Below are 72,089 nucleotides of genomic sequence, written 5' to 3' on the forward strand. Positions count from 1 at the left end.
TCATCTTTAGAAGTTCCCATTCCTGCCGTATCAAAATCCTCCAAAATGTTTTGGGATTCCCCAGATGAGTATTGCAGGCATGTTTATGAAGCCGTTCTACAGGTGACCATGTTACAGGTGACCATGTTACAAATGACATTTCTTCCTGTTCTTTTTTGTCTCACTTAGGATTTGTCAACTGTGGGTGTGTGTGCAGAACTGGCCTCATTGGGCATGCCACAAGTGCAGTCACACAGGGCTCCAAATAGAGAGATGGCCCCATATTTGGGCTTTAATGTCCTATGATTACTGTCTTGGGATTCTTAATAGTTTTACCTTTGAATTTGTGTTTTGTAAGTTTTGTAATGGGACAATCGAGGATGTGCTGGGAGCTAGGAGCTTCAAATCACATGTGGTTCCACATGAGTCTCAGAAAGGCCCGCCACACAGTGTCAGGTGGGAGCCTCAGACACTTGTGAGAGTCTACACTCACCCACTGAGTAGTATCCTGTGCCTAAAGGAACACCACATCAAATTGCAAATTAAAAAGAGAGAGAGAGAAGTCCCAAAACAGCAAGAGACTGCTAGAGAAAGGAAAACACTTTTTTCTGTTTATGAAACAAGATTCCACATTTTTATTTGTTCTAGGTACTCTAACTTATGTAGCTGGACCTACGTGCGCCCTGCAGAACTAGAACTGTCCTCTCGATGTCCCTAAGTATTTATAGCTCCTGGTTATAGGTGTTCACCAGGAGCCGCCTGCTCATGCTCAGACAACAGGAGGTCTCACAACACTGTCAAATCATCCACAATTGCTAGAACTGCTGCATTGTCTTCAAGATGTAAGTAATTCATTTACTTTAGTATTTGCTGTTTTGTTGCTGTACCTTAAGCTAAAAGTCAGAGCTGAACTTATGGAAATAGAGCCAGAGCTCAATCTTCTTTACCCATTTTGTTGAGTCTTTTATTAATTTTGAATTAAAAAATGGCATCTGAATTATCTTCTCTGTTAATGTGAGTCTTTTACAGAAGGCTGCTTTTATGCAAATATAAATTTAGGATAGTGGTTCCCTTGTAACATTTTCTACGCCAAGACTCACATAATTTCTAGTGTGATTAGGATTTAGGGTTAAAGAACAACCTAGTTTAATCAACAAGGATTACTTAACAGAACACCTTAGGGCATCATGATCCAATTATGCATTACTTTTATCAACTGTAGAAAGGCTTCAAATCCTAAGAGAATTGAAGTCAACACATTAATTTTTAGATGAAAAAACTGGGGCCCAAAAGGGTTAATCAAACATTTACTTAGGGTCTAAATGTAAACTGTTTTCTTTAAATAATATGAATTATTTAAGAAAATGTACAACATTAAATGCTCATGTCCTATAAATATTATAGGAAGCAAGAACTAAATTGATGTTAACATTTAAAAAAAAATCCTAACTATGGAAAATGTCAAGAATCCAAAGAAAGAGGTCTGCTTTAATGTTGATAAAATTGTGTCTTACTGAAAGGGTTCTAAGATATTTTCCAAGAAGCTCTCACACAAATATCATCACACCAAGAAAAAATACTATGACCTACCAATATCTAAACCTGGATCAAATTTTGTCTATTTTCTCTTATTGCTTCCAGATTCAAAGCTATTACAACAATTTAGCTTTCACACTTGTAAATTTTGGAATTTCTCACTTATTGCTATAATCTTAGGACTCTCTTTACAAAATTTTTGCCTCACATATGGAAATTATTTGCCTATGTTGGATATCTCAGATTTATTGCTTTTCCTTCCTCCTACTGATGTTCAATTTTGTCTTTCCGACTTATCATTGTAATCTTGCATCAGCCCAAATCCAGAGCTGAGAAATGATCATATTATATATTTACTAAATGCTGATTCAGCATGAGGCCACTAACCAGTTTCTGTTCAATCCCAGTAGTCATAACACACTCTTTGCACAATTTCTATATTTAATACACAACCTGCTTATTTATATGTGAACCACTAGTATTAGGAACTAATGATTTATTTCAACAACTATTTCTTCTCCATCTCCTATGGGCTGGATAATATGCCAGGTGAAGAGGAATCACATCATGAGTAACAGATGGTTCTATGCATTGAGAATCTTCTGGTCTCCACAGTCCACATAAGGCATGCCTGCTTTGACAGCATTATACCCCTTTCTTATCTCCATACCACACAAATCAGAGCAAAGAGTAGGAAGGATATGAGGTGAAGAAGGGATGGGCACAAAAGAAAAATGGTAAAATTTGCCTTGTGACCTTCCTACTCCTCATGTCCTGGTATTGCCTGTCTCTGCCTGGATTGATTCTGTCTATCCGTATATGTGTTGCCCAATATTGTGTGCTGCATTAACTGAACTTGCCCTCCTCTTCTGCAAGCTGAGGTTTCAAAATTGTCTTCTTCTGTTCCTACCAACTTCCCTTCCCTTCCTCTGAGTGTTAGAGCTGTGTATTTACCTGGAAATAGTATAGATACTGGTATAAGAAAAGAAATGATAGCTTTGTATTATTAATATTAAGCACCATGTTTAGCATTCTAAAAAATGTTTCTTGTACAAAAAATGTAAAAGTATTAACAGGAGTAAGTTAAAGTAGTAAGATATCTCCCCCAACACACACATTTAAAAAAAATAAATGAAAAGAACATGAACTATGTAATTTGTCAGTATGTTTAAATCCAACTTTTGCCACTTATTATCTATGTAATATTAAGCAAATTATGCAACTTTACTTGAGTTTCAGTTTTCCTATCATCTCTAAAAAAAGAAGGATAATAAATTACTTCGTAAATTACAGATCCATTTCATAGACTTGAAATAAGCAAAGTTTCTAGTGGCATACCTGGCATTTCTAGTGCTATACCACATAGCAGACAATCCATAAATGCCATTTCCCTCCTTTTCAAGTTAAAATAACAATGTAACTTACATAAAAGATAAAAGTTTGAGTCTATTTTGATGTTATAAACCTTTACTTCTAAGTACTTATTATTATGGTATCTATCTATAAAACATGCATAAAATCTTGTATAATAATTGTAATTTGCAGATGATAAACTGTGTAAGTACCCAGTTTCCTCATGTGTTTTCAAATAAATCACATGAAGAAATCTGGAAAGTATTATAATCATAATGTTGAAGAAACTGAGATCAAGAAAGGTTAAGTGACTTGTTCAGGATCACAGTATAATTAATAACCAAGTCAATGTAGGTCTTTATAGACTCCCTTATGTGCTCTTTTACCACACTGTGCTGACAACATTAGGACTGGAAGCCTTGCCACTCAGCTTTCTATCTCCACATGCTCTCTATCTGGCTGACTCTAGATAAAGAGGCTCCATGCACTCGTTGCTTTTGAGGCATTCACAGTTTCAGTTATGATTGTCTTTCTATGTTTGAAATCTCCTGTAGTTGGGATTTTTTCTGGTTGTATATTTTATCGTAGATATTTGTCTTAGTCTGTTTGTGTTATTATAAAGGGGAACCTGAGGCTGGGCAATTTATAAGAAAAGGGTTTTATTTGCTTCATGGCACTGCAGGCTGTACAAGAAACATGGCACCAGCATCTGCTTCTGTTGCAGGACTCAGTCGGCTTCCATTCATGGTGGAAGGTGGAGAGGAACTGCTGTGTGCGGGTCACATGGAGAAAGTAATGATAGAGTAAGAGGTGCCAGGCTCTTTTCAACAACTAGTTCTCATGGGCGAGAACTTACCAAACCATTCATGACAAATCCACATCCATGATACAAACTCCTTTTACCAAGCCCCACCTCCAACACTGAGGATCAAATTTCAACACAAAACTTGGTAGGGCCAAACGAACCATATTGCAATCACGGCAAGATTCCTTTCTAGAGGGTCTTCTACAATTTGACTTGACTTTAAGCTCAAATTTCAATAAGATCCACAGACAGCAGACAGAATCAAGAACAGGCAATTGTGTCAATCCATCCTTTTGAGTATGATTGCTTAAAGAATGGTCATGTAATGTAATTATGACCAATGAGATGTTAGAGAAAATTGACTGGAAGGCTTTCTCCGAAATTGTCCACTCTCCTAATAAAGAACAAAAAGACAGGCTATTCTCTTTTTCTGCACCCAGATAGCACCATCTACATCTAACACCTGGATCTACAACAAGTCATTAGCCTTACACCATGAATGGTAGAAGAGTGAGAGGGATGGATTTAACAGCAACATTAATTGAATGAATAAACTGAATCTTGAAGAACCATACCCATGGAATTTGTAATGTAAAATAATGAATAGCTTTACTGGTTAGTCATTTTTAAATAGGTTTTGCCATTAGCTGCAGTCATCAGCACCCCAACTGATATGGTTGAGATAAGCCTAGGATACCCTGATTTCTTGTCTAGGGTATTTCAAAAATTACATCATATCACTTTGCACTTTGTAAATATATACAATTATAACTTGCCAACTTACAATAAAATTTAAAATATATATATTATATACATATATATATGTAGATAGATCACATCATGCCTGGGAAAATTCACCAACTCATACTAAGATAGAATTTTTAGATTTTATTACTCTAAGGAAACCTCTTTTGAACAATTTAGGGAAAAGAAGTACTTTTCATTCTAAAACATGTTTTTCCTTAATCAATCAATCCTCTACACTGCAGCCAGAATGATAAGACATAAACTAAATCTCTTCAACTTACTTAAAATTCTTATGAGACTCTTTAAACCTATTGCTTACAGCAGTGTCTCTCACCCATGGCTGAACATTTTAATAACTTGTGGAAAATTTTAGAAATAGTGATGTCTGAATGCCCCCACCGCCCGCCAGAGATTCCAACATACTAAGTATGGGTGTGTCCTTAGCATAACAATTTAAATAGGTAGCCAGGGTTGAAAATTCCTTCCCTGGAGATTAATTTAATTGGTTTGGAGTGGGACCTTGAAGGTATATGTTTTTGTTTTAATTTCATTGATGATTACAATGTTCCCAGGATTTAAAACTTTGGTTATGTACAAGGTACAAATTCCTTAACATAGGGTGCAATACATGTTATTATCTCTCTCCTAAACAAGGACTTCTCCTTCCCTATGTGTTTCAGTCACACTACATCAATTAGAATTTTGTTCCACTTCATATAACAGAAGAACCCCAAACCAGTGTCTTAAGCCAAAAAGAAATATATCTTTCTTTTTTTTTAAGCTTTAAGGTATACATTGATTACTCTAAAGTATTATCAGAGCCCTACACAACCCTTTATTTTACACTTCATTGACTAGAAATTAATCACATGGACAAAAGCAGCCAAAAGGGAGGCTGACCACATTGCCCTTACAAACAAAATCCATGCTGTAAAGTGAATAAGAAATAGAGAATAAATATTGGTTAGCAACTGTCTCCACATACCAGATGACATGAAATTTTCCCAAACACAACATGCTGCATCTTTTTCTATGTGCCTTTATAAAACTGCCAAGTAACTAAATCACCTTTCAAGTCTCAGCCCAACTATCAGATTACCTACAAGATGCATTGCTCCACCCATACCACTTCATGTAAAATTGATTACTCCCTCCTCTTCTTTAAACAGACAGTTATCCTACCACTTAAGAACTTGTATTGCACTTACTTGGTTATGTAAGGCTCTCTCCTTGTAGAATTATTAGCACCTTGAGGGAAAAGATAAGTTTATGAAATGAGTATTTTTTAGCACCTGAGGATATAGTACAGAATAGTAATAAGAGCAGAGACCTCCTACTTGAACTCAACCCCTGGCTCTACAACATATTTTCTGTGTGTAAAATGCAGAGAAGTCATATAATCTGTCATTACCTCAGTTTTGCTCTCTGTAACTTTACATTTGGGTAAAATAAAAATAGCACCTATTTGATAAAGTTTTTATAAGGGTAAAGTGAGCTAATAAACGCAAAACACTTAAAATAGACCCTGGAAAATTTTAAGTACTATAGAAGTAGTGGCTTGTCAATTCATTGCCTAACACAAAAGAATGACATATTTATTAAATGAATGAATGGTCTGTATAAGTTCATGTAGAGGTTTTAAATTATGAATAGATTTATGTGAGAGGGTCACAGAAGCATGAGACATTATCTTTACAATATAGAATCAGAAAATATAGTTGAAATAAGAATAATAACATCTGATGTGGTACTTTATATAATACCTCAAGTCCATGAAGCACATTATGAATGATACAATTCAGAGGAAGTAAAGTTCGTTGCTGGACAGAATAAAAATGGGGAGCTTCACGAAGGAGATAGAGTTTGAGGTGAACTCAAAGGATTCACTGGGTATATGCTTGAGAAAAGCCTGTAAAGATGTTACAGAAATGACAGTGTGGTCGGTTTTTGAGGCAATCAGAGTTACCTGACTGAAACAGAGATTTCAGTTTGAGACATAGAGTTTTAAAGAATAATAATAATAATTTTCTAGCATTTATTTCATCTTAACAATGTTTTAGGTACTGTGTTAAATGTTTTGTTGCTTGTTTAAAGGAAAACTGTAGATAGATACTGTTAAAAAAAAAGAATTCTAAAGAGAATCAGAATAATATAGATTTGGTGCAGGCAAGAAATTTTGTCATGAACCTAGTGTATAAAAAGACTATGATGTGCTAATATAGTAGAACAATCGATGAAAGGATAGTTTAAGACCAAGAAGGATAACAAAGGTAGAAGATACTTCATAAAATGCATGAAAACAGACAGCATACCAGTTTCATCTATGAAAGAGCATTATCTCCCCATGTAGACAAATTCTTAAAATACAGCTGAGCTAAAATATCTTTTCAAAGTACATTATCTGGGGAAAATAAGCTATCTACTTGAACAATATATTTGCATTTTTACTTTTAATTAACATGCTATGACATTATTTACTTGGAGATTATGAAGCCGGTAAACATTTTTTTTCTCATGTTGCTAAATCTCCAAAGATTTATCTGCATTGATCAGGAAGTTCAAAATGAAAAAAATTATGAGAAGAGTTTCCAGTCAAGCTATCTCAGTATCAAAATATTTTTTGTTTAACCTCGTGCTTCAACACTTTGTTGTATTTCTTGTCTTTATATAAAACTACAACCTATTCTGGAGATATTTATTTTTCCAATTTACTGAAGTCTCTGTACCAGATAGTACTATTTCAGCTATAAGGGATACTTCGAGTTACATCAGCGAGATGGTTAAAATAGGAAGCTCCAGGCCCTTTCTTTTCATGAAGACACACATTCAACAACAATCCATAGACCAGTTTCCTTTGTGAGATATCCAAAAACCAGATAAGAGGCTTCTGCATTCAAAACAAACATTAAACTAGTTGTATCAAAATGGAAGAAAAATTTGTGGCACCCCCTGGCCATGGTCACTTTCGCAGAAAAAAAAAGATGAACAATTCAGAGGAACTCAGGTCCTGGCTTTTCCCTGGGGAAGAATAGTGGAAGGTTAGAATATGCATCCAATGTTCTGAGCTTTTGAGGGGGCTGTACAAGGTACTGTCTTCTGTTCAACCTGTTGCAAAGCACTGACATAACCTGGCATTCTTTAGATGCCTGGAGAACACTGAGAGCAACAACAACAAATAAAGTTGTTCAGCATGTTACTGCTCCATAGAATCTTCAGTACAGCAGACAGAAGATTTTACAGTGTGGTGACTTCTCCTTCAGGGGGAAAAAGAAGGGTGTAGCAAATGTTCAAAAGGCCAGTATTTTGGGGGCTTCCTCAGAGATCAATTTCCATGTAGCTCAACCCAAGACACTTATGGGAACCTGGCATATACTAGATTCCAAGGGGCTATTGAGAAAAAATGTTTTAAGAGAGCTGATTGGCATACTGCTGCTTCCAAGTTTACATGGAAGAGCAGACTTACACCAGAGGGAGTAAGAAATTACAAGTTCCTAGAAAAAAATATTTTAATTAAAATGTATATGCACAAGACCAGAGAAGACATACCCACAGAAAAGTTTTAAGAAGACCTTGGGATTTGTAGCTAGGCTAATTAGTAAAAGGTCTTCTCCTGTACAAACCCAGTCCATAAAGACTGGGAGAAGAGATATTTTTTTCAAATGTGTGCATAACAACATTTTCAGAGATGGAGCTATGTTGCCCAGGCTGGACTCAAACCCTTAGGCTCAGGTGATCCTCTTGCCTCAGTCTCTTGAGAAGTTGGGACTACAGGCATACACCACCGCTCCCAGATTTCAAAACAAACTTATAAGGATCATTTAAAAAAATATATAAAATGGCCCAATCCAAGGGAAAAATAAATCCCTCAAAACCAATCCTTAAAAACAGAGGTATATAAATTGCCTGACAACAAATTCAAAATAATGATTGTAAAGACAATTGATGAGCTCAGGAAAACAATGCATGTAAAAATGATAACTTCAAAAACATGAAATCATAAAGATATTTTGAGCCTAGGAACTTGAAGATATAAAGTGGTTCAGCAGCAGCAGACTTGACCAAACGAAGAAATAATTCATGGACTCAAAAAGAAGCAATGAGAAAAAGAAAAGAAAGAGTGAAGAAACCAAAAAACTATGGACCACCATTAAGTCGGCTAGTATACACAACAAGAAAATCCAAGATGAACAAGAAAAAGAGAGCACCATCATCCTGATACCAAAACCTGGCAGAGACACAACAAAAAAAAGAAAATTTCAGGCCAATATCCCTTATGAACATCGGTGCAAAAATCCTCAATAAAATACTGGCAAACCAAATCCAGCAGCACATCAAAAAGCTTATCCACCACGATCAAGTGGGCTTCATACCTGGGATGCAAGGCAGGTTCAACATATGCAAATCAATAAATGTAATCCATCACATAAACAGAACCAATGACAGAAACCATATGATTATCTCAATAGATACATAAAAGGCCTTCTACGAAATTCAACACCCCTTCATACTAAAAACTCTCAATAAACTGGGTATCGATGGAACGTATCTCAAAATAATAAGAGCTACTTATGACAAACCCACATCCAATATCATACTGAATGGGTAAAAGCTAGAAGCATTCCCTTTGAAAACCAGCACAAGACAAGGAAACCTCTCTCACCACTCCTATTCAACATAGTATTGGAAGTTCTGGCCAGGGTAATCAGCCAAGAGAAAGAAATAAAGCGTATTCAGATGGGAAGAGAGGAAGTCAAATTGTCTCTCTTTGCAGATAACATGACTGTATATTTAGAAGACACCATCATGTCAGCCCAAAATCTCCTTAAGCTGATAAGCAACTTCAGCGAAGTCTCAGGATACAAAATCGATGTGCAAAAATCACAAGCATTCCTATACACCAATAACAGACAAACAGAGAGCCAAATCATGAGTAAACTCCCATTCACAATTGCTACTAAGAGAATAAAATACCTAGGAATACAACTTACAGGGAATGAGAAGAACCTCTTCAAGAAGAACGACAAACCACTGCTCAACGAAATAAGAGAGGACACAAACAAATGGAAAAACATTCCATGCTCAGGGATAAGAAGAATCAATATCGTGAAAATGGCCATACTGCCCAAAGTAATTACAGATTCAATGCTGTCCCCATTAAGCTACCATTGACTTTCTTCACAGAATTAGAAAAAACTACTTTAAACTTCAGATGGAACCAAAAAAGAGCCTGTATAGCCAAGACAATCCTGGTCAAGAAGAACAAAGCTGGAGGCATCACGCTACCTGACTTCAAACTATACTAAAAGCTACAGTAACCAAAACAGCATGGTGTTGGTACCAAAACAGACATATAGACCAATGGAACAAAACAGAGGCCTCAGAAGTAACACCACACATCTACAACCATCTGATCTTTGACAAACCTGACACAAACAAGCAATGGGGAAAACATTCTCTATTTAATAAATGTTGTTGGGAAAACTGGCTAGCCATATGCAGAAAACTGAATCTGGACCCCTTCTTTATACCTTATACAAAAATCAACTCAATATGGACCAAAGACTTAAATGTAAGACCTAGGACCATAAAAATCCTAGCAGAAAACCTGGGCAATACCATTCAGGACATCGGCATGGGAAAAGACTTCATGTCTAAAACACCAAAAGCAATGGCAACAAAAGCCAAAATTGACAAATGGGATCTAATTAAATGAAAGAGCTTCTACACAGCAAAAGAAACTACTATCAGAGTGAACAGACAACCTACAGAATGGGAGAAAATTTTTGCAATCTATCCATCTGACAAAGAGCTAATATCCAGAATCTACAAAGAACTTAAACAAATTTACAAGAAAAAAAAAAACATCAAAAAGTGGGCAAAGGATAAGAACAGACACTTCTCAAAAGAAGACATTTATGCAGCCAACAGACACAGGAAAAAATGCTCATCATCACTGGTCATTAGAGAAATGCAAATCAAAACCACAATGAGATACCATCTCATGCCAGTTAGGATGGTGATCATTAAAAGGTCAGGAAATAATAGGTGCTGGAGAGGATGTGGAGAAATAGGAATGCTTTTACACTGTTGGTGGGAGTGTAAACTAGTTCAACCATTGTGGAAGACAATGTGGCAATTTCTCAAGGATCTAGAAATAGAAATATCATTTGATCCAGCAATCCCATTACTGGGTATATACCCAAAGGATTATAAATTATTCTACTATAAAGACACATGCATACATATATTTATTGTGGCACTATTCACAATAGCAAAGACTTAGAACCAACCCAAATCTCCATCAATAATAGACTGGATTAAGAAAATCTGGCACATAGACACCATGGAATACTATGCAGCCATAAAAAAGGATGAGTTTATGTCCTTTGCAGGGACACAGATGAAGTTGGAGACCATCATTCTCAGCAAACTATCACAAGAACAGAAAACCTAACACCACATGTTCTCACTCATAAGTGGGAGTTGAACAATGGGAACACATGGACATAGGGAGGTGAACATCACACACTGGGTCCTGTCAGGGGGTGGGGGTCTAGGGGAGGGATAACATTAGGAGAAATACCTAATGTAGGTGACAGGTTGATGGGTGCAGCAAACCACCATGGCACGTGTATACCTGTGTAACAAAACTGCACATTCTGCACGTGTTCCCTATAACTTAACGTATAATAAATAAATAAATAAGAATAGCTTGTTTGAAAAAAAATAATAGATAAAAACTTTACAAATCTGAAGAAAAAAATAGATATTTAAATTCAGGAAGCCCAAAGCTGTTCAAATAGTATGAACCCCCAAAAATTCACACTGAAAGCATTATAGTAAAATGATCAAAAGTCAAAGGTAAAGACAATTTTGAAAGCAGCAAGGCAAAAGTTTCTTGTCATATACAAGGGAAGCTTCACAAGATTATCACAGGATTTCTCAGCAGAACTCTTGCATGCTAGAAGGCAGTAGGAAATAGGGTGATAAATTCAAAGTGAAAAAAAAAAAAAGAAAAGAAAACCTATCAACCACAAAGCAAAACCATCCTTTAAAAATTAAGTACAGATAAAGACATTATTATAAAGCAAAAAAGCCAAAGGACTTGGTTACCATTAGACGTGCCTCAAAAGAAAATGTGGGGTGGGGGGAGGGGGGAGGGATAGCATTGGGAGATATACCTAATGCTAGATGACGAGTTAGTGGGTGCAGCGCACCAGCATGGCACATGTATACATATGTAACTAATCTGCACATTGCACACATGTACCCTAAAACCTAAAGTATAATAATAATAAATTAAAAAAAAAACCAAAACCAAAACCAAAACAACCCATCAGATGTTATTTATTTAAAAAAAAAAAAAAAAAGAAAATGTAATGAATAGGAGTTCTTCAGGCTGAAACAAAAGGAGATTATACAGCAATACAAAAGCATATGAAAGTATACAAATTTCTGGTAAGTGTAAACCTAGACAAACATAGAATACTGTAATATTGTAATGGTGGCATTTAAATTACTTTTTGTCATGAGAATAAATGCTTTAATATTACAAAGTGCTTGTCACAAAATAAGTGTTACAAAACAGTTCGCTATCATTATCATCACCACCACTATTCAGTACTACATTTCCCACCTTTATAATTTTTTAAATCCAAACCAAGTTACATATGTACCATTATTTCTTTAATACTTTATTTAAAAAAGCTTTAAATAAACTCAATTTTAAAATCTAGCCTCATCCTAAACAACAGTGTACTTTAAATTATAGGTTTGATGGTTTTAGTTATGTTTTTAAAGGCTCATTTCAGTAAATATAATCCTATTAATATATTCACCCTGTAGCAATAAATTATGTTATAAATCACTTTTAATTCTAGAATAAAAGTTAAAAGACAAATGTACTAAATAACTATATAAAAATATATTAATGGATTAAAAATACAAAAAATCTAAATTGTGGCAACAATAACATAAAGTGGGGAGGGGGAAGAAAACTGTAAAGTTTTTATATGTGCCTTAAAGTAAGTTGTTATCAGATGAAAATAGACTGTTTTAAAAATAGGATGTTATATGTAAGCCCCATGATAACCAAGAAGAAAATACCTATAGAAGATACAGAAAAGAAAAAAGGAATCAAAACATATTAGTGGAAAAAATTCAATTAAATAAAAAGAAAGACATCAAGAAAGGTGAAAAGATTTTTTCAAAAAGCTGTAAGAAAGGTAGGAAACAACATAATGGTAATGGAAAGCCGTTTCAATCAATAATTATTTCAAATATAAATATAATATAAACTCCCCCATCAAAAGACAGAAAATAGCTAAATAGATTTTTTTAAAAAAAGAAACAGCAATATTTTTTATGAGACTTAAATTTGCACATAGGCTGAAAGTGAATTAATAGAAAAAACTTTCCAAGCAAATGATAATCAAAAGAGCACAGATGATTTATATTCCTTTGGGTATATACCCAGTAATGGGATGGCTGGGTCAAATGGTATTTCTAGTTCTAGATCCCTAAGGAATCGCCACACTGTCTTCCACAATGGTTGAACTAGTTTACAGTCCCACCAACAGTGTAAAAATGTTCCTATTTCTCCACATCCTCTCCAGCACCTGTTGTTTCCTGACTTATTAATGATCACCATTCTAACTGGTGTGAGATGATATCTCATTGTGGTTTTGATTTGCATTTCTCTGATGGCCAGTGATGATGAGCATTTATTCATGTGTCTGTTGGCTGCATAAATGTCTTTTTTTGAGAAGTGTCTGTTCATGTCCTTCGCCCACTTTTTGATGGGGTAGTTTGTTTTTTTCTTATAAATTTGTTTGAGTTCATTGTGGATTCTGGATATTAGCCCTTTGTCAGATGAATACATTGCAAAAATTTTCTCCCATCCTATAGGTTGCCTGTTCACTCTGACGGTAGTTTCTTTTGCTGTGCAGAAGCTCTTAAGTTTAATTAGATCCCATTTGGCAATTTTGGCTTTTGTTGCCATTGCTTTTGCTGTTTTAGACATGAAGTCCTTGCCCATGCCTATGTCCTGAATGGTATTGCCTAGGTTTTCTCCTAGGGTTTTTATGGTTTTAGGTCTAACATTTAAGTCTTTAATCCATCTTGAATTAATTTTTGTATAAGGTGTAAGGAAGGGATCCAATTTCAGCTTTCTGCATATGGCTAGCCAGTTTTCCCAGCACCATTTGTTAAATAGGGAATCCTTTCCCCATTTCTTGTTTTTGTCAGGTTTGTCAAAGATCAGATGGTTGTAGATGCATGGTATTATTTCCGAGGGCTCTGTTCTGTTCCATTGGTCTATATCTCTGTTTTGGTACCAGTATCATGTTGTTTTGATTACTGTAGCCTTGTAGTATAGTTTGAAGTCAAGTAGAGTGATGCCCGCAGCTTTGTTCTTTTGGCTTAGGATTGACTTGGCAATGCAGGCTCTTTTTTGGTTCCATATGAACTTTAAAGGAGTTTTTTCCAATTCTGTGAAGAAAGTCATTGGTAGCTTGATGGGGATGGCATTGAATCTATAAATTATCTTGGCAGTATGGCCATTTTCACGATATTGATTCTTCCTATCCATGACCATGGAATGTTCTTTCATTTGTTTGTGTCCTCTTTTATTTCGTTGAGCAGTGGTTTGCAGTTCTCCTTGAAGAGGTCCTTCACATACCTTGTAAGTTGGATTCCTAGGTATTTTATTCTCTTAGAAGCAATTGTGAATGGAAGTTCACTCATGATTTGGCTCTCTGTTTGTCTGTTATTGGTGTATAAGAATGCTTGTGATTTTTGCACATTGATTTTCTATCCTGAGACTTTGCTGAAGTTGCTTATCAGCTTAAGGAGATTTTGGGCTGAGACGATGGGGTTTTCTAGATATACAATCATGTCATCTGCAAACAGGGACAATTTGACTTCTTCTTTTCCTAATTGAATACCCTTTATTTCTTTCTCCTGCCTGATTGCCCTGGCCAGAACTTTTAATACTATGTTGAATAGGAGTGGTGAGAGAGGGCATCCCTGTCTTGTGCCAGTTTTCAAAGGGAATGCTTCCAGTTTTTGCCCATTCAATATGATATTGGCTGTGGGTTTGTCATGAATAGCTCTTATTATTTTGTGATATGTTCCATCAATACCTAATTTATTGAGAGTTTTTAGCATGAAGGGCTGTTTAATTTTGTCAAAGGCTTTTTCTGCATCTATTGAGATAATCGTGTGGTTTTTGTCTTTGGTTCTGTTTATATGCTGGATTATGTTTATTGATTTGTGTATGTTGAACCCAAAGGAATATAAATCATGCTGCTATAAAGACACATGCACACATTTGTTTATTGCAGCACTACTTACAATAGCAAAGACTTGGAACCAACCCAAATGTCCAACAATGATAGAATGGATTAAGAAAATGTGGCACATATACACCATGGAATACTATGCAGCCATAAAAAATGATGAGTTCATGTCCTTTATAGGGACATGGTTGAAGCTGGAAACCATCATTCTCAGCAAACTATGGCAAGGACAAAAAGCAAACACCACATGTTCTCACTCATAGGTGGGAATTGAACAATGAGAACACTTGGACACAGGAAGGGGAACATCACACACTGGGGCCTGTTTTGAGGTAGGGGGAGGGGGAGGGATAGCATTAGGAGATATGCCTAATGTAAATGATGAGTTAATGGGTACAGCACACCAACACGGCACATGTATACATAGGTAACAAACCTGCAAGTTGTGCACATGTACCGTAGAACTTAAAGTATAATAAATATATATATGCATATATATATATAAATAAAATAAAAATAAAAACAATATGTCAAGGAAAAAAAAAGCACAGATGTGGCTATACTTATACCAGGTAAAATAGACTTTAAGTCAAACACTATCACAAGAGATAAATAATTATACTACATAATGATAAAAGGGTCATTTTATCAGTCAAGATGTAAAAGCTATAAGTATATATGTACCCAACATCAGGGCAACAAAATATATACAGCAAATATTGACAGAACTAAAGAGAGAAAAGGATAACAATGAAATAATACTAGGAGACTTCAGTACTGCAGTTTCAATAATAGCTAGAACACCCAGACAGAAAATCAGTGAAGAAAGAGCAGACTTGAAAAACACTGTAGACCATGTGGACCTAACATAAATGCACAGAACATTCTGCCAACGACAGCAGAATGCACATTCCTCTCAAGAGCACACAGAACGTTTTCCAGGAGAAATCACACGACAGGTCACAAAACAAGTCTTAACAAATGTAAGATTTAATTATATCAAACATATTTTTCAGCCTCATGAGATGAAATTATAACTCAGTAGAAGATTTAAAAACTGATGAACTTATAAATATGTGAAAATTAAATAAAACACTCTTGAACAACCACTAGGTAAAAGGAGAAATAAAAAGAACATTAGAAAACACCTTGAGATAAAAATGCCAAAATTAGTGAGATACAGCAAAAGCAGTACAAAGTTCATAACAATAATGCCTACATTAAAAATAAATTTCAAACAACCTAACTTCATACCTGAAAGAGTTAGTTAAAACAAAGAAAAAAAAAACTGAGCCCAAAGTTGTCAGAAAGAAGAAAATCACACAAGTAAACAAAATAGAGAATAGAAAAACTGTTAACAGAATTTTTTCTCAAACTCTTCCATAAAATAGAAGAGGAGGGAGCACTTCCCAGCTCATTTTTAGGGCCAAGAAAGCCAGCATCACCTTGACATTAAAGCCAGACAAAAACGCTACAACAAAGAAAAAATACAGGCCAATATCTCTTTGTATAAGCAAAAATTATCAACAAAATACTAACAAACCAAAGTCAATTGTACATTAATATAATCATACACCATGACAAAGTGGGATTCATCCTTGAGATTCAAGGGTGATTCAACATGCAACAATCAGTCAATGTGATAGACCACATTAACAGAAAGAAAGATAAAAATCACATGATCATCTCAATAGATGCTGAAAAAGCTTTTGACAAAATTAAACACAAATTAATGATAAAATCACTCAACAGACTAGAAGAAAAATTACTTTGACATAATAAAGACTGTATACCACAAGCTCACAGCTAACATCATACTCAATGGTGAAAGCTGGAAGCTTTTCCTTTAACATCCAGAACAATTCCAGAATTCTCACTTCCACCACTTCTATTTGACATAGTACTGGAAGTTCTGGCCAGAGCAATTAGGTAAGAAAAAGAGAAAAGCAGCGTCCAAATAGGAAAGAAAGAAGTAAAGTATCTGTTTGTAGACGACATGAATAATATGTAGAAAACTCTAAAGGTGCCATCAGAAAAACTTGTTAGATCTAATAAAATTTGGCAAAATTTAAGGATGGAAATTAACATATAAAAGTCAACTGCATTTCAATACACTAAAGACTAACAATCTGAAAAAAAATATTTAAAAAATCTCACTTAAAATAGCATCCAAAGAATAAAATGCCTAGGAATAAACTTAAGTAAGAAGGTGAAAGATTTATATACTATAAACTATAAAAGGTGATAAAAGAAATGAAATAAGGCATGAATAAATGGAAAGACATCCTCTGTTCATGGATTGGAAGACTTGTTATTGTTTAAAAAGTATGTAATACCCAAAGCGATTTACAGATTCCATGCAATCTTCAACAAAATCCCAATGACATTTTTTACACAAATTTAAAAGTATTAAAATGTATATAGAACCACAAAGGACCTTGAATAGCCAAAATAGTGAAACAAAATAAAAATTCCAGAAATAAACTTACACATACACAGGCAACTGATAATTTGGTAGAAGTGCCAATAATACACAATATGGAAAGTACAGTCTCTTCAATAAATTGCATTGGGAAAACTAAATATCAACATGCAAAAGACTGAAATTGCTGTCATCTGACACCAATCACAAAAATAAACTTAAAATGAATTAAAAACTGAAATGTATAATCTGAAACTGTGAAACTCCTCTAAGAGAACATTGGAGAAAACTTCATGAAATTAATCTTGGCAGGGATTTCATGGCTATGACACCAAAAGCACAGGTCACAAGACCAAAAATAAACAAGTTAAACTACATCAAATTGAAAAAACTTTTGCACAGCAAAGGAAACAATCAAAAGAATAAAAGGGCAATCTATGGAAAGGGAGATAATATTTGCAAACCTATGTATCTGATAAGGGATTAATAGTCAAAATATGTAAAGAACTTCAACTGAATAGCAGACAACAACAAAACCCAGAAATATTAAAAAAATTTTAATTGGCAAATAAAAAGTATTAAAAAAAAGAGTAAATGACTTGAAGAGACATTTCTGCAAGCATACAAATAGGCGATAGGTCTATGAGAACATTCATCCTCGGAGAAATGAACAATAAAACCATAATTTGATGTCATTATTCCTATTATCCTAACAAAACATCTATTAACTATAAAAAAATAAGTGTGGGCAAATATGGAAAAATTTGAGCTCTTGTACACTGTTTAGGGGAATGTAAAATGGTTCAGCCACTATGGAAAAGAGTAGGGAGATCTCTCAAAAAATTAAAAGTTGAACTGTCGTATGATCCAGTAATTACACTCCTGGGTATACAAATAAAGAAAACCAAATTAATATTTCTAAGAAATATTTGCACTTCCATCTTCATTGCAACAATATTTAGCCAACATGTGGAAAGAAACTAAATATTCATTAATGAGTGATTAAAGAAAATGTGATATATCTATCCATATATATGGCTGAATAATATGACATATATAATTATAAAAGATGAAAATCTACAATATGATACAATAAAATTAATCCTAAAGACATTACACTAAGTGAATAAGTCAGTCACAGAAGGACAAATACTGCTCTACTTATATTACATAACTAAAACAGTGAAACTCATAGGAGCAGAAAGTACAATGTTGAGTGCCAGAGGCTAAGGAGAAGGGTTCCCTGTAAGGAGCTGCTATTTCATAAGTACAAAGTTTTTGTCATTCAAAACAAGTTCTAAATATCTGTTGTATGATACCACGCCTATAGTTATCAATATTGTATCATACACTTGATAATTTGTTAAAGGGTATACCTCTGGTTAAGTGTTCTTAACAGCGTGCATGCTAGAATATACCAGAATATGTAATGCTAACAGAGAAAGAGAGAACAGAATTACAAAACAGATGTTTTTGCCATTAACAAAATGGCAAAGTCCTTCCCTATCATTAATCACTTTAAGTGGATTACACTCCCCATTCGAAAGACAAAAAGAGACTAAATGAATTTTTTGAAAGATCCGTCTATGTTTTGTACAAGAGACTCACTTTAGATTTAAGGACACACATAGGCTGATAGTGATAATCTAAGTAGTGGTAATCAAAAGACAGCAGGGGAAGCTAAACCTATATTATACAAAGTAGAATTTAAGTCAAAAACTGTCTGTCCCAAGGGACAAGGAAGAGTGTTATATATTGGTAAAAGAGTTAATTCACCAGAATGATATAACAATCATAAAAAGTTTGTCATGAAAGATGAAAAAGTTCCAGAGATCTGTTGTACAACATTGTTCTTGCTGTTAACTATACCATATGTACAATTAAAAATTTGTTAGGAGGGTAACAGAGTGTTGTTGAAAACACATTTCATGTTATGTGTTTCTTACCACCATAAGAAAGAGAATATCTAAGAAAAAAGAACCAAAAGTGTGAAAAAATTAAAACTTACATATCCAAATGTTGAAAATACAATAGTTTGTTTATTCCATTACAGATTGTGACAATTACCCAGATTCTTAATAATTTTTTTTTTTTTTTTTGTCCTGCAGTTCTCAGCATACTTACTTGGAATTTAGTTGTGTGTTCCTTTAAGACTGCATGATGACTTTCACACTTTTAGGCATTACATCAAGAGTTGGCATCTGACAATAGGTCTTTTTATTTTCCTAAAAGGTCTTTATCAAATTTCTCATGCCTATTTGCCAGTGTAGGACCATATGTCATAAGCTTGTGTCCCAGCTGCTAGGATGACTTGGAAAGTATCTGTCAACTTCAGACTCTATAGTGGTAGATGTCTACAAATCAATAGGATACAACAAAATAGTTAAAATAATTAATTAATATCAAAAAGAATAGGAAAGAGAGAAGGGATAAGGGAAATATTGATTGAATAGAATTGGCAACCTATTCTACATACTTCTTACTCTGGACCATCTTCCACAAAGCATACTTGAATATTTATGATTTACTAATTATACCATAGGCTATGTTTCCAAATTTACGTATACCAAAAATGTAAAAATAAAATGTGGTTTATGTATTTCTTACTAAAACTTCTTATCTTTAAAGCTGTTGCTGCATAAAGTACAAGGAAAATGAAACAAAATATAAGATCCTGTCAACTCTGTTAAGTTTAGCCTGAAAAATAAACCCTCTTTTTGGGTAATTTTTACTAGCTCACCTCAGGTACTGTCTCAGTATTTTAGATCTCTATCCATGCCTCATTATTTCTAAGTATTCCTCAGTGTGTATTTTAGAAATAATTGAAAAGGTGGCTTTAGCATGAAGAAAACATCTGGGACCCTTCGGCATAAACCCCTTGCAAAAATTTACAATTTTAAATTCTTTTCCTCAAAGATTTCTTCCAAGACTCTATATGCATTAGGGCCCAGGAAACCTGAATGCTCCACAGAGTACGTATTACACAATCTCATTACAGCAGAAATCAGATAGGGTCCTTGACTCATCTAATAGCCTCTGAAAACACAATGGTCTTCACATAGGCATGGTTTGCCTACAACTTACACTGGTCATTTCTGAGATTACTATTCTCATCTGGCTTTGTAGGACAGGAAAAGGGATGTTATAATTACATTGTGATCATTTATTTTCAGTCTCAAAGTAGCTGCACATGATGGGCTATTTGCTTTCAACTCAGTCATCCTATCAGTTTCCTAATTATCCCAAACATTCCCTCTCTGCATCATGTAAGTTCATATGTCACGCGTGGGCCTTCGGAAAACAAGAATGTTGTTTTAGACTCACCTCCCAACCCAAACTACACTGCAGTACGATAATCCACACCATTGTAGAAGTGAATGTGTTCAGAATACATGTAGAGGCTTTCAGCCTTCGCTGGCATATGACCTTGGATGTTTGCATGGGGGTCTTCAAAGGGATCTCCTTACAGAATCCAAAGAAGAGGTGTCAAAGTCCTTCTGCATTAAATATTCCCTACCTCTCTTCCCTCTCCCAACCTTTGGCCTGAATGAGTAAGTTAGGAACACTGATTATAACCCTTAATTTTGTCACTTTTGTTGGTCCACAATACTTTGAGCTGCAGGCTTCATATCTCATTAAACAAAGACTTTCCAACTTTTTCAAACTTGTATCCATAAATGGTAAACCAGAAAAGTGTGTGTGCATGTCAAACTGAAAACAAACAAAATATTATAAGCAATCTTTCTTTTACTTTGTACATAGCACTGTGCTTTTATAACCTAGTCAATTTCACTTTTTTAAAATGTTAGTCGTGACCAGAAAACTGATTTTAAGATCTACCAATGAGTGTCTACCTATGGTTTAAAAATTACTGTTCTCTCACACCCTCCTACTACCTACCATAAGGCAGTAAAGTTCATAGTCTGGCTATAATTAGAAGAAACTCTACAATATAATAGACCACTAGACCTAAATCTTGACGTGTTATGTGAGAATTAAGAAAATTGTAAAAAAAATCGTTTTTAAAAAATTCTCACTATCTGGCTTTCACAGAGATTATCTGGCTAAAAGAGGGAGAAGAAAAAGAGCATTGAGACCTTGCTTGAGACGCAAAACAACTTTATCCTTAGTAAAAATCTCAGGCTTTTTGCGGCATACATCTCTGTTTCAATTACTCAATTCTATTTTCATAGCATGAAAGTGGCCATAGACAATATGGAAACTAATGAATGTGGCTGTGTTCTAATAAAATTTTAATTTAATATAACAGGTAGGAGTTTGCCAACCCTTGTTCTAAGTAAAAATATTGTATTTGTTTATTTCATGACACTTAACATATTTTGTAATTATTCATTTATTTATTTGTAGATTTATCCATTTTTCACTTTCTCTTCCTCCTTGACTCTAAGCTTCACAAAAGTAGAAGTATCTTTTTTTTTAATTTTATCTTTGCATTGCAGTTCCTTGCACACAGTAGAGACTCAATAAATATTTCCTGTATCTGTTGTTAACTACTCAGAAGATCATCAGAATAACATTCTGATTAAGCAATGGTAAATTTATTTGATTTATATGAGAAAAAAGAACAGCACATAGACAGAGCCTTAGCAGTGCTTCAGATAGACATAATGGGAGAATGTTTATAGGGTTGTGTGGCCTGGATTGGTATGTTTTTCGTTTTGTTTGTTTGTTTGTTTTGTTTTTTTATTTTGAAATAAGTTCACAGGAATTTGTAAATATAAGACAGAAAGGTTACATGCACCTTTCATCCATCTGTCCTAATGGCAGCATCTAGATAACTGTAGTGCAATATTAAAACCAGAAATTGACATTGGTGCTATCTACAGACATTATTCAGATTCCACTAGTTCTTATAAAAATTCGTGTGTGTGTGTAAAATTCTATGCACTTTTATCACATGTATAGATTCATGTGAATGCAAGCACAGTCAAGATACAGAAGTGTTCCATCACCACAAGGATCCCTCGTGCTATACCTTTATAGGCACACCCATTCCTCCTGCCAACTAATGTCTGACTAATTTGCTTTCAATCTTTATAGTTTTGTCATATTGAGAATATTGTATAAATAGAATAATACATTATATAATATTTTCAGATGGACTTTGTTCACTAGTGTAATGCCCTTGAGATCCATCCAAGTTGTGTGTACCAACAGTTCATTCCTTTTTTTATACTTAAATTATATTATTTCGTTGATGGATATCTTTAAGGCTATTTTTCACCTGTCAGTTTTGGTTCTAAAATCCTTAGGTAAATCATTTGTATTAAGTTATGAGATTTTCTAACATTTTATTTAAACCACCTTTATTGGAGAAAAATGTTGGTACCTTAACTGTTTGTAAGAAGTATTAGTTATTTCCTTATGTAAATAATGTGACCATTATATGTTTTGTGTATTTAATACAACTGTTTTCCAGCCCTCATTCCCTTACAAAATGCTGAATCAGATATCGTATCCTCAGTGCCCAGAGAAGAGCTGGCATATAATGTGGTGTTCAGTAAATATTTTTGACCAAATTAATAAGTAGGAAACCAGAAAAAAAAACTTAATAATTAAAATCATAAATAAATCCTGGTTTCCAAAGATAAAAAGTTGTTCTAAAATAATTTTTAAATAAATTTATCACCTAGAATACTATAATTGGTAGTTACCACGAACTAAAATATTAACTGTGACTTTGCAGCTTTGTATTTCGTCACTTTGTATCTCAGTTTTCTCACTTACAAAAAGCAGAATCTTAGCCAACTTCCACTGTTTTTCAGCTTAAAACATTTATGATATTACAACTGAAAAATACTTAAGAACCCTAGACATATTTTAATTTGTGTTCACTCAAATAATTTTGTTATTCTGGGATCATTCTAGATTTAGAGACAAGTTGCAAAGGTAGTACAGAGAGTTCCTACATTTGTTGTCATGACTATTAAACTGTTGCAATTGTGAATAGCTCACTTCTTTGTATTGATGAGTGGAATCCTACTATATGTGTGTGCCACAGTTTGTTTAATTATTCACCTGTTGAAGAACGAGACTGTTCCCAGATGTTGATATTAAAAATAAAGTTGCTACGAACATCAGTGTACAGGTATTTATGTGAACAGAAGGCTCTGAGATAAATGCCCATGAGTGCCATTTCTGGGTAGTATGGTTAGTTTTATAAGAAACTTTCAAAATATTTTCAGCAATGGCTATATCATTCCATCAGCAATTTCTAAAAGATTTGAAGTTTCTCCACATCCTTATCAGCATTTAGTATTATAACTATTTTATATTTTAAGTGTTCTAATGAATGTGCTTTGAAATCTCATTGTGGTTTTTATGTTCATGTACCCGAAGGCTAACGATGTTGAACATCTTTTCATGGGTCTTATAAAGTGGAGAAGTGGTTGAAATTGGGCAGGTTATGACAGAGTTTATAGCTTTGGATTGGTGGATCCAACAAAGCCTGAGTCTTGAAGCAGAGTATTGATAAGAAAACTGTGGAAAGTACACACCATGGAATTACTACGCAGCCATAGAAAAGGATGAGTTCCTGTCCTTTACAGGAACGTGGATGAAGCTGGAAGGCATCATTCTCAGCAAACTGACACAGGAACCGAAAACCAAACACCGCATGTTCTCACTCCTAAGTGGGAGTTGAACTGTGAAAACACATGGACACAGGGAGGGGAACATCACACACTGGGCCCTGACGGGCTTGTTCTTTTGGCTTAGGATTGTCTTGGAAATGCAGAACTTTAAATTACTTTAAAGTTCATATGGAACCAAAAAAGAGCCCGCATTGCCAAGACAATCTTAAGCCAAAAGAACAAAGCTGGAGGCATCATGCTACCTGACTTCAAACTATGCTACAAGGCTACAGTAACCAAAACAACATGGTACTGGTACCAAAACAGGGATATAGACCGGTGGAAAAGAACAGAGCCCTCAGAAATAATACCACACATCTACAACCATCTGATCTTTGACAAACCTGACAAAAACAAGAAATGAGGAAAGGATTCCCTATTTAATAAATGGCGCTGGGGAAACTGGCTAGCCATATGTAGAAAGCTGAAATTGGATCCCTTCCTTACACCTTATACAAAAATTAATTCAAGATGGATTAAAGACTTAAATGTTAGACCTAAAACCATAAAAACCCTAGAAGAAAACCTAGGCAATACCATTCAGGACATAGGCATGGGCAAGGACTTCATGTCTAAAACAGCAAAAGCAATGGCAACAAAAGCCAAAATTGCCAAATGGGATCTAATTAAACTCAAGAGCTTCTGCACAGCAAAAGAAACTACCGTCAGAGTGAACAGGCAACCTACAGAATGGGAGAAAATGTTTGCAATCTACTCATCTGACAAAGGGCTAATATCTAGAATCTACAAAGAACTCAAACAAATTTACAAGAAAAAAAACAAACAACCCCATCAAAAAGTGGGCAAAGGAGATGAACAGACACTTCTCAAAAGAAGACATTATGCAGCCAACAGACACATGAATAAATGCTCATCATCACTGGCCATCAGAGAAATGCAAATCAAAACCACAATGAGATACCATCTCACACCAGTTAGAATGGCCATCATTAAAAAGTCAGGAAACAACAGGTGCTAGAGAGGATGTGGAGAAATAGGAACACTTTACACTGTTGGTGGGACTGTAAACCAGTTCAACCATTGTGGAAGACAGTGTGGCAATTCCTCAGGGATGTAGAACTAGAAATATCATTTGACCCAGCCATCCCATTACTGGGTATATACCCAAAGGATTATAAATCATGCTGCTATAAAGGCACATGCACACGTATGTTTATTGCGGCACTGTTCACGATAGCAAAGACTTGGAACCAACCCAAATGTCCATCAATGATAGACTGGATTAAGAAAATGTGGGACATATGCACCATGGAATACTATGTAGCCATAAAAAAGGATGAGTTCATGTCCTTTGTAGGGACATGGATGAAGCTGGAAACCATCATTCTCAGCAAACTATCACAAGAACAAAAAACCAAACACCAACATGGCACATGTATACATATGTAACAAACATGCACATTGTGCACATGTACCCTAAAACTTAAAGTATAATAATTTTTTTAAAAATCCAAAAAAAAAAAAAAAAACAAACACCACATGTTCTCACTCATAGGTAGGAATTGAACAATGACAACACTTGGACACAGGAAGGAGAACATCACACACCAGGGCCTGTTGTGGGGTGGGGGAAGTGGGGAGGGAAAGCATTAGGAGATACACCTAATGTAAATGACGAGGTAATGGGTGCAGCACACCAACATGGCACATGTATACATATGTAACAAACCTGCACGTTGTGCACATGTACCCTAGAACTTAAAGTATAATAAAATAAAATAAAAAGAAAACTGTTTAGTTTGCTCATCATCTTGAATTTCAGTAATATATTTATTGGTATGTGTAGCTAAGTTGTTTTTGTCTGATCCCATTACTGTTTGGGAAAAAGACAGGAAAATATAATTTTTCTTTTAAACATGTTTGATACTGGGTCAGAAAAGTAAATTTAGTAAAGCAATAACAGAATATATTGAAATCAGTTATCAACTGACGAGTATTTAATGGCATTAATTATTTTAAGGTTTTACTTAATTTTTTCTCATAATAACAGTATATTTGAATGTGATAATCAAAAATTACTTTAAATTCATCCAATTTGTGTCCAGGCACTGTGGCTCACGCTTGTAATCCCAGCACTTTGGGAGGCCGAGGTGGGCGGATCAAGAGGTCAGGAGATCAGACCATCCTGGCTAACACAGTGAAACCCCATCTCTACTAAAAATACAAAAAATTAGCCGGGCGTGGTGGCGGCCGCTTGTAGCCCCAGCTACTCGGAGAGGCTGAGGCAGGAGAATGGCGTGAAACCGGGCGGCAGAGCTTGCAGTGAGCTGAGATGGCACCACTGCACTCCAGCCTGGGTGACAGAGCAAGACTCCGTTCCAAAAAAAAAAAAAAAAAAATTCATCCAATTTGTAAATTAGAATAGTAAACAATAAAGATACATTCTATGTACAGCCCTTTAGAGATAAATAACACATTATAAAAGTCTTAATATTTTATTGGCAGAAATTAGAACCTTTTTACTTGCATCTCTTATTTAGCAGGTTACAGAACTGAACTTATCACAAAATTAACACATAAGTAAGTATACGTCTGCTATATATTGGGAATTCTTGGTTTGGAGTCCTGGCTTTGCCACTTACCAGATGTCTTTCCATAGGTAACCATTCAAATTTTTTTAAATATACTTTAAGTTCTTGATTTTCTTCCTGAGACTTTGCTGAAGTTGTTTATCAGCTTAAGAAGCTCTTGAGCCAAGACTATGGGATTTTCTAGATACAGAATTATGTCATCTGCAAACAGGAATAGTTTAACTTCCTCTCTTCTTATTTGGATGCCCTTTATTTATTTTTCTTGCCGGAATACTCTGACCAGGACTTCCAATACTACTCTGAATAGGAGTGGTGAGAGTGGGCATCTTTGTCTTGTGTCAGTTTCCAAGGGGAATGCTGCCAGCTTTTCCCCATTCAGTAGGATGTTGGCTGTGGGTTTGTCTAGACAGCTCTTATTATCTTGAGGTATGTTTCTTCAATACCTACCTTATTGAGAATTTTAACATAAAGAGGTGTGGTGATTCCTGGAAAACCTAAAAACAGAAATACCTTGTGACCCAGCAGTCCCAATACTGGGTATATACCCCTAAGGAATATAAATGGTTCTGTCATAGACACATGCATCTGTATGTTCATTGCAGCACTATTCACAATAGCAAAGACATGCAGTCAACCTAATTGCCCCTCACTGGTAGACTGGAAAAAGAAAATGTGATACATATACACCATAGAACACTTTGCAGCCATAAAAATCCCTATTTTTCTTCATCAAGCTTTGCAAAGAGGTTTCTTTTACACTGACATTTATTTACCCTTTACTTTAAAAAAATGTGAATTAAAACTATTTCTTCAAAGGCAACTGTTTTGTGAACAGGTTAAATAGAGAGAAAGCAATTTCTTTTTTCTAACAATGTATTGTGTATATCATAATTCCAGTTTTAAAGCTGAGACCAAAATTCTTGAAAATTATTTTACTGTAAATATAGTTTTTGGTTAGGGTAACACTATCTAGAGTAATACTCTGGTAGTAATACTGCCCCAGAGTAATACTATTAATACTAGCTCTATCAATTTTGTAAAATTTCACTAAGTTCAAACATATTTCTATTTTTTGACTTAGTTTATTTTTGTATATACTCATCATAATGGTATTTTACCTAATCAGTGGTACTGAGGTTTATTTTATGTTTGTAGAACTTTTGTTCAAAGTGCAAAAGCAAACTGCAGAATGAGGTTTATAGCCAAGAAGAAAATCTTCTTGTCATATACTATTGTAATTTCAAGTTTTTAAGCGTGTACTTGAATAAAAATGATTTACAAAGTACAATAGACAAATTTAAGAGCTTATTTTTATTTGATTGGTCTTCATTGAAAATTTCCTTTCTTGTCTATAGAAAGGGGAATAGATGCCATTTAGTCTTCCTCTTCCATACATTTTCTTCAGTAAATGGCAGCAGGACTCTGTCCCTCCTGGGGCAATTATTAAAATAAATTAATTTTCTTTTGCTTTAGATGCTTTGCCTTTGAGATGAGCAAGGATGAACGCAAACCCAAGTAATTTTCAAATTATCTGTGTTAATTTTATTGTTGCTGATTTAATACATTTGCAGTTGCTGATAAATTATTTTAAAATTACATCCTAAGCAGCATAAGTCGGGTCCTTTTTCCTCACAGATATTGTGGCATGGAAAAAGGCTAAGAAAATATTTGTTATATATTATTATTTATTGCACAGAATCAAAAAGCAATATTACAACAAGCCACAGAAATAATTCCATATAGAACCAAAACAATAGATCTTATATAACCTCTGTCCCCTTAAGGGAAATTTACTATAATGAAATTCTACCTGAATTTCAATGAAAGATGCCATAAGGCAGACCAAAAGTGAGGATGGCTGCAGATCTCCATCACACACACACACACACACAAAGCTTCCAATTCCTACCAGAAACTCAGTCAGTTATTTAATTTTAAGATATTGGGCTACATCATAAAGAAATTAGTTTAGCGCTGTACTGTCACTTTGCCAGAGGGGAATGGCCTTTCTCATTTCATATACATGGAAAACATTTCTGTCTCCTCTTTACCAACTCAAGTGCTACCAAATTTTTAGAAATGTCAAACAAACCTCACTTTTTTTGTGTAAAAAATGTATTTGAATAAACCATTCTAAAGGAATTTCTCTCTTTTCTGAATTTGGTAGCAGTTAAAGCATGAAACACACAAGTTAGTGCTTGGAATTTTTTAAAAATCCCATTGATTTTTCAACAGTTTTATGTAAGTTCATTTTATCTGACCATAAAGAAAGTAGTTTTTTAAACAAGGATCATTTCTTTTAGTACTTTTAAATCAACCAGAGATAGAGATACTCAAGTATGTATTCCACTCATTGATTTTTTTGTGGGAATTGGGTAACATTTAGCATACCAAAGGAAATAATTTCTAAAATTTGATTTCAGAGATTTGAGAAATATTGCCTGCTCTAACACTTGAGAGACTTGTACTCTTACCAGTAAGCATTAGAGCAACAGGAAGTTTAAAAGTTTGCGTCTTTCCTCCTCCCTTCCTTTCTCTCTCCTTCATCACTTCCTTCTTTCTGTCCTTCCTTTCTTCCTCCTTTATTTCCTTGCATTCTTTCTTAACATTTTTCTTTAAGACTTTACTCTTTTGCCATATTTTACTTCAATGATGAAATATGTAACGGGAATCTTCAAAACTAATTATGTGGTTATAAAGAGAATTTTGATGAGCAATGACTAAAATATGAAATTGATCTTCAAGCAGTTTTTCATTTTGTTATCAACATGTCTTCACTGTTTTCTGGGTGGGGGGAATTGAGTAATGTAATTTTATGAGTTCATTCAGAAATATGACATACTATTTTTCAAAATGCTTGATTTATGTCAGTAAATTAATACTATTGAATAACGTGACAGCAGGTCAAAACATAGCAGGCTAGATGAACAATCAGGGTGATTACATCTTTCTACATATTCTTTGGAAAAAAGAAAGGACTTTAGTCAGTCTGTGTATTTCTGGCATTCTAAATTTGGAAAAGGATATCAATTTCAAAGTAATGTGCAGATGATAACTTTCTCACAACAGAATTGAAGTGAAATTAAACCATCAAAATCATTTTATTTAAAATGTAAAGGCATTAAGCCAATCTCTATGGGACATATGTAAATATAGTTAGGTAAGATTCTCTATCACACATTATTGATAAAAAGTGCATAAATGCAAAATTTCTTAACTTTAAGCTTTAACATATGTTGGATCTTAATTTTTCTGTTGACTTATTTATCCAATTGACTTACTATTTTACAAATAATTGTACTGTGTTAACTTTTAAGAAGGTATGCTTAATATATTCAGAAATATGATTTCTGCATATTAATATTGATCAGTTATATACCAAACATCAATGTATTTATTTAATGGGATAGAGTTGCATGGTATTGCATTTGAAAAAACTTTGAATTTATTTTCTGTAACTGATTTGATTGAAAGGAAGTTGAGTATAGTTTAATGAGATATTGTCCTAGCAAATTGGGACACCTCTTTTTATTTATCTGACCACAAAATAAACATATTTAGTTTTTTATTTGCTGGCTGCTACGATACACTTGTTGGCATATGCTACAGGAGTAATGCAAATAGAAGGAATTATCACTGATACCGAATAAATGAATATGTGAATTCTACAATCAGAATATTGATTATATGTTACCTTAGTGCTTCATAGTTTATAAAGTTTTGCACATGATCTTTCTGACCTTACTAAGGAAAACTGGCGGCGGAGGTGGGGAAGTTAATAGAGGGGAAACATGAAGAAACGGTGAATGAAATTACTTAGTTATGGAAAACAGAATAATGTCCTCCCAAGGATATGCATGCTTTAATTCATGGAACTTGTAAATATGTTAGGCTACATGGCAAAGGGGAATTAAGTCTGAGTCTAAAATTAATATTGCAGATGAGCTGGATTTTAAAAAGAGAGATTTTCCTGAACTTTCTAGTTGGGTCAATGTAAGCACAAGGATCCTTAAATGTGGAAGAAGGGGACAGAGGAGAGGTTCAGCATAATGTGATGTTAGAAGAGCCAACCAGCTATTGCTGGCTTTAAACATGGAGGGAAGGAACCATAATCCAAGGAAAGCAGAGAGCCTCTGGAAACTGGAAAAGGCAAGAAAACAGATTTCCATCTAGAGCCTTCAGAAAGGAATGTACTCAAGCTGATACCTTGATTTTAAGCCTTGTTTTTTGTCCATTTGTGCTTCAATAACAAAATACCATAAACTGGGTGGCTTGTGCACAATAGAAATTTATTCCTATAGTTCTAGAGATTGGGAAGTACAAGATCAAGGTACTAGCAGATTTGGTCTCTGGTGAGGACCTGTTTCCTGATTCATGGATAACTTCTCACTGCATTTCACATGGTAAATGGGACTAACAACTCTTGGGACCTATTTTATAAGGGCTCTAAGCCCATTTGTGAGAGCTTAGTCTTTACAATCTAATTATCACCCCTAAGGCCCCACCTCCTCCTAGCACCACATTGGTGACTGGGTTTCCAATGCATGAATTGGGGAAAGACACAAACTTCAGAACATAGCAATTCCAGAGAGATCTTTGTTGATCTTGTGACCTGCAGAATGGTGAGCTAATAAGTTTGTAATGTTTTAGCCCCTAACTTAGTGGTAATTTTTTGCAGCAGCAATGGGAAGCTAATCTACCAGTGTTCCACTTTTATTGGCTAAGAAATCACAATTATTCTTCTAAATTAACATTAGGATTTTTGTGCATAGTAAGAATAATATATATTTTGTCAGTTAGCTTCACTTATTGCTTTTATTTGTTAATTTGGGGAGAACTGGAAACACTATTAGCAACCATTGGAGTCCTTAACATTTTGGTTATTTTTCACTTAGGAAAAGATACGGCTTTATTTATTAAAGCACTTTTTACCTCTCAGTTGATTTTTTTCCTTTAGATACTATATATTTCTTATTAGGTTTTATCTTTATATTCCATTTTTTTAAAATTTTTATTCTGAATGATATTTTCTTATATTTTATTTTACTTGATTTTAACTGGTGTTAATTTTTTGTAAGTTCATGTTAAAAATTGATCAAATTTCTAAATTTTGTTCCTCTTTTTAGTAGTTTCTCAGCTGAGTCTATTGGTGTCTCAAGGTATAATACCCTTAGATAATATTTTTTTCTTTCTCCTTTAAAGTGTGTTTTCTTTTTTAAAAAATGTCTGATTGTGTTTGTCAGTACTTCCAGAACAATGTTAAGTACTATTCAAGATCATCAATATGCTTGGATTTTTCCCGACAGTAATCAAGCTATTTCGAGGGGTTCATCATTAAATATGATACTCAACTATTCAGCTAAATATGTTTAGGTTAAACAAAGTTCTTTATTTAAAATAAGAAAATATATTGACTATTCTTACTGATATAGTTATTTTTTTAAAGATGAAATCATATCTTTTAACACCCAATAAAAAATAATAAAAGCATTCTCCTTCCTATTGCCATGAAATCTGTCTCTAATCCTTTATTTTTACTAAAATGTTCTTGCATTTTTCTGGTGCATTATGTTTTTGGTATAATTTTTTTCTTAATGTATTTTTTCTTTTAAACTTAGAGCACTTTCATTCAATTAAATAATTATAAGGCACCACAGAGAATATGATTATTCTTTGTCATAATAACAGTGTGTTCTTTCAGTCTGCAGATGTTTAGCTTTACATCTATGTTTAACTAAACAAATGCCCTCTCTCACCACTTCTATTCAACATAGTGTTGGAAGTTCTGGCCAGGGCAATTAGGCAGGAGAAGGAAATCAAGGGTATTCAATTAGGAAAAGAGGAAGTCAAATTGTCCCTGTTTGCAGATGACATGATAGTATATCTAGAAAACCCCATTGTCTCAGCCCAAAATCTCCTTAAGCTGATAAGCAACTTCAGCAAAGTCTCAGGATACAAAATCAATGTGCAAAAATCACAAGCATTCTTATACATCAATAACAGACAAACAGAGAGCCAAATCATGAGTGAACTCCCATTCACAATTGCTTCAAAGAGAATAAAATACCTAGGAATCCAACTTACAAGGGATGTGAAAGACCTCTTCAACGAGAACTACAAACCACTGCTCAAGGAAATAAAAGAGGATACAAACAAATGGAAGAACATTCCATGCTCATGGGTAGGAAGAATCAATATCATGAAAATGGCCATCCTTCCCAAGGTAATTTACAGATTCAATGCCATCCCCATCAAGCTACCAATGACTTTCTTCACAGAATTGGAAAAAACTACTTTAAAGTTCATATGGAACCAAAAAAGAGCCCGCATCGCCAAGTCAATCCTAAGCCAAAAGAACAAAGCTGGAGGCATCACACTACCTGACTTCAAACTATACTACAAGGCTACAGTAACCAAAACAGCATGGTACTGGTACCAAAACAGAGATATAGATCAATGGAACAGAACAGAGCCGTCAGAAATAATGCCACATATCTACAAGTATCTGATCTTTGACAAACCTGACAAAAACAAGAAATGGGGAAAGGATTCCCTATTTAATAAATGGTGCTGGGAAAACTGGCTAGCCATATGTAGAAAGCTGAAACTGGATCCCTTCCTTACACCTTATACAAAAATCAATTCAAGATGGATTAAAGACTTAAATGTTAGACCTAAAACCATAAAAACCCTAGAAGAAAACCTAGGCATTACCATTCAGGACATAGGCACGGGCAAGGACTTCATGTCTAAAACACCAAAAGCAATGGCAACAAAAGCCAAAATTGACAAATGGGATCTAATTAAACTCAAGAGCTTCTGCACAGCAAAAGAAACTACCATCAGAGTGAACAGGCAACCTACAAAATGGGAGAAAATTTTCGCAACCTACTCATCTGACAAAGGGCTGATATCCAGAATCTACAATGAACTCCAACAAATTTACAAGAAAAAAACAAACAACCCCATCAAAAAGTGGGCGAAGGACATGAACAGGCACTTCTCAAAAGAAGACATTTATGCAGCTAAAAAACACATGAAAAAATGCTCACCATCACTGGCCATCAGAGAAATGCAAATCAAAACCACAATGAGATACCATCTCACACCAGTTAGAATGGCAATCATTAAAAAGTCAGGAAACAACAGGTGCTGGAGAGGATGTGGAGAAATAGGAACACTTTTACACTGTTGGTGGGACTGTAAACTAGTTCAACCCTTGTGGAAGTCAGTGTGGCGATTCCTCAGGGATCTAGAACTAGAAATTCCATTCGACCCAGCCATCCCATTACTGGGTATATACCCAAAGGACTATAAATCATGCTGCTATAAAGACACATGCACACGTATGTTTATTGCGGCATTATTCACAATAGCAAAGACTTGGAACCAACCCAATTGTCCAACAATGATAGACTGGATTAAGAAAATGTGGCACATATATACCATGGAATACTATGCAGCCATAAAAAATGATGAGTTCACGTCCTTTGTAGGGACATGGATGAAATTGGAAATCATCATTCTCAGTAAACTATCGCAAGAACAAAAAACCAAACACCGCATATTCTCACGCATAGGTGGGAATTGAACAATGAGAACACATGGACACAGGAAGGGGAACATCACACTCGGGACTGTTGTGGGGTGGGGGGAGGGGGGAGGGATAGCATTGGGAGATATACCTAATGCTAGATGACGAGTTGGTGGGTGCAGCGCACCAGCATGGCACATGTATACATATGTAACTTACCTGCACATTGCGCACATGTACCATAAAACCTAAAGTATAATAATAATAATAATAATAATAATAATAAAAGAAAAAAAATAAAAATAAAAAAAAATAAAAATTAAAAAATTAAAAAATAAAAAAAATAAAAATAAAAAAAAAAAAACAAATGGTTCCCACTATTCTTTCATGTAATATCCTCCTTTATCCCAACTTCTTTGTTTACTTTTTAAATTTTATGTTGTATATATTTGATTACCAAGTAGTATTTTCTTTCCTCCATCCTCAAGAAGAGCTTTTAGCTGTTATAACTTTGGAGTCCTTTTGTGTATACCTTGCATTTTCATTGTTTTTCTGCTTTTATTAAACTTGGATGGGTGTAAATTTCTAGAGTAACACTTATATTTCTCCCCAGATATTGGTAGATGTTACAAAGTCTTTGAATATTGTTGTGGAAGAATTAAATTAACTTGATTTATTCCCCTTAGTGGTGACTTGCAATTTATGTCTTACTGGCCATGAGATTATTTCTTAATTGTGAATTTCACCTGGAAGCATGCCTATGTTGATGATTCTTTGTCATAATTACAGCGTGTTCTTCATATCTGCAGATTATAAATTCCCTCATCTAGGAAAATTTCTTATTTTCTATTCTTGATTATGTCTTCAAATTGACTTTTTGAAGTTGTTCTCTACTTCTCTAATCTCTTTGCTCCATTCATCTTATTTATTGTGTGGTCTGCATTATTTTCTTCACCAGCCAAATTCCTAATAGGTGCCCAGCAGTGTGCCAAACACTGTGACTGTACAATGAGAGTGAAGATATTTCCATTTTCTTAGAAAATTTTCCATCGTTTTGTTGCTGAAAAAGATTGACAAATATTATTCATGTGTTTGTTTTAATTGTATGGTCGTAACAAAATGAAACAAAACAAAAAGCTAAATTTAGTTTGCAACCCTTATGTAGGACTTCAAACATACAAGCTGCATGTAAGATAATGATTAGTCAATTGGATAAACATTCTCTGTCTATGTGTAAGTACCTTTCTACTCTACACACTACAAGCTGTGAATAGCACAGGTATGGAGTCACATACTGTTATAGACTGTAGTGTATATTAATAATCTTGGTAGGCAAAAGTGAATGAAGTAGATGTCCAGACAAACTCCTAAAGTTTTTCAGCATAGGGAGAAAAAATCAAAATATGGAAGACTGAAGAAGGGAGTTCCTCTAGAAAGTAGAGAGAGAAAGCAATGAAAAGATGGGAGAGCAAATTTTTTATTTATTTTTTTAAGGTTTAATTCACTTTAATTATAAAACAGATGATAGACTATAGAGTACAGCAAAGAGACTATTAGCAACATCTTCATGTCTGTGACTTGCATTGGAAGCTGCTAATTTTGTTTAATTGCAATCACAATGATATCTATTGTTTTAATAATTCAACTTAAAGATAATGAATGAGTTGGATAATGAATGGATGAATTGGAAGTTGCTATACTTCCAATTCTGGTCCTGATTCTTATTTTTATTTTAAATATTAAAAAATTTATGACTAAAGCTTCCAACTAACATTCTCCTCCAGGACCCAGGCCTTTGCTAGTTATTGGAAATCTGTACTTCCTTAATCTGAAGAGGCCATATCAAACCACGCTAGAGGTAAAAAGTAAATAATTGTTCATTTTATACGTATTTATAATTTCCTAAGTCTTTCTTGACTGTGTGGGTTCATTAGCATGTGTATCTTAAAAACTGGTTTACATATGTGTAATGAGGTAATTAATATTCAAAATTAATAGAGTTGCTTTAAATTGAGTAGTTGTTTTTAAATTTGAATATAAAAAAATTTACTAAATATAATTCTATTTAAAATGATATTTTTATCCTGAAATATTTATGACATATAACCTTTATATCAAATACTTTGAACTTTTTTTAATGTATTTTTTATTTCAATTGGTTTTGCAGGAACAGGTGATGTTTGGTTACATGAATAAGTTCTTTAGCAGTGATTTCTGAGATTTGATGTATCCGTCACCCAAGCAGTGTACGTTGTACACAATGTGTAGCCTTTTATCCCTCACTCCCCTCCCACCCTTTCCCCCAAGTCCCCAAAGTCCATTGTATCATTCTTATACCTTTGCATCTTCATACCTTAGGTCCCTATTATGAGTGAGACCATACGATGTTTGGATTTCCATTCCTGAGTTACTTCACTTAGAATAATTAGAATAATGGTCTCCAATTCCATCCAGGTTGCCGCAAATGCCATTATTTCATTCCTTTTTATGCCTGAGTATTATTCCATTTTATATATATATAAATATATATTTATAAATATATATATATAATGGAAGATATATATATATAATGGAAGATATATATATAATGGAATATATATATAAAATGGAATATATATATAATGGAATATATATATTTTATATATATATTTATATAAAATGGAATATATATATATAATGGAATATATATATATCACATTTTCTTTATTCACTCATTGATTAATGGGCATTTGGGCTGGTTCCATATTTTTGCAATTGCAAATTGTGCTGCTGTAAACATGTGTATGCAAGTATCTTTTTCATACAATGACATCTTTTCCTCTGGGTAGATACCTAGTAGTGGGATTGCTGGATCGAATGGTAATTCTACTTTTAGTTCTTTAAGGAATCTCCACACTGTTTTCCGTGGTGGTTGTACTAGTTTACATTCCCACCAACAATGTAAAAGTGTTCCCTTTTCTCCACATCCACACCAACGTCTATTTTTAATTTTTTTTTTTATTATGGTCATTCTTACAGGAGTGAGGTAGTATGGCATTGTGGTTTTGACTTGCCTCTGACAATTAGTGATGTTGAGCATTTTTCTGTATGATTTTTGGCCATTTGTATATCTTTTTGTGAGAACTGTCTATTTATATCCTTAGCCAAGTTTTTGATGGAATTGTTTATTTTTTTCTTTCTAATTTGTTTGAGTTCCTTGTAGATTCTGGATATTAGTCCTTTGTTGAATATCTAGATTGTGAAGATTTTCTTCCACTCTGTGGCTTGTCTGTTAACTCTGCTGATTGTTTCTTTTGCTGTGCAGAAGCTTTTTAGTTTAGTTAAGTCACATCTATTTATCTTTGCTTTTGTTGCATTTGGAAAGCAAATTCTTAAATAAGGCACTATTATTAGTAGGCAAATGTACAAGTTTTATATACACATTCCTTCACCTCACCTCTGGTAAGTTTACCCTGAGGAATAAAGGGTAATAGTGAGGAACCAATTTTTAGCAGTCTGTTTGGAACATATTTTGAAGACTTTTCCCCCTAAATTATAATTCTCTTTTTAATTCTCCAATTTCAGGAAAGGCTACTGCACATATAGCACATTTACACTGGTGAACTATGGTGGGTAATTCAGTTTGGGGACAGAAAAAAGAACAATTTGGCATTATCCTTGAGTCACCCTTCTACTCAGGCCCCAGTACTGGGACTAACATCATCTTAAGGGAGAATGGAAGTAGTGGAATTCTAGACTGTCATAGCAAGGAGCCATGGGGAAATGAGAAACCTCTTCTCCACATAAGAATTACCTTGGTTTCTTATTAAAGACACAGATTCCCAGTAGGTCTATAATTTGAGACCTGGGAATTTGTATATTAGCCAGGACTCATATTATGATGAATTATAATTATAACATAACTATAATTATAATTATACTTTCTAATTATAATATAATTATATTTATATTATTAATTATATTGGATACATAAATATGTATTGCATATAATTATGATTATTTTGTGAATATCTGAACTGCAGGCTGTTTCATCATTAAAATGACACAAATAAGGCAGTTATAAGTGTTTTCATTTTCATTATTGTTTGTGTGTGTGACAATACAAGTGTGTTGCCATGCCGGCATCTCCTAAAACTTGTATTTATTTGATTTGCCAAAAAATGTAAAGTATAAGTTTATTTTTTTCCACAGGCAAAACTTGGTCCCGAGTGGAATAACATTTTAATAATGCAAAAGCGTATTTCATTTGCAATTAATTTGTTCTGCAGCAAATTTCTGGAACTCATCATTTCAATAAACAAGTATACCTGCCATTTATGAAAACATAAACTACAAACTTTGAGTATTATACAAATATATAATACAAGGCAATATATTTAATTCTATTTTCAGATTGGTTCATGTATGTTCTCATATAGTCATAGCTCAAAATTTTTCAGAAGCAAACACATGAAACATTTTGTTATAGTATTAAGTGTAAATGCAATTCGGCTATCAATCTTATATCTAAGTACTTCAATATTTGACATTTAAGTGAATTTAGAAAATATAACTAGACTAAGGTAGATTACACTTTCAGCCTATGAGTCATCAGACTTTTCATATTTCAAAATAAGTAATGGCACAGGTGGGTAGTCAGGCATCAGGCACACATTGGAGTTTGCTGTGCAGACTCAGTGAGTGTGCTGGGAATCAATGACTACAGAATGTAGGGGAAAGAAGCTGGATTATGCAGAGGGATAAGTCTTAAGAGCAAATCTATAGTCATCTTCAGATCTAGAATGATCCATCAGAATTCTCCTATTTGGGACCAAAACAGTCAGACACTGATATTGTTCCTAGATCAATCATTGAGTATGGGCTGTTGTGGTGTCAGTGTGACTTGAAAGAGCCAGCTCTCCATAGGAGAGGCACTCCCTAAAAGAGCTGAGAGTAGAAGACCACCTTCCAACAGCAATCCCATCAGTACTCTCACTCCTTCCTTTAACTAGAATTTAGGGTACATGATAGTGACCACTACAGTTCACCCTTTGCAATGTTGGATCCATCTCATATGCATTTTGATGGCAGTTCTTCCAGGTATCAGATTGGCCTCTCTTCATGGAGAATCTTTTTTTTTTTCCTTCACCTCAGGGGAGCTAAGAGAATCTTAGAAGTGGGAGGTTAGTAAGAAAAGTACAGTCCCCAATGCCTCGACGTGGCAACAGATATTTGTCTTCTTTCACTCTTATCTATTCCGGAGTCTGCTCCCCATCAGCTAGCACCTATTGCCAGTCTTGTAGTATTTCTTGGTAGCATGACACAGACCTTCATCTCCAAGGGGTCAGCTTCTTAATCTAGGATTAATTCACTTATCAATTTCAGAATTGGGCAAAGGCGTATGAAAGGACATGCAGTGAGTTATCTAGGTGCCCAATAGGCCCACCTCCTGCTGATGATCCGGGTCAATTATCCGTGACAGATTGGTGACTCCTTTTATTTCCTTCTGGTCCCTTATATGAAGTCTTGACCCAAGAGTCAAGATGCTCAATTAGAACAATGAGTCAAACTAAAGTAACCATCAAGTATTTAGTTACTTGCTCTGACTGTGTAAGCAAGAGACGAAATAAGCACTGGCTTCCCAATGTTCCATTTTCCCCTATGGAACAGAACCCAGTGAGAGTCAAGTGGATCAGCACAGATAGGGGAATTGAGTCAGAGTGGAGAAATATCTTAGTCAAGAGCTCCTGATGAGGAGGTAAAGTAAAAAAGCCTCAGCTCAGGCCGCCTAATAAAGAGCCATTACAATGGTGGTGCCTGGCCTAGGAATGCAGATATGTATATAAGCATGACTGGCCTGGGGAGGGGGTCTGGGTCCTTGGCAGCACTCCCTCCAGAACACTGGAAGGCTGTGGCCTTGCACTACATCTACAGTGGATGGGACAGATTTCTCACATGACACCTGATAGGCAGACTATTTAATTGCCTGTCTGAAAAATCACACCAGATTTTAGCCTGAAGCTGAATTCCTCACCAAACAGGATTAGTCTCCTAGATTTCAATATGACTCTTCCTGTTTCCCTTGCTGAAGTGTTTCCCCCATTGGGAACTAAAATTTCTAATCCTGTAGAACCTAGATGTTCCAGGATAGGAAGTAAATACAGTCATGTGCTACATAATGATGTTTTGGTCAATGACAAACTGCATATACAACAGTGGTCCCATAAGATTATAATACTGTATGTTTATGCAGGTTTTCTATACCTAGATATGATTAGATATGCAAATACTTACCATTGTGTTACAGTTACCTACAGTATTCAGCACAGTAACATGCTGTACAAGGTTGTAGCTCGGAAGTAATAAGCTATGCTAAATAGCTTAGGTGTGTAGGAGACTATACCACCTAAGTTTGTGTGAGTATACTCTACAATGTTTGCAAGATGACAATATTGCCTTAAGATACATTTATCAGTATGCATCCCCATCCTTAAGCAACATCTCTGTATTCTTCCAGAGACTATTGGAAATTATGTCACTTTGGCTTGTCTTTTTCCATGTGGATGTCTTCTCTATAAATTTCCCCTAAGGATGACATAGACTCATATAAATATCTTCACTTCAAGGTGTATATTGCATCTTGCAAGATGGTTTCCAGTCCTCTTAAAGTCTAACTTCTGAGTTGCCAATTCAGTTTTGCCATCAGAATACCATTCCAATTTTCTATCAGAGCAACAGCTTCTAGGTCACGTGATTTAATAAGCTGACCCAGAGTCATGGCTCATTCACGTATATGCTTTCAGACAAAATGATATCATTGTTGGAAGCAATATTTTTTGCATCCCATACCATTAGATCAAATATGCTATAAGCCTTCCCCAGCAGTGGTGTTGGTTGAGGTCCTGTGAGCAGAAAAACCAAATCCATGTTCATAATATGTCTCTATTGTCTGAGTGAACCCTAGCCTGAAGGGTGGAAGGAGATTTATGTTGTCAACTTACCAAAGTGGCTTGTTTGTCTCCTCAGTGGTTAGTACCACGTTATGGACTTAGCATTTCTACTGCTGACAGGTTGAGCACTCAGCACTGCAATATCTTGATTAGCTTTAAGTGGGAGCCTATATTATCAGGCCATTGAAATGACATCTCTGTCACCATGACCACTCCATTAATATGGTCATGGTGGCAGACCTAAGGTTCCAGGACTGGGTGGCTGATGAAAAAGACTTGCTGAAATAAACAGGTGACAGAATAGTTTTGCTTAATTGGTGGTTTAGTGTCACCTTTTGTGATGAATGCTTTCTGGTGAGTGTTAATATGATACAAAAAGCTTTACACTTTCTCCCCACTCCTATGTGTCCATTCACAGGCTTCTATGTAAAGCTTCTTTGTCCCCAGGCTTCCAATTTTTCTCAACCTAGGTCCCTGAGTAGTAGATCTGGTGATTATTCATGTTCACAAGGCAGTATATATTCTAACTTCAGACCACTTCCAAACAAATTGGAAGACCACGTGTACCGCCTGAAAGTCTAGCCATTGGGAGAACTTCTCTTAAAAAGTTTTTCAAGGCCACCCTTGAATTAGGCTTTTTAGTGTAGCTGCTATCCATTTTCGGCTTATATTAACTTGCTGAGAGAAACTATCCAGGAATCCAGCTCAGGCTTTTTTTCTGCTTCATCAGCTCAATGTATGGAATTCCAAATACAGCCTTAGGTGTGTGCTGAGGAAGCGGCAATGATGCTTATTTTGTTGATGGCATCGGTTCTGCGCTACCCATTCAGTAAGTTTGTTTGCATCCTTTTTCCTGGTCATACTTAATTCTGGTTATACTAATTCACACTGATGGTGGATTTTTGCTGAACTTGACCAATTATATCAGTTAGAGCATCTTTTAGAACCCAGCTTATTATGGACAGTTCTAGACACATACCACTTTTTCCATATTCAGCTACTTCTTTCCTGGGCTCACTAGAGTTGTTTTTCAATAGGTGTATATTTCTGCTACAAGTCACATGACCTTAATTTAGATTCCTCAGTGATTGCTTTGTGATTTTTCCCACAGACACTTGCCATAAACTTCACTAATAGACCTAATAAGATAAGAATTGTCAGATTCTTTGGTCCAAGTTGCAGGATTGCTTGCAAAGAAATGCAGGATGCTTTTACTTTAAATGGGGTGGATATCCTGGAAAACCTCTGGTCAAAAACCCTTAAAAATTTTACTGATAACATAGTCCCTAAAAATTCATAGAATTTGTCTTCCATTCCCTGGAATATGTGTCTTACCAAAGCCTTCAGCTTGTTAGGTACTTTTGTTCATCCCATTCCATTAGCAAGATGTCCTCTATGCAATGGATGGCATTTTTTACCTTTTATTTTTTGGACAATCTACATATGTGGTCAAATACCGATATACCAAAAATAGCAAAATTCCAAATACTTGGAAGTGTTATATTAAAGAACACAAGAGTGAACATAGACCTGAAAAAAACTGCAAATAAAGACCACATCCACTCAAATTAATAAACAATGTTTCTAAGCCCCTTTTTAATATGGATAAAAAAAGCATATTTGCTATTATTGATGGCTGTCATGAATTTTGGCCATGTAACTCAGCTCTAGCACAAGTACCATGTCTGACCATTGCAACTGCACTGGGGGTGCTACTAATTGAGTTTGTGGTAGTGTGAGGTCATCCTCTAGGATCCCTCCAGGTTTCTGTTAAGGAAATATTGGTGAATTAAATGGACAATTGAAAGAGATCAACACTTCAAATGGTGCTAGTTTCTACCTTCCTTTCCTAGAATGTGATACTTTTGCTGATTATCTTATCTAGGATGGGAACTGCAGTTTCAGGGGCTCCTATTTGGGCTTCCCACCATAATAGTTATTACCTCATAGACCAAGAACTTAATGTGAAGGTTGCACTAGCAATCAAGTATATCTATCTTTACATTAGCAGATTTGGGTTGGTCTGTGGAATTAATAGGAGCTGCATATTATCCAGTGATCTAGGTATTAATTAACCTACATATGCAACACATTTAAAGAGGAGACATACTGATGCTTCTAGTCTCTGGATGTCAGTGTTCACAAGAACTCAAAATGTTTGGATATCTCTCTTTTCCCAGTGTACATTCACTTGACTAAAATGGCTGGGCAAAAAGTAGATGAATCGTTATCTTTAACATTTCCCATGCTGTTGCAGAATCCTTCTCCCAAAGGACCTACCATCCTCTTTAGTAGGTGAGTTGTGAATCAAATAGTGGCTCAAATTCAGAAACTAGGAAAACAATTCTAACTTTTTAATAAAGCAACTTCCTTCAGTTTCCAGATAATTATGTTTTCAAAATTTCTTCTTTGTATAAAAGTTGAGTGATATCATTCTTAAGCACTCACTTATTTTGACCATCACTTTTTTCATCCTTTTAAAAGTAATTTACATAGAATTCACATCATCTCCTGAGACCCTTGTTGGGATGTTAAATGCTGTATCTTGAGCTAATACTCTTCAATCAACAAATGCTCATATATCTGATGTTTCAGCCTTCAAAATCAAACACCTTAGAATTTAAGTTCACCTGTCATGCATGTATGAAACCACTATTCTCTGTATTACAAATATTAAAAACTAAAAAAATCTACAGTATCAAATGTATTATTTGAAATTAATCAATTAAATTGTATTAATGTTAGGTAGTATTTTCAGATTCTTAAGTTTATTTATCCTAAAATACCAGTATTTTGAGTAATAAAAAAGAAATGATATTTATGTCTTCTTTATATTTAAAGCAGTCAAAGCAGAAAATTTCTCCTTTATCTTTTTTTCAGCTTTATTGAGGTATGACTGACAAATAAAAATGATATATATGGAAGGTATACAACACATTTTGATATACATATATATTGTGAAATTATTACCACGATTGAGCTAGTCAGCATACCATCACCTCACATTGCTACCTTTTGTGTATGTGTATATGGGGATCTACTCTCTTAGCAAATTTCAAGTATAAAATACATTATTAGTGACCATGCTGTCCATTAGATCTCCAGAACTTATTCATCTTATAACTAAAAATTTGTACTTTTTGAGCAATATCTCCCCTTTTCTCCCACCCCTCAGGTCTTGGTAACTACCATTTTATCATCTGTTACTGTAAGTTTAACATTTTCTAGATTGTACATATAAGTAAGATCAGGAAGTATTTTTTTGTCTTCCTGTGTGTGGCTTATTTCTTCCTTTGTATTTGTATGAATTTTTTAAGTTCATGTACACTCCCAGATTTGCTCTACACCAAAGTATGATATTACCTAAGTATGATGTTAGTAACAGTGACTGTAAATAAAGTTTTATAAAGGATAAACCATAGGTAACCTCATATGATTTTCTAATATGTGTTCAGATATTTGTCTACCACTTTTTTAGCCCCAGTTGGAACTTTTGGCGTGGATGTGATTTAACAGTGTCCCCTCCATACAACTGTATAAAGCTAACTGTATGGAAATTCTCCTAGAGTACTGGAAGAAATTCTGCCCTATGGGCAACTACTCTCCATGGCATTTCTATGCAACTTGCAACAGCAGTTTTTCTGGACTATTTTTGCCAGAATATTTGCATAGTAAACAGCCTTAGAGGATTAAGATATTATGTTCCTCACAGCCAGAAAGAAAATTTGTTTACTGTCTGGGATAATCAAGCTAATGTTTCCCTCCAGTGATAAAGTTTGGGCAAATTTTTCTAATAGTCCTGTATATAAAATTAAAATTTCCTAGTCTGAGTTCTTCAGCCACGACAGAAACCCAGGATGTGTGCAGCATCTGCTTGGGTCTTCCTCTTCATTGCTCCCGTGGGACTTGAGCAGTGTTTTCTATGTCATGTAACAAATGACCATAAATATAGTTGTTTAAAACAACATGCTTTTATTGTCCCCACTCCTCTCAGGCCTAACTGAGGAAGAATCTGTTATCAAGCTCATTCAGGTTATTGGCAGTTGTTTGTAGTTGTATGACTGAGAACCTCAGGTTTTATAAGCGGTTGGCTGGAATTTACCGGGCACCAAGAGTTTCTAAAGGCCACAAGCAGTTCCTTGAAATATGGGTTCTCCAACAAGCCTTTTGTTTTGTTTTGCTTTGTTTTGTTTTGTTTTGTTTTGTGTTGTGTTGTTTTGTTTTTTGGTCAAGCCTACTGGAAGAATCTCCAAACTGCTAAGATAGAGTGTCACTTAATGAAATAGAATCATAATAGTGACATCTGATTGCTCATGCGTATGATAATCTAACAACAAAAGTGTTATCCCATAGTTTTTGCCATATCGTATTTGTTACAAGTAAGTCATAATTGTCACCAATACCCAAATGAAGGGGATTACACAAATACATAAACATCAGGAAATAGAAACCTTTGTGGAAAGAAGAGGCCACCTTAAGGTCTGTTCATCACAGTGTGCAATAGGAACTGATGCAAAACTTGAAACTCATACTGCTGGGCATGCTGAGGAATAAAGTCTTTCGTCTCTGACACAGGATCCCTGTGTTTTCTGCCGGCATTTATGAACCAGTGGCAGGACAATTTGTTAGCTTGCAAGTAGGCAAGATCTCAGAACTTTTACAGTTCTTAACATGATTTATCCCAGTCTAGGCCTGGATATTTACAAGATACTAGGAGTTTAGGGTTATATCATTCTCGCTCATTTTCCCCCTTTACTGAAAGAGGATGACCAAGAGATAGAGTTTTCCAAACTACGTAGGATCTCCATCTCTACTACTACAGACACTCAGAAACTTGGTATTTTTAAGGACAAATACAGTTGTCAGCTGGTACTTCACATCCGCATGCTTACCTATACAAGGGTTCTTGAAACTATGGCTTTAATATTTAAAATAATTCATGTAGACTATACTTATATTAACAGTTTGCTGAAATTGAATCTTCCAGACTTCCAGAATACAACCAAAATGAGTGTGGGAAAGGTAATATACCAGAACTCAATAATGGAATTTATGATTGGTGACCTGAAAGGAATATAATTGCTCCTTTCTAAACTTGACAGAGTCTCATATCATATTTTAAAGTTTAGCAATATGTAATATCTTACTAGAACCAAAAAATACACTATCAGGGTGGTTTGAAATGCAGATTGCTTTAAAAACTGTGCTAAAATGGCTTATTTTCCGCAGACTACTTAGCAATATGAGTTCAAAGATCACTAGTTGAATAGCCCATAAAAAGTCCATTATGTCATTTTATATACATCTAGCTGCCAAGCACTCAAGATCATAAGAAATTAAATAGTTCAAAAAAGACAAAGTTGTGAAAATTAAGTGGTGAGACAATGCAATATTCTACTGATAAAGACGTTATCTCAATAGTTTATAAAGTGTTGATAACTCTTTACCAACCTGACTTAAGCGTAGTCTTGTCCCATTGCCTAAGCAATACATTGTATAGTTCACTCAGATAGTTTCTGTATCCATAATTTAAAGGTGTTCTATGCCTCTCTTCTAAATTATCCTTCTATTAAATATAATCATTGCAGATTTTGACAATAGTAGCCACTAATTGCCATTGCAATACAATAAAGAAGATAAATGCTTCCATTCCCCATGCTATGCCAAAGCCCTTTGCGGGACCTAGGGAAAAATAAAAGTTACTCTCCTTCAGACACCTTATTTACTTTTCGTCAACTTTTAAAATTCTCCTTGAGAACATCTGATCAGTGCCTCTGATTTTGCAGTGTTCCTTCTCTTTTCCAAACCTTTTCAAGCAATTAATTTGAAAGCTCCCAGAAAAGAGGAAAGCTTCTTCTTTAAAAAAATAAATAAATAAACCATGAAGAATAACTGGTTTCCTGGTCATCATTTTCATTCCCATTACAAATCCATCAGATTCATTTTACAACTCTGATTCCCTAGTGGCTTTTCATCCTGTTTATCAATGTTTTCCAAGCCTTAGATCATAGGAATATCACATATACTTATGAGTAATAGAGATTTTCAGGCCCATCCTCACAGTGGCTTAATTATACTTCCATATGTTTTTGCACACATTTTAGTGTATAATTTTATTAGAAATATTTTACTATGAAAGCAATGATGTTTTTTAAATGTTTTTGTAAACCAGTTCTCCAAGAGGAAGGAAAGGAAAAGAAGAAGGAATTAAAAAAAAGAAAGAAAAAAGGAAGGAAGGAAAGAGGCAGGGAGGGAGGGAGGGAGGGAAACCTTGATTTGTAATATTTGCCAATTTCCATGATGTAAATACTCTCATCATGGCCAATATCCAGCCTAATAAGTTACTGTCCTTGGAGACAGTGTTGGGAAGAGATGCGCACAATAAGATCTTGTGAACTGGTGGGAACCAGCTCTAACATATCACTGGACCTTGGGGATTCCACTTCTACTAAATTGCTTGTAAGTTTCCTACTCATATGTATTATTTACTGCTAGTACCTGTGCTTTAGTTGCTCCCTCTCTCTGATATACAGAACTTTGTTTTCTGTCTGCCTGATCAATTAATTTCTCCTGGAGATACTCACAATCCATCTGGGAAGCTATTGTTCAAGTGACAGCCTCAGATTTTTGTAGTTAGGGATAAATGTTTCTTTCATAGCACTTAGCACATTATATTGCAAATATCTTTTTAAATGTCTATTTTAATCTTAAACTGAGTCACCAAGAATTATATTTCATTCATCTTACATTTTACCAGAGCATAGAAAAATGTGGGACCTAAATGTTTATATGTGAAACTCATAATTCATGATAATGAATTAATATAATACTGAGCCAGCAATTTCAATATTGATTTAAAATTGCAAGATCTGATATACATCAAAGAGAAGTTGCAATAGGGAGGTGATAAGGTGATTAATGGATTTTAAAAGGATGAATAATTGAAAAAATACAGAGAGAGAACTAAAAGAAATAAAAGCAATGCCTCGTTCATAGCATCAACTGGTAAATTTCCAATGTAGAAAAATCACTGGATAGTTTTATAAACAGTATAATTGTATTTTCCACAATTAAAACATTTATTAACACGTAGTTGTACATATTTAAGGGGTACATGTGACACAAGCATATAATGTATAATGATCAAATCTGATAACTGAACTAACCATCAGTTCAAACAGTTACCATTTCTTTGTGTTGGCAATATTCCAAACCTATTATTCCAGTTATTTTGAAATGTACAATAAATGATTGTTAACTATAGATGCCCTATTGTGTTACCAAACACTAGATCTTATTCTTGCTGTGTAAATGTATTTTTCTACCAATTAATGGAACCCACTTTACCCTTCCAGCCCTCTGGTAACCATCATGCTATTCACTGCCTCCATGAGATCAATTTTTTTTTTTAGTTCCCACATATGAGAAGATGCAACACTTGTCTTTCTGTGCCTGGTTTATTACACTTAACATAATATCCTCCAGTTCCATCCATGTTATTGCAAATGACAGAATTTCATTCATTTTGATGGCAAAATAATATTCCGTTGTATATACATACCATATTTTCTTAATCCATTTACTTGTGTGAATATGTGAATACGAGCTAGAACTCATATCCCATATCTGCAATAAACATGAGAGGCCAGATAGTTCTTCAATATGCAGATTTTAATATTCCTTTATTTGGGATATTGTGTGATAATATTTTAATCTTGCTAACCACTTTTATAATTATACCAGTCAAGACTAATGAAGTAATACAATTTCAAGTTTTAAAGCATAAGCCTGAAATCAAGAGGATATTAATCCCATGTGATTTTCCTCAAAGCCAGAACAAATAGCCAATACTAAAATCTAAATGTAAAACAGTACAAAAACTATCAGAAAAATATCATTATTGAATACATTTTATAGTAAAATCCCTTCAGTGTCAGTTTTTTAGCTTGTGTTTCATTTTAACTTAAATGCCTATATTTTCCTATGTAATATTTTAAATGTTTCTTGTCTTTAAATTCAACCTTTAGAATAGAAAAGTTACTTAATAGAAACTTAGCTTTGATACATTTAGAAAGAAGCTTTAAAATTAACTTCTGCTCTATATAGTGTTCACCTCTAGGAGCAACTTCATAAAGCAACAGCCTGAGCATTCCCAAATCACAGGAGCAATGAATAGAGTTATCCTGGCCACTCACAATGAGAAATATGATGGAAGAACTGAGGAATGAAGCACATTTAAAACATACTTTCAACTTTCAGGTGGCATCAACACAGAGAAAAAGTTCAGAATAAACTGGGTGGATATGAGAAGGTATCTTTTGAGAACATAAATACATTTTACTTTCTGTTAATCCTTTCTGCCTTAATTTTTGTGGTTTATAACATGAACTATTATGTTCAGAGTTTGTAAAATAAGTGATCTGAAAAGAAATTTAAAGAATTCTCACTCAAACCCCAAGTTTATGGTATATCCAATGTAAAATCCATGTTTCCTTCAACTAATCTGATTTTCTATTCATTATCTTATATTGTTTCACTGCTTATCATCAGTTAGGAATTTTTTCAAAAATTACAATCTTCCACTAATTAGTTTTGTGATGTGATCAAGTCACTTTATCTCTCAAAGTCTTCTTGTTAACATCTGCAAAATGAGGAAACATGTCTTCCAGCTGTCACATTGCCTATTTTTATGTCCCCCTAATTATTAATTACCAAAAAATGAGAAAATGATTTTAATGTAAAGCATTCAGAGGCACATAAAACACAGAAACGGAACATTGTGATCGTCTTTCAGTCTCTGGTGGATTGCAAATTCCTAAGTAAAATATTAGAAACATTTTCTGAATAACTTAGGAATTTCCCTTCCGCAGGTCAGGCCACTGGGTGGCATATTGTGGTCGACTGAATGGACTGTTCCCCAAATCTGTTTTCTTTTCCTGCAGGACACACAGCTAGAACTCACATCCCAGCCTCTTTTGAATATAGCTATGACTACCAACAAATAGAATATGTCACATTTTGTGTGATATCAGACCTGCCCAGTATGATTCTTCATGCTTTTTTCTATGATGCACAGGGCTCCAGTGTGTAGGGCAGCAGGGTCATGAAAGACAAAGGAACTAAAACAATAACATGGAAAGATAACCACAAGTAGAAACACAGGCTTACAAAATAGTAATTTTGAGGAACACAGGCTTACAAAACAGTAGTTTTGTAGGCCTTCAAATAAACAAGGAACAAACACCTATTTTGTTGGAATACTGAGATTTCTGGGTTAGTCTGTGAAAGACTAACATTGAGGACACAGTCTTATTTATTACTGTACTTTAGGTTTTTTAATATTCTATGTTTCAGATATTCTCATTTGTTAAATTGTATGTCTGTAATGAGTACATAAACAGTCTATGTTAAAATGTCACCAAAGGCAAAATTTCTATTTCTATGTATCAGTAATTACATTTAATTTTAAATTAATATTGCTGAAAAATTTGTCAATTTAATTGAAATTCTTTTCCAAGTTGTCAAATAACTTAGCCATTTTAATTAATTACAATTTGCTTTTCTTTAGGAAAATTACGGTTTTTTTCCTTCAAAATTGTCATTCACATCCTGAGAGGGTTAGTGATCCCTGAAGGTAGACTTGGAGGAGCTTATTTCTTCATTTCAAATAGATTAAAATATGAACACTCTTAAAGAAGTTTAAAAAACTTATTTCCCATATGACATTCACATCTAGAAATGATTAACATATGTAGTTGTGATAATATTCTATTTATTGAGTTTTCTATTACTTATAAAATAGACATATATTGCAAGTGAGAATGTAAACTTTTTACCAAATATTTTTAATAAATAACAATATCGCCACTGCATTCCATCCTGGGCAACAAAGCAAGATTCTGTCTCAAAAATAAAAAAAAAATTTAAAAAAAGGAAGGAAAGAAAGTGTATAGAAAACCTAGCCAAAGACTAAAAGATACTGACTATAATAAAAATTTCTAAAATTCATATGAATAATAAGTGGATTAAATACCAACTCTACAAATCCGTAATATTTCCTATATTAAAATATTAATTTGCCAGAGACTAGGAAACTTATATAAGCCATGGAGCAACTAATAACATTTAAGGAGTAGTTTAAATAGCAGTTAGCAAACTTAGAATAGTGAGAAAAAGAAATTATAATGATAGTATAGACACCTTTGAATTGTATACATATATATTATATGTAAAGTAGTAGAACATTCAGAATAGCATTGATAGGAGGTTGGCAGACCCTTTTCCAAGCTGAACAACCATTTACTGATCAACATTTTATTAAAATAACCACTCAAAATTTATGTGACGTGTCCTAATAACATACAGGAAATGGATAAAAATGTATTTAAGAAGGTGTAATAAATCTTGAGAAGGGCTGTGTGAATGTATAGTATTTGAGCCATCACCCAGTCCCATTTCCCCCACTAGATGAGTATAACAGAAACTCTACTTTGTGTGATCCTGTCAAGAAATTAAGGCTTCTCTTCCTCTAGCTTTCGATCTAGGGGTACAGTTTCACCCCAGGCAGGGAAGATCAGAGGTGATCATCCTCCTCAGTTTCATGTTGCAAAAGATTCCAAGAAGGTGCATATGAGAAGACAGGCCTTGCCTTCTCCCTATCTAGTCCCCAATGTAAGTGAGGCAGACAACCGTAGGCTGTTCTTAGTCCAGCCAAGCTCTGAAACAAATAAACAATCAAAAATACATATAACACCACCACCACCAAGATCTGGAGCATGGAGTAGGACTAAGTGTCCAGAGTTGCTACAATATATTATCCAACTCATGATACTGATATCCAATAGAGTGAAGGATATCAATTATCATGAGTTGCTAAAATACATAATAAAAAGTGTCTCTTTTTCAATAAAAATACATGAGACATGCAAAGAAACAAGATAGTGTTGCCCATAGACAGGAATCAAAGAGCAGACAATATTGTTTGCATTTGAGGTAACCTAAATGTTGGCTTTAGAGACCAAAACTACAAAGTAGTAACTATATATATGTTTAAAAAATCTGGAGAAAACTATATTTCAAAAACTAAAGAAAGGCATAATGACAATTTCTCATCAAATAGAAAATAATAAAGAGATGAAAAATTATTAAAAAAATGGAAATTCTGGAGTTAGTATAATGAGGCAAAATACACTACAGGTGCTCAGCAGAAGACTTGAACTGGCAGAAGAAAGTATTTTGTGAAGCAGATTCACCATGCACTTGTTACCCACTTATTTGAGTGAGACAGAACATGCTCAAATACAAAGTTATATGAAATAGATTCATCACTTACAGATATGCAGCAAGGGACAAAGAAGCCTAAGATCCACTGTGAGTTGGTCCCTCAAGTCTCAAGACAGCTTCTCAGGGTAGCTAGAATGTTGATTCACATGCTCCACTTGCATCACAGCCAAGGGACCCCAAAAGGCATCCCACCTGCGGTTATATATATATCCCATTGGCCATGAAACTCATTGAAAAAAGTTTTGAAGAACATCTTGGCTTCCAGAGGAAAGAGGAACAAAGCCCCAGGTGTCCCTGTAGTTCCTATCTGTCTCAAAATGTTATGTTCTCCAGGAGGGACAAGAACAAGGCCCAGGCTGTTTCAAACAGTTCCTCCCTGTCTCAGGGTATTGCATTCCCAGCACATTCTGTGGTTATTTTGTAGAATTGTCAGCAAGGAGGAGACAGGGGTTAGGAGAAAATTAGGTCAGTCCAAGGCCACCCAGAGAACTGTCCTGCAAATTAATAAACTTGAAGATATATCAATAGTGATCACATATTAAAGAACAAAGAGAAAAATGAATAAGGAAAAATAAACACAGCCTCAAAGAAATGTAAGAAACCATTAGGACATTAACATACTTGTAATGGGAGTGTAAGAAGGACTGAAGAGAGAAAAGAAGCAGACAAAAATACTTTAAAGCATAATGGCTGAATTCTTTCCAAAATGGATGAAAAAGATTAAACTACGCATGTCAGATGCTCAATTAACTTTAAGTAGAATAAAATCAAAGAGACGCACATTCAGACACATCATAATAAATATATTGCTAAGCTAAAAAACAAAGAGAAAATATTGAAAGCAGCAAAGGAAAACAATTCATCGCTTACAATGAACCCACAATAAGATTAACAGCTGATCTCTCATTACAAACAATAATGTCAAGAAAGCAAGAATCCTATATCCAGGAGAAGTATGTTTCAAAAATGAAGGTGAAGTAAACACATTTCCAAAAGCAAAAACTAAGAGAATTCATTGCTAGAAGACCCACCTTATAAAAAATCCTGAAGGAAGTTCTTTGAGCAGAAAGCATGAAAACACTGGTAAAAATTCAAACCTACACCAAATAAAACAAAGAACACAAGCAAAAGTATTTACAGGGAATTATATATGTATATTATATGTAATTATACAAGGTTGTATAAGTGAATATTACTTTGCCTTCTTTATCTTTATTTAAGATATAATTTATAAAACAATGTTTACATTAGTATAGTGTTTGGCCTATAACATGCAGGAATGTAACATATTTAGTGCTAAGAGCTCAAAGGAAGCATGCAGAAATAAAGCTGTTTTGGAGTAAGGAAATGACACCAGATGGTAACTAAATCCTCAGGAAGAAAGGAAAAGATACAGAAATGGAAAATTATAAGTTTAATGTAACAGACACTATAAATATATACTTGTTCTCCTTTCTTCTCTAAGCTTCTTTAAAAGACATCAAATTATAAAACTGATATCTAAAACAATGTATTATACGGTTTATAACATACATAAATGGACTATGTGTAACAATAATAGCACAAAAAGAAGAAAGTAGAACTATGCAGGAGTAACACTTTTATAATCTCATTAGATTTAGTATAAATCTGAAGTAAATTCTGATAAATTAAGACATATAGGGTAAGTCCTATGGCAACCACTAAAGATATAATGCAACAGAAAGAAAACACACTAAAAGAATTAAAATGTTACATTAGAAAACATTTAGTTAATGCAAGAGAAAGTGATAAAGGAAGACTAGAGGAACGAATAAGATATGAGACAAGTAAAACACAAAAAGACAATGGTAGGGTTAAATCTATACCAATAATAAAATTAAATGTGATTGGATTAAGTAAGTTGATTAAAAACAAAAATGATCAGACTGGATTAAAAAAAAACAAAACTCAACTATATGCTTTGTCCGGGTTGTAGGTCTCAGATGAAAAGAGGCAGATTGGAAGTAAAAGGATAAAAAACAAACAAAAAAGATAGATCATGCAAATAGCAATCACAAGAAAACTGAAGTGGCCATACAAATGTTAGACAAAGTGACTTTAAAACCAAAAATGTTAAGAGAAATAATTAATGGCATTGTATAATAAAATATAAATCCATCAGAAAGACATAAAAAGCATAAATATAAATACACCAAGAAAGAGAGGCTTAAAATATGTAACAAAAATACTTGGAAGAAATAAAGGGGAAAGAAATGAACAATTCAGTTATACTAGTGGAGACACCCAATGTCTCACTTTTAATAATGCCTAGAACAACTAGGCAGAAGAGAAAGAAGGAAATAGAATCCTTGAGGAACACTGTAAAACCAGACCTAACAAACATCCACAGAACATTCTACCTCAGGAAAGCTAAATGTATTGTCATCAGAAATGCACATGAAATATTCTCTGATGGACAATTTTCTAGACGATAATTGAACCTCAATAAATTTGAAAGAATTGTACTTTGTATGCAATGAAATTAGAAATCAGTAGCAGAAAGAAATTTGGACAAATATATAGAAATTAAATAAACCTACTTCTTTGACCACTGGGTCAAAGAAGAAATCAAAGAGAAAAGAGAAGTTATTTTGAGCTGAATTAAAATGAAAATATAACATAGCAAAATTCATGAGATGCAGTTAAATCTGCAGTTAGAGGAAAATTTATAGCTGTAAATGCCTCTGTTGGAAAAGAAGATAGATGTTCAATCATTATCATAGTCTTGCACCTTGAGACACAGGGGAAAAAAAAAACAGCAATGAAAACTTAAAACAAGTTAAAAAATGAAAATAATAAAGATTACAAAGAAACAAATGAAATGGAGAATAAAAGAGCAATCAAGAAAATTAATGAAACCAAAATCTGCTTCTTTGAAAAGTTCAAGAAAATTGACAATTTTTTACTAAATTAGAAAATTTAAAAGGACTTTAATACTACTGAATTAGAAATTACAGAGAGAGCATTATTACTGACCTCACAAGACAAAAAGAAAGAATTAAAAAGGAGTACTATTAAGAAAAAAAATATGCTAATAAATTGAGTAACTTTGTAAGTAAATAAATTCCTAGGAAGGCATAAGCTACTAAAAATGACTCAATAACAATGAGATAATTCAAACAGATTTATTACATATTAGCAGAATGAGGACACTAAAACATAATCATCTCAATAGTTACAGAAAAAACCATCTTACAATTTAATAGTTGATTATGATAAAAATATTTTTTCAAAAAGAAATAGAAGGGAATTCCTTAACATGATAAACAGTCATCTACCAAAAAAAAGGCAGCAAAATACTTAATGAAACAGTGACAGCTTTCATCAAAGATCTCTATTTTCAGAAAACATTCTATCTATACAGAAAACCTGATAGAATATACAAAAATGCTACTAGAATGAATAAGAGAATTTATAAAATATGCAGGATGCAAGAACAGTATATAAAAATCCATGGTATTTACTTTACAAATTATTTTACTGGTTCTAGTAGCTTTTTAAATTTGTTCCAGGAATATAGTAGATAATAGTGTCTTGTACATTTCAAAATTGTTTGGATTTTAAACTTTCCTATTATAAAAAAGATAAGAATTTGAGGTGATAAATATGTTAATTACTTTGACTTAATTATTTTGCATTGTAATTATAAATTATTACATCCCCAAATACCACATAAATGTATACAACTATAAGTTGTCAATCTGTAACAGAAAATAATATAAAATAAATAAATCAGTGGTATTGCTATACACTAAAAATGAATGATCCAAAAGTGCAATAAAGAAAACAATTCATTTACAATAGCACCAAATGAATAACCTACTTAAGAATCAGTTTAACAAAAAAAGCACAAAACTTATACACTGAAAACTACAAAATATAGTTGAAGAAAATTAATATCTAAATAAATTAGAAAAATAATCCAATTTTAATGGACCGGAAGACTTAATTTTGTTAAGAAAGCAATACTTTCCATATTGATGCACACATTTCACAAATTACAGAAACTCCCAAACTGACCTTAAAATTAATTTAGAATTTCAAAGAAAGCTATTTATCAAAAAATAATCTTAAAAAAATGGAAGAGTTTGAGGACTCACACTTTTCATTTTCAAACTTACTAAAAATCTACACTAATCAACAGAGTGTTGCACTCATATGGATGTGTATATGGGCATAATGAATCAAGAAAGTGTTGCACTCATTATATGAATATATATATAATATACATATAACCTATATATTATATATAACCTATATATAATATATATATAACCTATATATAATATATATATAACCTATATATAATATATATAACCTATATATAATATATATAACCTATATATATACTCTATATATAACCTATATATATACTCTATATATAACCTATATATATATATTATATAACCTATATATATAATATACGTAACCTATATATATAATATATAGGTAACCTAGATAATATATAATATGTAGGTAACCTAGATAATATATAATATATAGATAACCTAGATAATATATAATATATAGGTAACCTAGATAATATATAATATATAGGTAACCTAGATAATATATAATATATAGGTAACCTAGATAATATATAATATATAGGTAACCTAGATAATATATAATATATAGGTAACCTAGATAATATATAATATATAGGTAACCTAGATAATACATAATATATAGGTAACCTAGATAATATATAATATATAGGTAACCTAGATAATATATAATATATAGGTAACCTAGATAATATATAATATATAGGTAACCTAGATAATATATAATATATAGGTTACCTAGATATATATATAGGCTAGGAATGAGAGTCCAAATTCTTTACAATTGATTTTTATAAGAATGCTAATGCTAACAAATGTTATTGAGACAACATGATACATCAATACCAAAAATGCAGTTAGACTCCTTTCTGACACCATAACCTAAAATTAATACAAAAATAGATCATAGACATAGTTTTAAGATTTAAAAATACGAAATTTCTAGAAGAAAACATAAGAATAGATCTTTGTAACCTTGGATTGGGCAATGCTTCATTAATATTATATGAAAAAATATGCAAAAGAAAATTACAAATAAATTGCACTTCACCAAAAGTAAACACTTTTGTGCTATAATCTATACCCGTGAGAAACTAAAAACTCAACCTAAAAAGTGAAATAAAATATTTGCAAATCATAAGCTTGGAAAAAGACTTATATGCAGAATATATAATGAACTTTACAACTCAATAATCAAAAGATTTAAAAACTCAACACAAAATGGGCAAAACGTACAAATAGATGTTCCTCAAAAAAGTATGCAAATGGCCAATAAGCTCATGAAAAGATGCTCAACATCATTAGCTGTTAGAGAAATGCAGATAAAAACAAGACTCTACTTCATAACTACTAGGTTAGTATAATCAAAAAGACAGGCACTACAGACGCTAACTAGTGTTGGTTAAGATGTGAAGAAATTGGGATCATTGTGCATTACTGCTGTGATTATGAAATGGTATAGCAGCTTTGGAAAATACTTGTGTAGTTCCTTAAATTGTTAAACATGGAATTATCAAATACAACTAACAATTCCACTCCTATGTATATCTCCAAAAAAATAAAAACACATTGCTAGAAAAAAATTGTAATGCAAATGTTTAAAAAAAAGAAAAGCACTATGGTATAATAAAGACCTTTAGTCTTTGTCCAGGCTTCTGGTACAGAACACCTGGAGCCATTGAAATTTTCTGATCGATAAGGGTGATAGAAGAATCATTTCTTCTAATGAGGTGACTCTTGGAAGGCTGGCTCCTAGATACTTACGGAATGTGGGCTGGTCTCCAGAAAGACCTAGCCTTCATTACAAGCTTGACATTTTCAGCCCCACTCCCTTAACTTCTGGGAATGGGAAATGGGCTGGAGATTGAGCTCCAGCAATCCAGCAATGGCCAATGATTTAGTCAATCATGTCTACTTAATGAAACCTCCATAAAACTGCTAAGCTATTCAGGGAGCTTCTGAGTTGAAGAACATACCACATTTCAGGAGTGTGGCACACTGAAACACTATGGGACAGATGTTTCTCTCTTTGGAACCCTTCTAGACCTCACCCTGTGTACCTCTTTACCTGTGTGTTCATTTGTATCCCTTGCAATAAACTAATAACAGTAACTAAAGTGCCTTCCTAAGTTTTATGCTAATTAGACCATGTGGTCTCCAAAGTTGCCACAGTAAGGAAAGAGAATGTTGAAGGAGGCAGATCTTCATCTTGACTCTCTCAGAGAGTAAGAAACACATGTCACTTTATTGTGGTCCATTGGAGAGAATTAGGCAAATGATCTCAATCTCATCACATGGAAAGGTAAGAAATCTGAGAACCACATGAAGTAACTGTTAAGAACTCTCTCTACCACAATGAGTGTATTTGAAAATTGTATATTTTCTATATGTTAGGATTTTTCTCACAAAGAAACAGTATTTTTTTTAATTTGAAGCATCCATGAACTCTTTGTATCAAAAGGTAGAAACTATTTCCCTATCCCTTAAATCTAGACTGACACTATGATTTGCTGTGACCAACAAAATGCTGGTGAAATGTTTTGTGCTGGTTCTGAACATAAGACTCAAGGAGTTTTGAATGCTTCTACTGGTTCTTGAAAACTCACCAGTGCTATGTGGAAACCTTGGGCTAAACAAATAAATAAAGAGTGACACATGACATTCCTCGTTAGGATCTCACATCAAGCTAAGCACTAAACACATGGGTGAAGACTCTCTAGATGAGCCAAAGTCCACATAACTGTCAGGTTACGGCAGACTCAGGTGCCAGCCCATTCCAGATCAAGATGAACCTGGCCTCAATCCTGTAAAGATACATACAAATCAAAAGTAAAAACATGTCATTCACCATGAGACAAAAAGTGGAGGAAAATACCCCCCCAGCTGGGCGCAGTGGCTGACACCTGTAATCCCAGCATTTTGGGAGGCCAAGATGAGCGGATAGCCTCAGGTCAGGAGTTCAAGACCAGCCTGGCCAACATGGTGAAACCCTGTGTCTACTACAAATGCAAAAATTAGCCAGGCTTGGTGGCGGGCACCTGTAATCCCAGCTACTCAGGAGGCTGAGGCACGAGAATCACTTGAACCCAGGAGACAGAGATTGCAGTGAGCCGAGATCATGCCACTGTACTCCAGCCTGGGTGACAGAGCAAGACTCCATCTCAAAAAAAAAAAAAAAAAAAACCTCCCTCCCTTTTCTTAAAGCACTACTTAGAAAACTTTTCTTTGTAAATTACTTCTCTGTCCTTTGAAATATATATATATATTTATATAAATATTTCTTTTAAAATGTTAAATAAGCCTCTTGCCAGTTCTAAAACCCAGGAATGATTTTTATAAGGACCTAGAAGCCATCTCTTTGAAATGTAATCATGAACAAAGACTGTGCAGCTATCTGTCAGTCCTGAATAGGAGGCTGGTGGGTGGGAGCCTAACTAGCTTAACTTCTGCTCTAGGTTTGCAAGTTGTTAAAGCTACCTTTTGTCATCAAGATGTTAAAGTTTATTTTGCTTTTGGATAAAGGCAAGTCATTAACATTTTAATTAGGAGATGAGTATACAACTAACTATATATGACAAATGGTCCCTTTACTTCAATATGCATATTTGAGGACTATAGTTTATTATGAGAACACGTATGTGATGGATTTTATCTTCCTGACTATGTAACTGAGTAAGATTTTATTCTGTCTTTTTAGTCCTTTTAGTGGATTGTCTGCGACGCACAATTTTGTCTGGTTTAAGGCCAGTTTGATAATGAAGTTTTTTTCTGTATGTTTTGCAGAGGAATTTTTGCATTGACAGATGTCTCAATTATTTCTTACCAAAAAGTGGCAGAGCTACTCATATGACTGACTCTACGCCCATGAGCAATAATAACTGGTGGTTATTCTTTAACCAACAAATTTTGGACTTTGCACAGAATAAAAGCTAACAGATAAATTCTATAACCACCAATAGGTTCTTCTTGCTCACTGCACAGATAAAACCAATTCACTGGGACAGCAATATTGCAGTGGAGGAAGAGTTTCATAATCACAGAGCCACCGAAGTGCCATGAAAGGAATTTATTACTCAAATCTGCTTCCCTGATAACTCAGAGGCCAGGATTTTATAGATAATGTGGCAGGCAGGGGGCTAGAGAATAGATGCCTCTGATTGGTTGGGGATAAAATCACAGGGATGTGGAAAATGGTTCTCATGCACTGAGTTAGCCTTTGAGTGGGAAATATAGGATTGTTTGCATCATGAGTCATGGGTTTGGGTGAGGTCAGCCTATTGCCAGAATGAAAAAAGTCTGAAAAACCTCTCCAAGGACCCATCTAAGGTTCTACAATAGTAATGTTATCTATAGGAGCAACTGGGGAAGTCACAAATCTTGTGACCTCTGGCCATATGATTCCTGAGCAGCAAGGGATTATAGAAAAGCAAGCTAGGGAACAATGGCTGCTTATCATTAAACTATGCCTACATTTTAGCAGAGTCCAGGCCCTTCTCATAATCATAATCTGTGGTCTCACATTAATCTTACAAAGATAGCTTTGGTCCCTGAACAAGGAGGGGATCATTTTTAGGGGGCAATTATTATTGTCCTTGCTTCAAAGTTAAACTACAAAGGAAATTTTTTTCCATGGTTAACTTGGCATACACCCAGGAATAAATGAAGACAGCCAGCATGTGGGGATAGAAGCAATATGAAGTCTACCATGCTAAACTTCTCTGTTGACATATTCTTTCAAATGCAGCTTCAGTCACCCCTCTTTGACCCCTCTTTGGCTTGAGCATACTTCAAGGTGTAAACTATAAAGCTAGTAGAAGGCTGATGACCACTCCAACTTCTACCTGATGACAGGGAGTATGGTTGGGGTTGAATTTGGGCCTATCTGGGGAAGAATAAAACCACTTTGGAGTTGTCTGTGTTTATTAACAAGTGCCTGGCTAAGATCCCAATGTTTGTATGGCAAAGACATTAGTTCTCTTATTCACAGCTTTAGCACAGCACTTCAGTCAACAGCAAACCATAAGATAAATAATAGGCACTAACATTAGGAGTGAAAGCACTAGCTTCCAGAGTCCCTGTAGAACTGACCTAAAATCTTGAGGCATCCAGGTGAATGACACTGAGAATCAGTCAGATATGGGGTCATCAGTAGAGAATCAAAAACAATGAACAAAGCTAGAATCTAATAAGAGGTATACTATAGTTTTTTCCTGAAACATATTTTGTCTCTCCAGTTCCCCATTTTACCAAAGAGAAATCATAGTAGGACCAATGTCTTTGAAAAATAAATTACAGTCTCATTATTTTTGGCCAGATTATTTGCATAAAGTGCAGCAAGAATAATCACTTGCCATATAGGCTCTTTTTTCTAAACTGGCTTTGCAGGAATATTTTCATAAGATATCTGATTAGGCCTTTTAAAAGCCTCTTGAGCCCAGCCAAGAATTCATCTGTGCCTGCAAATACCTGTATGAATCAGGTGAATTCATCTACTCTCAAGTTTCTAAAATAACTTGGAGTTCCTGGGCCTGTCAGAAAGTAACTTTCTGTACATACTACAAGTCAAGAGCTCTGCAAAGAGACTGCATAGACAAGAAATGAGGCCAATTTTTCCGGTTGGTTATTATTAGCTCTGTAAGTCAACCTCAATTCCTTAAAGCAGTCTACTCATATCTGAAAACATGCCATTCCAGTCAAAGCCTCGTTGAACTTATGCAAATAACAATATTGCTATAAATGTAGAGTACTTACAAATAGTTTTCAAATTCTGGAGAAATCAGGTAAAGAGAAAGAAACTTTTCAATGTTGTTTACAAGAGTATACTTTACTGAATTGTTAAAAACTCTAAATTGCTCAAAACAAAAAAAAGTCTTCTTAACTCTGAAAAGCAAAACGAAATGAATCAGTAGTGTTTCAGGCAAAAATTTATAAAGATTATTTCAATATTCTATTCAGTCCATGCAGTAAATGCTTTTTCTATTCAATATTCATGAACACATTAGCTCTCCAAGAATACCTTTGAAGCTTTTCTCCCTATTCCAATGACACCATTTACAAAGTTATCAGAAACCAGAATTCACAAACACCCATGAGAGTCCTATAGCTGATCACAAAACTGCCTTTTGGAAAGAATTAAAGTAAAATGATAATGGTAAATGACAAAAGATAGCCATGGTCAAACACACAATTGACAAGGAAATATGTTCATCTTTGTGGCATACAACAATTTAACATAACAATCATAATTCTTACTGATAACATGCACCCAGTCATCAGAATTATGAGTCTCACACAATTCTGGAATACATACCAATAACAAACTCATGCAAATACTACTCAAAGAAAGCCAAACATTGTTTCATACTTGACAATGCTTCTTGTATAATTTTAACTTACCAAATAAGCCAAATATGTCTCTTTTGGACTTCAGAGGTCCTGATATCTAAAAAAAAGTTAATGAGGTCAAAAGAACTAAATTTAGAACTTGAAATTTTGATTTGGGGAGGTTTGTCAAATATCAAAGGTTTTAAACACTTGATATCAGAAAATAAGATCACAGGTTATTTATTTAGCTGAAATAATAACTCAAAAATTTCAAAAAAGCAAAACCTTTTCCTCTGTGATAGAGAGAAAACAGGTTTCCAAACAAGACCAATAAAGTCAGCATGAAGCCAACTGAATTTTTCTCTTCTCCCTCCTTTTTTTAATTTCCTACTTTTTCTGTAGTTTACTCAAAATACAAACAAAAATCTTTATTATCTCTCAATATTACACAAAAATCTTACTCAAAAGAGAAAACCAAATTCCACCTATAAATTAGTGCATTGTTGATATTAAGACTAATTTTTTTAAAAAATCTTATAAACAAATCTATCTAATTATAATCAATTTAATCATAAGGTAAGATTTCCATAAGCCTTTTATAACCCTTTACAATTTTGTATCAATGAGCAGATCAGTGCTCCAAGGAAACCCTGTTATTCTGAGACATGGGCCCAGATTCTGGCCTTGAATCACTGTGTTTTTTATCTTAATGTTTAATTTATAGAAAAACTAAACAATCTTCAAATTTTGATCAACTCGGTCATATGCAGAACTTCCTTTAAAAGATCAATCAGTTGAAAATCTTCTACAACTTCAGTCTTGTCCCACTATTCTTTTAACTTAAGACAATTCTTAAAAAATTCTAAACTAAAAATCATTTTCCCTTTAACAAAAACCATATTTTTACGCCTTCTTATAACCTTTTACCAAATACACATTCTACTTTCTTTATACAACTTGCATGTAAACTGTTTCTCCCATAGTCTAAATTACATATGTTACAACATTTACTCTTAGCAATTTTTATTTTTAATGAAAAACCTAGTAAGTAGGCATTTTAATCATACATCAGATTACAGAGCACAGGAAAAGGACAGAGCTGCAGACAATGTCTGAATCTTCCCAGCATAGCCAAGGGGCTTGCTTGCCTAACAGCACATATCCCCAGGCCTTATCTAAAATCTAATGGCTCTAAAACAGACAATTCATACAATTACCAAAAATGTTATAGAAGTAGTTTATGACCTTAAAATATCCAGCAGACTGTGTCAGACTTAACTCAGACTAAATGTCTACATTCTGAAAATGTTTCTATTTTATTTTACCAATTTTAAAGCCACCTTTATTTACAAAACACTACTAAAGTCCCATGAAGTAAAAAGCATTTGAGTTTCTATTTTTCTGATAAAATATTTGGTTTAAGCACTTACTTTTCATTAAATCCAATCAATTAGAGCTCTTCTATACATTTTATATGAAATATCACATAGACATACACACAGACAGAAGCAGATTTTGTAGATTTATAAGAGTCTTCATGTATCATTTCCTAAAGTATCTCTTCCTCATTTTTGGTTAGTATTCTCTTGATCACCTGCTCTTTGCCCTAAACAGTTGTCCAGTAGGCATCTCCAAGTTTGCATTTCTAAAGGGACAACTCTTAGGTGGTATGAAATAGAGAATTTATATTTTACTCAAACCAAAGAAAAATGGTGTAAGCAAAAGTTCAGTTAAGATAGCCAGGAAAAGCAGACTGTCTTACACATGGAGATTTCCTTAAAGATATGTTTCTTAACTGGATTACTGGCTTCAGGGTGGAACCCTTTAAAGAACAGGACCAGGAAAACATGCAAATTTTAGGGCCTAATATGCAGGCACAGAAGAAATTCCCCAAAATCAAGGATCCTATTTTTATACTGAATCCTGGATCATAAAAGAGGGAAACACTATGGGATGAGACATGAAAATGCTTTTTCAGTTCACCTTATTGCAAGGACATTCTGGTGGGCAACACAAAGCCAATCAGCCCATCCCCCACTGGAGTCTTATCCCTCATTCCATGCCTTCTAAGTGCCCAAGAGCACACTTCTCTTACATAAACACACAAAGAAGAGAGTATTGCCCTGTAGTAAGAATCACTCACTGTAAGCAACTGCCATTAGCCATTTCTAAAAGCATATCCCTTACCTACTTATTACACACCAAGGTTAAAATTTTCTCATAATATAATTTCTAATGCCCCCCCAAAGTCAAAAACATCAGAAAATGCAATGCAATAGAGAGCAGAGTTTTAGATTTTCATAGAAATCTGCCCACTTAGAACTCTGGGGGTTCCATGAGGAAAACAGAGATTCCTCCCAAAACAGAGTCTTTAGTGCTTTTTCTGTTTTCCCTAGGGGGTCCCAGTCTGTTAGAAATTATTTTAGATCCTTTCATGTGGGCATCAATAGTGAAAAGATGAAGGAAGGATGGACAAAAGCAAATGGAGAAACAGGCAGAATTCAATTGACTAAGTTTTTACAGAGAAAGAGAGGAGAGGCTTTAAGACAATATACGTACATACATAGCCTAAATAATCTTTTCAGTTAAATTGATTTTAACAATGGAGCTCTTAAAGGAAATTTTTCCAGATATTTTATTGCCAAATTTTAGCCAAGACAAACAATATTTCTGGCTTTTAAACTTGTTTATCAGAGGTAACCTCCCACAGGAAACCAGTTAAGTCCTAAGGTTATGACTTAACCACGGTTGCAAGAGATGTCTCTAAAGTAAGCAGTTTTTCCAAGATCTAGAATTACCACAAAGGTGGCTCAGGGAATAGAAAATTCAAGATAGGACATTGGAAGTTGTCCAGGAAGGGGAAAAGAATCAGTAAGTAGCAAAAGTCACACAAATATCAAACCAGAAAGGACTCATTCTGAAAGCCAGGAATCAAACCTAAGCCACCACAGTGAAAGACTTAGCTCTTGAGCTACAGCTTGGGGTGCCTGCCATTTCTCTTCCCAGAAGGAATCTAAAGGAGTTTTTTGACTTTGCAAAGGACTTCAACTTGCAAGATAATATTTAAGGCTAGCCAAGACATTATTGTGTGCTCTTCTTTAACTTAACCATTTTTCCAGTTGTTTAGAATAAGAGATCTCTAAAATTCTTCTTCTTTTAATGGTGTACTTAGTTTGGATAGTGACTCAATCCAAAATCTTTTTTAAAGACCAAATGCTAATTTTCCAAGTTTTTACCATATAAAGGGAAATATTCCTAGAGCAAGCATAGAGGAGGCATCCTCATGATCCCCAAAACTGCATTTTCAGGAATGGGCCTAGAATAGAAAAAGATGACAAAAGCCCTATAGGGATTGGACTTTTTAAAGACAAAACTCATTTAAGGGCTTAAGACATTTGAAACAAAAAATATGCTGATGGTCCTCAGACTCCCAGTCCTTTCAGACTGGTCTCTGTGATATAAACCCCAAAATTCATGCCCTCCAGATAAAAGATAGCATACCGTCACATGGTCATAAAGTCAAACTCTCAAGGTTATAAAGCAAGATGAGAGGGAAGCCTCATCTAATTTTTGTTTCAGGGACCCACAGCAAAGTTCTTAACTGACCAATCTGCAGGGCTGGCTTGAATAGTGGGCTTATAGGGATCCTAGGCCCGTGTTCTGTTCTATAGTACCCCTCTTTATGAAAGAACAATGGAGAAAGACAAAAACGAAGGATAATAGTCAAATATGGGCTTTTTCTGAGAGGAAAGGGGGTCAAAGAATATGAATATTCATAGCACAAAGTACTGAAAGTACATCGGAGTTGCTACAACCTAAGACTAGTCACACAAATCCTTTTTGTCATTAATCAAAACTTTGCAGAGGAGGCGGCGATTTTTACCATCCACTCAACTAGTTTGTGCACAGAGAGAGGACATAAGCCTAGATGGTAAGAAATTTTTACTATTTTGCTGGCTTGTCAGGTTCCTGGGTTTCCTCCCTTTGCGGCTTCCAGAAGAATGGAGCAGCTTTTGATGAGCCTGCCCGCTGCACCGTAGCTGTGGGGGCCACGCTGCGTTACAAAGAAAAATCATCCTTTTTCATTTCATGAAACCATAGGCAACAGACTCCCGATTTGGCAAGGTTCTGTCCAACAAGCTGCATGGGGGAACTGTATTAAGATTTCTCATATCAGACACAGTGATATACACACAACGAAATGCAGACATCAGAGACAAGCCAGAGGCCTTCCAGAACCAGATTCCAAACAAGGAAAGCATGTTCTTCCAAAAAAACAAACAAACAACAAAAACAACAAATCCAGAAACAAACTAACAAAAAAATCCTGTTCTCCATTCAAGGGAGGATAAATCTCCCCAAACCATGACTCTTCCCACAACCTAGGGAAAGCTAACCAGAACCCACAAAGGAGCCACCCAGAAGCTACAAAAGGGGCCAACCAGAAGCTTCAAAGGGGAGGAAACACAACCAACAGCGGGGCCAACCAGAACCTGCAAAAGGGACCAACCAGATCAGAAGGAAGGGAATGTTGGTTACACTTAGAATACTCACTAAACCAATTGAATCCGTTTCTCTACTGTAAGTGGGCACAACCAGTATGGGTTGACAGTGCCTTACAATTCTTATTAATTCACAGATAATATACTTAAGAAATTAAGAAGTTGGTATTTCTGAGCTGTGCAGTGTGGGGGCCAAGGACCTAGAGTTTTGCTGCAAGTTACTGACATGAGGAAGATTAATTAATAGTAGAAAAGGCATACAGATATGTTTAACTTCTAATCACATGAGCCTTCAGAAAGAAGACCCAAAAATGCAAAGGGAATTTTCCATGTTTATGCTTAGATTCAACAAAGTACAAGCAGCCATGTAGAAATATGATTGGACTGAAAGGGTATGATCTGATGCGAACGAACTGAGTGAGAAACCCAGCGAGGCCTGTCCGTCTAGATTCTTCTTGGCCTCTTTCAGCAGCGTTTCTTCTTTTTGGGTATGGGGCAGTACTCTCTCTGGAATGGGGGTCTTTTGATCTACAGTCATACAAGGTAGGTCAGATAATTTCTTTATAGAAAATTTTTACACAGAAAGGTGGAGAGAAAATTAGAGTAATGGTTTAGGTTTTATGACTAGCTTTGGGGAAAAAGAATTCTGTTTTCTATGGCTCGCCTTGCAGAAGAGAGATTCTAGTTTCTGTGGCTAGCCTCAGGGAAGAATGGGAGTGAGAGACGGGAGGGCAGGAAAATGTCAGAGAAAAGCTTGCTTCTGAGGCTGCTGCTGAGGCCTTCATTTTGAGGGTACTGTTTTCTGAGCCCCAACAGCAGCATATATTTGTTTATATTTGTGAGGTAGTAATTAGGAGAATTTTGGTTGGGCTGCACATGAAGGATATTTTGAGAGCATAAGTACTTGTCCTCATGGTTCCAATAAAGAAAAACAAAATGGAAAAATAAAACCCTTATCAGGAAATATTTCCAGCTTTCTGATACACACACACGTATGCACACACACACACATGCACACACAAATATATTTTATATATATATATATATATTTTTTTCTCTTTCAGACCTCCCAGTCTGATGGAGAAAATGAACTAGACTTCAGGATAAACTCTAAACTTTAGAGCCAAATGACATATTTTTACCCCAAGCTTCTCATACCTATTAAACCAAAAATAGTAGTTTTCTGCTTTTCGAAATGTCTATATATCTTAATTTCCTACACACTGCTCAGTTGCTCATCTTTCTTTTTCTATAAAATGAAGATATAACTTTCTCTCTATCCTTCCCCACTCCCATCAGCAGTCCTCGAAACTTGGGATTTGAATTTTATTAACAACAAATGCAAAGACAATCTACATAGTGGACACAGTGAAAATCTTAATGATTAATATCTAAGAATGGCATTCCTTAATGTAATACTGTATTTCATATTTGTAAGTCCCACTCTATAGTTTTTAAGAAATTTGGAAAAGTGGATTAGAAGTATTTTCTTATACCTCATCTGAGAGAAGAATAAACTGGGTTACCACAGGGTTTATTCATTTCAGAAAGCAAGAAGTGTTTCATTCCTTGCCCGTAGATGACAGAGGAAAACAAGGCATGATATAGAAATATATTTAATATATTATGAAGACACTAGATTGTATTGCTGTACCCAATTATTTATTCCTTTCTTTGTAACATCCAAACCATTGCCTTGAAACCTTCAGTGCTTTCTGTGGGAGGGATCTTTCCCAGTCCATTGCTGTTATAGCTTGGCAGGTGACTTGATTTGACCAGGAAAATGTGGATGAAATGGAATTACATTTCAAAAGTTACCATTCTGTCCAGAGCTGCATCACAAGAACATCTTATCCAAAACAAAGGTGGATCCTTCAGTCTGGGTTATGGTTGTGAGAAAGAAGTGTAATACAGACACAGATACCTGAAACTGACAAGTTGTGATAAGCCACTGTCTTTTTCTTTTTTTAACCAAAGAAAGATTAAATTACATGTTTTTAAAAATAATTATAATAGCATGAGTAATAGGCCTTATATTTTTGATGAGTGAGGACAAACAAAGCCTCCTTACCATCTGTTTTATATCTGTCTCCTGAGAAAATTGATAGTATTATTCCAACATCTTACAAGTAAAGCCTTATTTACTTCTAAGAAAAGTAACTTCTTAATGATGCTGAGCTCTAAAACATGACATAAAAGTTTCAACAGAGATTTATGGTCACATATTTAAGCAACAGTACAAGTAAGATTATTAAGCTTTCGAGTTTTCTATTGGGAAATATTTACAGCAAAGAATAATAAGACTTCTGTGAAGAACTAGAGGAATACATGAAGAAATAATGTGTGCAAAGAGGACTTCAAAATAAGAACACTAGTCAAAGCCTGGAATATGTTAAATCAACAGTCGACATACTGAAGATGGGTTTGTACGCTAAGGTGAAAGACAACAGGAGCTGTACGATTAAGTCATCATGGTTTATTTATGTGGCAGTCAGAATTGCGAACCCTGGACCAAAAATGATCACCAACAAACTTAGTGAATACATTGCTGAAATTACTTCATAGAAAATCATTGTTAGCTGCCAGTTTGGTGGCCAGAATCTTTGTTGAATAGCTTGCATTTAATAGTTGAAAGGTAAGTGTATCATAGTATTCTACATTAGAATTGGAATAAGCTGTGAAAAGCCTATTGGATCCTCAAATAATCAAGTAAAATCAGATGAAAAGAGAAGTTAGTCTGGAAAATTTGTCCAGAAGAAAAAAATATGACAAACGTATTTCAAGGACAAACAGATATGTTTGCCTTCCATATTTCTACTGCTGCAGTACAAATTACCACAAACCGAGTGGCTACAAATACCATAAATTTATTCCATACTTTTTGTAGGTCAGAAGTCTGATAAGGATCTAGACTAAAATCAAGGTGTTGGCAGAATTGTGTTTCTTTCTGGAGGCTTTAGGGGAGAATCTATTTCCTGTTCATTTGGGTCGTTGACAGCATTCGGTTCCTTATGGCTATTAGATGAGGGTCATTCCCAGCCTCTAGAGACCACTTACATTGCTTGGCTTGTGGTCCCTTTCTTCCACCTTCAAAGCAGCAAGCACTTTCTTCTTCAGTCTCTTTGCTCTATCCCTATTGGTAAAAGTTTTTTTTTGTTTTTTTTTTTCTCTTTATCGCAGAATACTGTGATAGAGTGTATCTCTGTGGATAATCAGGGTTAATCTCACCATCTCAAGGTCTGTAACCTTAATTACATCTGCTGTATGCTTTTGTTTTTTGGCTGTGGAAGGTAACTTGGTCACAGGTTCAGGTGACTGGGACATGGACATCTTTAGAGGAACATTATTCTGGTTGCCATATCTGCTAAAATGCCAACCCAGAATTAGTCAACAAAAGAGTAAGAAAGGAAACAGATATAACTGAGACAACATTTAGGAGTAGGCCTTGAAAATTGCCTACATCACTGCAAATCCGAAGGGTTCACACAATATTATGATGGGTGGAAATGTGAAGAAATCCCCAGATATCTGCTTCAGAGACCGAAGACTGGCAGAGCCACCTCTATTTATATCCTACTGATCTCCCAGCTTCCCCTACTTTAGAGGATCTAAAAGCTAAAAACTCAATGTTCAGATTATACTACCCTGAATTCTAAATTTTTATCAGCTTCTATCTTAGTATTCCAGTAAGTATCATTTTTGATCACTTATATAGAAACACTTTGACTGATTGTTAATTATATAGGTCACTGGGACTCTCCCCACCTGTTGAATGAGAACTTGGGTAATACTGCCTGGTAAACTTTTAGGAAGATTCCAAAGTGATTTTTGTTCACAAAATTTGAAAACTGTTGCTATATAGAGGTGACTTTAGCAGTCAGGTTTTTTGAGAAGCCTTTAAAAGGCATTGGACATAAAGGTCATATATGATAAACTCACAGCTAACATCATGCTGAATGGGGAACAGCTGAAAGCTTTTTTTCTAAGATCTGGAACACGACAAATATGCCACTCTTGCCTTCTATTCAATCTGTACTAAAAGTCCTAGCCAGAAAAATTAGTCAAGATAAAAAAATAGAAGACATCCAAATAGGAAAAGATAAAATTAAATTGTGTCTGCAGACAACATAATTTTATATTTAAAAAACCATTAAAATCTCATCAAATATAATTAGGACTAAAAAGCAAATTCAATACAATTGCAGGACAGAGAATCGTGTATACACAACATATGAAAATCTGTAGTGTTTCTATAACTAACAACAATCTGAAAATAAAATCAAGCAACAATCCCAATTACAATAGCTACAAATAAAAAAAGAAATAAATTTATCCAAGGAGATGGTTGCTACACTGAAAACTATAAAATATTGAAAATAAATAGAAGAGTCAAATAAATAAAAAGATATCCCATCTTCATGGATTGTAAGAATCAACATTCTGAAAACATCTGTGCTACCTGCTATGATTTAAATGTGTCCCCCAAAGTTCAGGTGTTGGAAAATTAATCTGCAGTAGATCAGTGTTAAGAGGTTCAGATGATTGGGAGATGGACACCTTCAAGAATCAATTAAATCTGTTGTCAAAAAAGTAGATTAGTATTGTGGGAGTGGGTTTCTGATGAAAGGGTGAGTTCAGGCCCTTCCATCATTCTGTCTCATGCTTTCTCACCATGTGATGCCTTTCATCATGGGATAATATGGCAAGAATGCTCTTGCCAGATACTGGCACTTTTATATTTGGCTTCCTAGCCTCTAGAACTATGAGAAACAAATTTATTTTCTTTTTAAATTACCCAGCATGTGGTATTCTGTTATAGCTACTCAAAGGAATCTGCAAAGTTAATGCAATCCTTATCAATATTTCCATATCATTTTTTTAAAAATAGAAAAAACAACTCTAAAATGTATATGGAACCATAAAAAATTCCAAGTAACCAAAGCAATCTTAAATAGAAAGAACAAGGCTGGAGACACCACATTCCCTGATTTCAAAGCATTTTATGAAGTGATTTTAATCAAAACAGCATGGTACTGGCATAAAAGCAGATAAACCAATGGAATAGAATAAAAAGCACAGAAATA

Source organism: Pongo abelii, chromosome 14 (genome assembly GCF_028885655.2).
Source record: "Pongo abelii isolate AG06213 chromosome 14, NHGRI_mPonAbe1-v2.0_pri, whole genome shotgun sequence".
Taxonomy (NCBI): domain Eukaryota; kingdom Metazoa; phylum Chordata; class Mammalia; order Primates; family Hominidae; genus Pongo; species Pongo abelii.